The sequence below is a fragment of the Silene latifolia genome, chromosome X (genome assembly GCF_048544455.1).
Source record: "Silene latifolia isolate original U9 population chromosome X, ASM4854445v1, whole genome shotgun sequence".
In the NCBI taxonomy this organism is placed as follows: Eukaryota; Viridiplantae; Streptophyta; class Magnoliopsida; order Caryophyllales; family Caryophyllaceae; genus Silene; species Silene latifolia.
In genome coordinates this window covers 302805923-302878011 of record NC_133537.1, presented here as the reverse complement: position 1 = coordinate 302878011, position 72089 = coordinate 302805923, and positions in this window count along the sequence as shown.

The following is a 72089-nucleotide window of genomic DNA, read 5'->3' as shown; positions in this document are numbered from 1 at the left end:
AACAGGAAGAGTTATGTTATATAGAAAAATAACATAACCTAAACTAAAACCTAATTACAATATGGGCTTCCTCGTATCTTAAATTTGCGTATCAGACTCGTTGTTCAGTCGATAGACCATAAGCATCAGTCGATCGACTAAGTGGCAGCGAACAGTAGCTACTGGAACCCGTGGGGTGGTCGATCGACCACTTGGACCAGTCGATCGACCAAGAGTCTTTGTCTGAGAATAGCATTCTGACGATTCCTGCAGCGCGCACCGATCTTAAAACAGCTGCCATTTCTTCGTTACTTGGTCAAATCAGGCTTTCTACACGGCGTTGGAAAGCTAAGAGGATAAGCTTTCACCTCCACTTGGAATCACTTGATTATCTGCTATAGAACTCGAGATATGGCCATCTGAATGGGGCTGCAATATCGTGAAATGCTTCTTTGCTCGTTAAACTCGTACGCACCCTTTCTTTTGCTATCTTTAGGCCTTGAAACGCGCACCAAGTTCATTCCTCGAGTCAATACTTCATGTCAAATGCAATGTTAATTACTTAGGGACGGGTTTGGCTCGATTTCCGCTCAATTCTTCATATTTCTGCAATAATAGACAAAAACACAAAAGTAGAGGAAAATAGGGAAATAACGGCATATATTGCACATTTGAGCTCTGAAATGCGTGTAGAATAAAGTGTGAAACATCATATTTTAGACACGCATCAAATCTCCCCAAACCAAACCTTGCTTGTCCCCAAGCAAGAACTAGACTCGATCTAAAGGAACGAGTTCAATCTCAGAGCGAATTGACAACTGTAAGCCTAAACCAGTTTAATGCAACAACCAACAATCAATTAGCGTATGAATCATGCAAACGAGTTATGTAGTCGTTAAAAACTGCTGAACCATCAACTGTAGAGACTTATCAAATTGGACTCTCACGGGTCGCTCAAATCACTCAAATAAGCACAGGTGAATATATGTAAAGATAGAAAGGAGTAAACATGTAATGACGCTCACCTAACTACGACCTATAAGAACATGCCTGCAGTCTAATATGAAAGTAATCTCTACAACCGTACATATGCATTCCAACCAAACAGATGACCATGACACATGCCGAGGTAAATATGGATATGTGAGGAAAAGGGTAAGAAGGGGCTAAAATGAATTTGGATATGAGGAGTAATAAGCCAAGCTAGTAACTTCAATCCAAACTATAAGCGAATCCCAACTTCAAACTCAATGTAAATGTTACAAGACGGTGCCAATTCAAGGCACAAAGCTCACAACCTCCATAAAAGTTAACTCCCCAAAGAATATAAATGATAAAATGGGAGTATAAATCACCAAATCATAACAAATGAAGCATGCGATTTTTCGAACTTTCTTTTTCTCGGGATGCAGTCGATCGACCATAAGGAGCAGTCGATCGACCGGATTCTACAGCACTCGTTTCTTCTTCTTTTTTTTCTTTTCTTTCTTTTTCGAATCATTTTTCTCTCTTTTTTTTTTCAATTCTATTTTTTTCCTTTCTTTCCTTTTCATCTTCCCAACATTATCTCAAAATGAGCATATAACCAAATTCGCAATAAAACATTCCCACAAATACAAGTACTAGCTCGGATAAGGTAGGCTAAATAATGGTATGTAGCTTATGGGACAAAAAGGCAAATTTGGCTATGTGAGGCTTATGGGTAAAATGAATAAAGGGAAACCTCTACCACATGTGTCAACAAACCAGAAACCGAATGCATACAGGTATTAAGCAGATTAAGTTCATATTTATGCATAATAATGTAACATGTCTCATAAGGAGTACTACTCACATTCCTAGATAAACTGGTCATGAATGTCACCAGTTATAAGCTCTAAACCTCAGAAATATGATGTAGGTTGCCAATAATCCAAGTCAAGTCTCAAGTTCAGCAAGAATGTAACGAAAACTCGTAGATATGCACTTATGATTCTACTAATAACATGTCAATTAGCAAGGCTTAGGCAAAAACAGATGCAAATGCAATGTCATCCTTGAAATACTACCGTTCCGACTCGACCTATATGCTAAAATAAACGTGCATTTTATGGAATTTTTTGAAATTTTTCAATTTTTTTCAATTTTTTTGGATATATAAAATGAAATAAACAATGCGAAATGAAATAAACAATGCAAAACAAAAATGTAAACGTGAATGCAAGCAAATGAAATGCAACGCAAAACCCTTCCCCAAACCAAATCGCACAATGTCCCCATTGTGCAAAATCATGTAATGAAGAAAAGAGAAATGGGAATTTGCGGAAATTAAAACAAACAAGACATGAAGTGGAAATCGGAACTCACAAGACTTTAAGCGCGACAAAAAGGAAACCTCCCCAAACCAAATAAGTGAGCTAGGAGGTTTCGATGAGCAGCAGATGCTACCAATAGGTGCACGAAAAGACAACAATACCACGCATAAAACCAAGAAAGCAACGTGGAAGCGGTAGTTATGTGCAAAAGATGAAGAAATGGAAGAAAACAGAAAAATGTCGGAAAATAAAAGGGAGGAAAGACTCCCTCAATTCCGCAAAACGACCAAACACAAAGCAGGGAATGATCGACAATAGGTACAAGAAATGAAATGGCGGTGGTCGATCGACCACCTAACCCGATCGATCGACCAGTGAACGAGAACAAGCTCCTGAGATCGCAGCTCGGTCGATCGACCATACTAGCCCGATCGATCGAATAGTTCTTTGTAACTTTCTGATTTCTTCGAATTAGCTCGATAAATTGAGCCAGCAAGGTCTATAAACCTGCAAAAGCACATAATAACGCGCCCAAGATTGCGCAAAACCCAAAGTAACAGTCTAAAGGTTTTTAAATCCTAAGCAAACCAAATTAAAGAGCGAAATTTCGCGCACACAAAAGCAATAAAAAGTCTAAAGCAGGAAAAAGTCTTGAAAAAGTCTAAAAAAAACGCATAGATCAACGGAAATCTGGAAAATCTCCGACCAAGGCTTCGTCTACATGAAGTAGCTTCCGCAGACTCATCTCGGAAAGTGGACTCCACTCTACTCCAACCGGGATGCTCAATGGATCATCTCTAGCATCTTCCCAAGCATGGCCATCATCTCCCGACTCCTCACACTCAAGATCCGACTCTTTGACGGCTCCTTCTTCTTGGGCTCCTCATCCGGCTCCTCGTCGGTTGCATAACTCGGACATCCTAGACCGCCTCTCGAACAATGGGCTCCTTCGCACTGGAGCGCGAGCGGCTCCTCCTTCCCAAACCGGTTCTACGCAACATTCAAAACAAGAGAATTGTCCTCCAATTTGCTCCCAATCGAGGCGGAGGTGTCATAACGGAATAGGAACAGGTAAGGGAAGTGGGAATGTCGAAAAGCACAAAATAAGATTTCTTTTCCGAAATCATATTACAGGTCATGGGCCACATGGGGTCTTTCTTCCTAAGGGACTGGGCAAACATAATAGAGTGCTTCCCTACCTTAAATTTCAAAGTTCTTTCCCCTACATCAATTATTGCACCAAAGAGTGTGCAAGAACGGTCTTCCCAAAATAATTGGGGTGTTGACATCTTCAGGAATATCCAAAACAACAAAGTCAACAGGAAAAAGAACTTTTCAATTTGAACAGGCACATTCTCTAAGACCCTCTTTTTGAATGAATCGAGAACGGTCACCATTTGTACGATCATGTCGGTAATGGAAAATCTAGTTAATCCCAACTTCTTAGCCAGACTCAAAGGCATAACACTGACACTAGCCCCTAAATCACATAATGCCTTCTCGATTGAGAAGGTACCAATATTGCGGGGACAGAGAAACTACAGGTCGGAGACGTTTATGAGTAGCGATGTGAGTTAAGTACGAACTAGACTCTTCAGTTAAATGCACTGACTCCACAACATTCAAAGACCTCTTCTTAGCTAGCAACTGTTTCATGAACTTCGTATATGCAGGTATTTGATTAACTAGCTCTAAGAAAGGAATTTGCACGTTAAGACTACGCACGACATCTTTAAATTTATCGAATGTTACCTCATCTTTGGTCGGCACTAGTCTTTCTGGATAAGGGGCTGTCAGAAGTAGCTTTGCCCTCTCCTCTAGGTCTCTCACACCGGCATCAGTGGACTTAGTCTGAAAATCCACCACTTTCTCCTTGTTATAGCTTGACCCTTCTTCAGACCGTCTCAGATATGAACCATTGACTGACATCGGGTCATATTTCGGAACCGGGACTGACCCATCAGCATTCGGGTCTTGCCTCAATATTGTCGGAGTTGTAGTACCCCGAAACAAGTGGTCCATCAAGTTGTCTGGCATCGGAGGACGAAAAGACTCACCCACAGCAGCGTCGTCAGTCGATCGACCATGAATGTCAGTCGATCGACTGACATCTACAGGAACAGAAGCTGCTGTATGTCGCGGACTGGTCGATCGACCGGGTGAAGTGGTCGATCGACCATGATTACTGCTGGTCGCCTTTTTCTCGCCCTTTTTCTTCTTCCCCTTTTCAGCAGCTATCTCGGGCCCATCGAGAGCAGACCCGCTCCTCAGCGTCATTGCATGTACGGTCTCAATACGCTGATTCAGGGAGTGGAATTGACTCGGTATCTCAGCTGCATTCTTGTCTAATGTGGCAATTTGAGATATCAGCTTCGAGATTAGGGCTTGATTCGCCGCATTGCTTTTCTGTACCTCCACCATAAGCAGCTGCACTAGACTCGTCAACTCTGCAACTTCGTTTTTCAACTCTTGCTGTGACGGAGTGGATGGTGGTGGGGCTTCACAAAGAGGCTCATATGGTTGATGCGGTGAGGTAGAATCGTAATTATACGAATTGTCGAGCTGGAGTTGGTGAAAAGCGAACATCTTCTCCTTAGGGTGCCTGCATGCCCCAGATGTGTGTCCAACGCCGCCGCATCTCTCACAAAACAGCACCTGCTGCTCCTGAGAATGGAACATGGGTGCACCCTTCTGAAGTACTGTAGATAGGACCTGTAGGACCTAACAAAACAACACTAAAGAAGATGGTAAGAACTGCCTCAAGGTACTCAGTCTTCCCTTGAGGCGAAAAACAGACTAAAAAGAAAAACAACTAAAACTAGCGCTGCCTCCCCGGCAACGGCGCCAAAATTTGATACCCGTCGTTGTGAGTACCAAAAATAAAATTTATATTTCCTATTAAAACTAACCTAGGCTAGTGGTAACAGGGTCGAACCACAGAGAGGCGGGGGAGTTTATGTTGTTTAATATTTTAGTCTAAGGGTAGCAAATGTGGGGGTTTTGATATGGAAATAATCTAAGTCTAAATGCGAAAATAAAAGAGCAAATAACAACAATAGATGTAAACTAATGATAAAAAGGAGCTAGGATGATCGGGTCACTACAGCTACGATGGCACACAAGTCTAGGTAAGTCTCGAAATATAGTCGTGGGTGATGGGGAAAACAAGTCCTCTCGGTCCATGTTAATTAGTAACTACCTCTCGGCCTATGCTACTAATCCCTAGGTCTCATTAATACTAACTCTCGTTCTTAACTAATGATTCCTAATGCAAACTAAATTACATTATCTTTCGATCTAGCAATCTAGCCGTCTTAAATCGTTAATTTAAGTCCTTCCCTATCTTTCGATCTACGGGTTGGTCAAAACTAAGCATCTAACAAGTCTCCGCTAGGTCTCATTGATAGATATTGCACTTAACGATTCAAACGAAGCAAATCAAACACGAAGTCAGTCGATCGACCAGCTACTCCAGTCGATCGACCAACCGACTCAGTCGATCGACCAACTACTCCAGTCGATCGACCAAGCCCTAATCCGAGGGTCTCCTATTCGTATGCCATCTTCGCTAAGTTCGCCTACATCCTAGCAAAGGTATTTAGCTAGACATAAAGGAATTAATTACGAAAACTAAATTGATCATAAGCACAGAGAATTGCATAATTGAAATATCGAATGGATAAACTCGCATAAAACTATAACTAAGGCTTTGGGATTCTATCTAGCAAGAATAAATCTAACAGCAAAACGTAAATAAAAGAATGGTAATTACCGAAGCAAAAGGCAAGAATTGAATCCGTAGCCAAGAACTTTATTGAAGAACCAATTTGATAAAGTAAACTAATGTAGCGAATGAATTCCGATCTCAACTAAGCTAATGAATCGATGGGATCCCTAAAGAAACAGGAAGAGTTATGTTATATAGAAAAATAACATAACCTAAACTAAAACCTAATTACAATATGGGCTTCCTCGTATCTTAAATTTGCGTATCAGACTCGTTGTTCAGTCGATAGACCATAAGCATCAGTCGATCGACTAAGTGGCAGCGAACAGTAGCTACTGGAACCCGTGGGGTGGTCGATCGACCACTTGGACCATCGATCGACCAAGAGTCTTTGTCACGAATAGCATTCGACGATTCCTGCAGCGCGCACCGATCTTAAAACAGCTGCCATTTCTTCGTTACTTGGTCAAATCAGGCTTTCTACACGGCGTTGGAAAGCTAAGAGGATAAGCTTTCACCTCCACTTGGAATCACTTGATTATCTGCTATAGAACTCGAGATATGGCCATCTGAATGGGGCTGCAATATCGTGAAATGCTTCTTTGCTCGTTAAACTCGTACGCACCCTTTCTTTTGCTATCTTTAGGCCTTGAAACGCGCACCAAGTTCATTCCTCGAGTCAATACTTCATGTCAAATGCAATGTTAATTACTTAGGGACGGGTTTGGCTCGATTTCCGCTCAATTCTTCATATTTCTGCAATAATAGACAAAAACACAAAAGTAGAGGAAAATAGGGAAATAATGGCATATATTGCACATTTGAGCTCCGAAATGCGTGTAGAATAAAGTGTGAAACATCATATTTTAGACACGCATCAAATCTCCCCAAACCAAACCTTGCTTGTCCCCAAGCAAGAACTAGACTCGATCTAAAGGAACGAGTTCAATCTCAGAGCGAATTGACAACTGTAAGCCTAAACCAGTTTAATGCAACAACCAACAATCAATTAGCGTATGAATCATGCAAACGAGTTATGTAGTCGTTAAAAACATGCTGAACCATCAACTGTAGAGACTTATCAAATTGGACTCTCACGGGTCGCTCAAATCACTCAAATAAGCACAGGTGAATATATGTAAAGATAGAAAGGAGTAAACATGTAATGACGCTCACCTAACTACGACCTATAAGAACATGCCTGCAGTCTAATATGAAAGTAATCTCTACAACCGTACATATGCATTCCAACCAAACAGATGACCATGACACATGCCGAGGTAAATATGGATATGTGAGGAAAAGGGTAAGAAGGGGCTAAAATGAATTTGGATATGAGGAGTAATAAGCCAAGCTAGTAACTTCAATCCAAACTATAAGCGAATCCCAACTTCAAACTCAATGTAAATGTTACAAGACGGTGCCAATTCAAGGCACAAAGCTCACAACCTCCATAAAAGTTAACTCCCCAAAGAATATAAATGATAAAATGGGAGTATAAATCACCAAATCATAACAAATGAAGCATGCGATTTTTCGAACTTTCTTTTTCTCGGGATGCAGTCGATCGACCATAAGGAGCAGTCGATCGACCGGATTCTACAGCACTCGTTTCTTCTTCTTTTTTCTTTTCTTTCTTTTTCGAATCATTTTTCTCTCTTTTTTTTTTCAATTCTATTTTTTTCCTTTCTTTCCTTTTCATCTTCCCAACATTATCTCAAAATGAGCATATAACCAAATTCGCAATAAAACATTCCCACAAATACAAGTACTAGCTCGGATAAGGTAGGCTAAATAATGGTATGTAGCTTATGGGACAAAAAGGCAAATTTGGCTATGTGAGGCTTATGGGTAAAATGAATAAAGGGAAACCTCTACCACATGTGTCAACAAACCAGAAACCGAATGCATACAGGTATTAAGCAGATTAAGTTCATATTTATGCATAATAATGTAACATGTCTCATAAGGAGTACTACTCACATTCCTAGATAAACTGGTCATGAATGTCACCAGTTATAAGCTCTAAACCTCAGAAATATGATGTAGGTTGCCAATAATCCAAGTCAAGTCTCAAGTTCAGCAAGAATGTAACGAAAACTCGTAGATATGCACTTATGATTCTACTAATAACATGTCAATTAGCAAGGCTTAGGCAAAAACAGATGCAAATGCAATGTCATCCTTGAAATACTACCGTTCCGACTCGACCTATATGCTAAAATAAACGTGCATTTTATGGAATTTTTTGAAATTTTTCAATTTTTTTCAATTTTTTTGGATATATAAAATGAAATAAACAATGCGAAATGAAATAAACAATGCAAAACAAAAATGTAAACGTGAATGCAAGCAAATGAAATGCAACGCAAAACCCTTCCCCAAACCAAATCGCACAATGTCCCCATTGTGCAAAATCATGTAATGAAGAAAAGAGAAATGGGAATTTGCGGGAAATTAAAACAAACAAGACATGAAGTGGAAATCGGGAACTCACAAGACTTTAAGCGCAGCAAAAAGGAAACCTCCCCAAACCAGCGTGAGCTAGGAGGTTTCAGTAGCCAGCAGTGCTACCAATAGGTGCCTGAAAAGACAACAATACCACGCATAAAACCAAGAAAGCAACGTGGAAGCGGTAGTTATGTGCAAAAGATGAAGAAATGGAAGAAAACAGAAAAATGTCGGAAAATAAAAGGGAGGAAAGACTCCCTCAATTCCGCAAAACGACCAAACACAGCAGGGGAATGATCGACAATAGGTACAGCAGCGGCAGTGGTCGATCGACCACCTAACCCAGTCGATCGACCAGGTGAACAGGAACAGAAGCTCCTGGAGATCGCAGCTCAGTCGATCGACCATACTAGCCAGTCGATCGACTGGAATAGCTGCTGTAACTTTCTGATTTCTTCGAATTAGCTCGATAAATTGAGCCAGCAAGGTCTATAAACCTGCAAAAGCACATAATAACGCGCCCAAGATTGCGCAAAACCCAAAGTAACAGTCTAAAGGTTTTTAAATCCTAAGCAAACCAAATTAAAGAGCGAAATTTCGCGCACACAAAAGCAATAAAAAGTCTAAAGCAGGAAAAAGTCTTGAAAAAGTCTAAAAAAAACGCATAGATCAACGGAAACTGCGGAAAATCTCCGACCAAGGCTTCTGTCTACATGAAGTAGCTTCCGCAGTACTCATCTCAGAAGCTGGACTCCACTCTACTCCAACTGGGATGCTCAATGGATCATCTCTAGCATCTTCCCAAGCATGGCCATCATCTCCCAGCTCCTCACACTCAAGATCCGACTCTTTGACTGGCTCCTTCTTCTTGGGCTCCTCATCTGGCTCCTCGTCAGTTGCATAACTCAGACATCCTAGACCGCCTCTCTGAACAATGGGCTCCTTCGCAGCTGGAGCAGCGAGCGGCTCCTCCTTCCCCAAACCGGTTCCTGCAACATTCAAAACAAGAGAATTGTCCTCCAATTTGCTCCCAATCTGAGGCGGAGGTGTCATAACAGGAATAGGAACAGGTAAGGAAGTGGGAATGTCAGAAAGCACAAAATAAGATTTCTTTTCAGAAATCATATTACAGGTCATGGGCCACATGGGGTCTTTCTTCCTAGGGGACTGGGCAAACATAATAGAGTGCTTCCCTACCTTAAATTTCAAAGTTCTTTCCCCTACATCAATTATTGCACCAGCAGTGTGCAAGAACGGTCTTCCCAAAATAATTGGGGTGTTGACATCTTCAGGAATATCCAAAACAACAAAGTCAACAGGAAAAAAGAACTTTTCAATTTGAACAGGCACATTCTCTAAGACCCCTACTGGCTGAACTGCAGAACGGTCAGCCATTTGTACAGTCATGTCAGTAATGGAAAATCTAGTTAATCCCAACTTCTTAGCCAGACTCAAAGGCATAACACTGACACTAGCCCCTAAATCACATAATGCCTTCTCGATTGAGAAGGTACCAATATTGCAGGGGACAGAGAAACTACCTGGGTCAGACAGTTTATGAGTAGCAGTGTGAGTTAAGTACGAACTAGACTCTTCAGTTAAATGCACTGACTCCACAACATTCAAAGACCTCTTCTTAGCTAGCAACTGTTTCATGAACTTCGTATATGCAGGTATTTGATTAACTAGCTCTAAGAAAGGAATTTGCACGTTAAGACTACGCACGACATCTTTAAATTTATCGAATGTTACCTCATCTTTGGTCGGCACTAGTCTTTCTGGATAAGGGGCTGTCAGAAGTAGCTTTGCCCTCTCCTCTAGGTCTCTCACACCGGCATCAGTGGACTTAGTCTGAAAATCCACCACTTTCTCCTTGTTATAGCTTGACCCTTCTTCAGACCGTCTCAGATATGAACCATTGACTGACATCGGGTCATATTTCGGAACCGGGACTGACCCATCAGCATTCGGGTCTTGCCTCAATATTGTCGGAGTTGTAGTACCCCGAAACAAGTGGTCCATCAAGTTGTCTGGCATCGGAGGACGAAAAGACTCACCCACAGCAGCGTCGTCAGTCGATCGACCATGAATGTCAGTCGATCGACTGACATCTACAGGAACAGAAGCTGCTGTATGTCGCGGACTGGTCGATCGACCGGGTGAAGTGGTCGATCGACCATGATTACTGCTGGTCGCCTTTTTCTCGCCCTTTTTCTTCTTCCCCTTTTCAGCAGCTATCTCGGGCCCATCGAGAGCAGACCCGCTCCTCGGCGTCATTGCATGTACGGTCTCAATACGATTCGGGGAGTGGAATTGACTCGTATCTCACCGCATTCTTGTCTAATGTGGCAATTTGAGATATCGGCCGAGATTAGGGCTTGATTCGCCGCATTGCTTTTCTGTACCTCCACCATAAGCAGCTGCACTAGACTCGTCAACTCTGCAACTTCGTTTTTCAACTCTTGCTGTGACGGAGTGGATGGTGGTGGGGCTTCACAAAGAGGCTCATATGGTTGATGCGGTGAGGTAGAATCGTAATTATACGAATTGTCGAGCTGGAGTTGGTGAAAAGCGAACATCTTCTCCTTAGGGTGCCTGCATGCCCCAGATGTGTGTCCAACTCCGCCGCATCTCTCACAAAACAGCACCTGCTGCTCCTGAGAATGGAACATGGGTGCACCCTTCTGAAGTACTGTAGATAGGACCTGTAGGACCTAACAAAACAACACTAAAGAAGATGGTAAGAACTGCCTCAAGGTACTCGGTCTTCCCTTGAGGCGAAAAACAGACTAAAAGAAAAACAACTAAAACTAGCGCCTCCCCCCAAGAACGGCGCCAAAATTTGATACCCGTCGTTGTGAGTACCAAAAATAAAATTTATATTTCCTATTAAAACTAACCTAGGCTAGTGGTAACAGGGTCGAACCACAGAGAGGCGGGGGAGTTTATGTTGTTTAATATTTTAGTCTAAGGGTAGCAAATGTGGGGGTTTTGATATGGAAATAATCTAAGTCTAAATGCGAAAATAAAAGAGCAAATAACAACAATAGATGTAAACTAATGATAAAAAGGAGCTAGGATGATCGGGTCACTACAGCTACGATGGCACACAAGTCTAGGTAAGTCTCGAAATATAGTCGTGGGTGATGGGGAAAACAAGTCCTCTCGGTCCATGTTAATTAGTAACTACCTCTCGGCCTATGCTACTAATCCCTAGGTCTCATTAATACTAACTCTCGTTCTTAACTAATGATTCCTAATGCAAACTAAATTACATTATCTTTCGATCTAGCAATCTAGCCGTCTTAAATCGTTAATTTAAGTCCTTCCCTATCTTTCGATCTACGGGTTGGTCAAAACTAAGCATCTAACAAGTCTCCGCTAGGTCTCATTGATAGATATTGCACTTAACGATTCAAACGAAGCAAATCAAACACGAAGTCGATCGATCGACCACTACTCCGATCGATCGACCAACCGACTTTCGATCGATCGACCAGCTACTCCAGTCGATCGACCAAGCCCTAATCCGAGGGTCTCCTATTCGTATGCCATCTTCGCTAAGTTCGCCTACATCCTAGCAAAGGTATTTAGCTAGACATAAAGGAATTAATTACGAAAACTAAATTGATCATAAGCACAGAGAATTGCATAATTGAAATATCGAATGGATAAACTCGCATAAAACTATAACTAAGGCTTTGGGATTCTATCTAGCAAGAATAAATCTAACAGAGCAAAACTGTAAATAAAAGAATGGTAATTCACCAAGCAAAAGGCAAGAATTGAATCCGTAGCCAAGAACTTTATTGAAGAACCAATTTGATAAAGTAAACTAATGTAGCGAATGAATTCCGATCTCAACTAAGCTAATGAATCGATGGGATCCCTAAAGAAACAGGAAGAGTTATGTTATATAGAAAAATAACATAACCTAAACTAAAACCTAATTACAATATGGGCTTCCTCGTATCTTAAATTTGCGTGATCGGACTCGTTGTTCAGATCGATAGACCATAAGCATCGATCGATCGACTAAGTGGCAGCGAACAGTAGCTACGGAACCCGTGGGGTGGTCGATCGACCACTTGGACCATCGATCGACCAAGAGTCTTTGTCTGAAATAGCATTCGACGATTCCTGCGCGCGCACCGATCTTAAAACAGCTGCCATTTCTTCGTTACTTGGTCAAATCAGGCTTTCTACACGGCGTTGGAAAGCTAAGAGGATAAGCTTTCACCTCCACTTGGAATCACTTGATTATCTGCTATAGAACTCGAGATATGGCCATCTGAATGGGGCTGCAATATCGTGAAATGCTTCTTTGCTCGTTAAACTCGTACGCACCCTTTCTTTTGCTATCTTTAGGCCTTGAAACGCGCACCAAGTTCATTCCTCGAGTCAATACTTCATGTCAAATGCAATGTTAATTACTTAGGGACGGGTTTGGCTCGATTTCCGCTCAATTCTTCATATTTCTGCAATAATAGACAAAAACACAAAAGTAGAGGAAAATAGGGAAATAACGGCATATATTGCACATTTGAGCTCTGAAATGCGTGTAGAATAAAGTGTGAAACATCATATTTTAGACACGCATCAACCATGTTGCCAAAAGAGTTTAGCGCTGAAGGTATTTTGACTGTTAGTCCAGTTCTAACCGAGTCAGATATTTCTAATTGTTTAATTGCAACTACTTTTATTCGTAGTAACGTCCTAGATAGAGATTTAACTGACCAAGAGATTAATGTTATTATTAAAGCTTTGTTTGTTAGAAAAGGAGTGAATAATGAACATTGCAAGCCTTTGTATATCAAAGTTAAATTGGAAAATAGAGTAGTTAATCAAGTTTTGATTACGATGCTACTGCTAATATTGTTCCAATTGCCATTTTACAATCAGTGGGAAATACTGAAAAAGGGCATAACGCCTTGTAAGTGTCATTAACAAGTTTTGCTGGGACCATAGAATGTTGTGAAGGTACGATATCACTAGCGGTCAAGCAAGTTTGAGTCATGTACCATGACTATGCCTCTTTTTGGTGGTTAGGAGTATAACTACATATGAGATAATTTATGTTGAGTTTCCAATTATTGAACTGAACATGACTACTTAGGATGATAGATTTAAAGAACAAATCTTGCCACCAAGAGTAGAGGCGCTGGATCAGTTGCACCTAGTAGATTATGAACAACAGAAAGTCTTAAGCAAGAGTAAAGAAATTCGAATAGAAGAATTAGATGACATTCCAGAAGAAAACCCAAAGGCGGAAGGGGCACTCTAGAAATGAGATTGCTTCTTTTTAATTATTAGAATGTAATAATTGTTGCTATGTATTTTCCTTTCTTTAAAAGATATTATAATGACTCATAAGTTTACTGAAAATTATAATTGTAACACCCGCGATTTTAACTTAATGGGTAATTTATTGAAATCGCTAATTTAATAATATTCAATTTTATTTGGCACATTATTTATTTGGTTTTATATTTTCAAAATCGTGCTTTAGTTTCATAAAAATCAATTTGGCTTTATTTTAGCCCGAAAACCCCTTAAAAGTCGTAGTATGAGTCTTTTTAGTGCAAAACCGAGTCACAAACCAAATGTCTTTGTTATTGGGCCAAAATAAACATATGGACCATCTTTAAGACAACAAAACCTCCTTCTTTTAGGGTTTTTCCTTTCATTATTCAGCAACTTCTCTTCATCTTCTTCCTTAGGGAGGATGAGAATTCCACCAATAAAATCTTCAAACTCCAAAACCTTAAGACGGACGTTATTTCTTCGTTTCTCAACGAAATCCTATGATTTTCATACCAATCTTCTCCTCTCCTTTTTCTCCTACTTTCTATGTAAGAAAAACCTTACCTTTTGAATCTTTTTGAAAATCCATCTTTTGTGAGATGAGTTTTCTAACCCCTTTTTGTCTTAAACTTGTCTCTAGGTGGAAGTTTTAGTATTCTGGAGTAGTATTGAGTCAGAATCGTGTCCTTGAAGAGCTAAAAGGTAACGGTGATAGGTTACTCGGTATTATATCATTTATGTGCTTTAATTGTTAGGAACTAACCATTGTTTTCATAAAGTTAGTAACTTTACATATTGATCCATGTTTCTTACTTTGATAATTATTGTTGGATGTTGTCTTAAGCATGTGTGTAGAATATTAAGAGTATTGTTGCAATTGTTATCAATTGGGTAAAGTTGTGATGTTGGATGATTTAATTGATTGAGTTTGGATCAAATCTTGTATTTTAATCCATCTTTTATGCTTTGATTTCACTCTTAGAACTTGCAATGAAGTTAGTTGGATAATATGTGATGGAGTTGGGATTGTAATGATAAGATAAAAGTAATTTAGGGATGAAGGTGAAGCTTTTATGTCGTGGGAAACAGTCTTTTGCACAGGCTACGCAACATGGCGCAGGCTGCGCTATAGCTTGGACTAGTTTTCATAAAATGGCCATAAATTCTTCATTTCTCGTCTATTTTGGTCTTATGACTTATCGTTAGAACCGTAAGAGGATAATCTATTACTTCCAATTGGTTTAACCTCATTCTCATGTCGATAAATCAAGTTACAACCATTTAAAGTTTACCCTTGTTGTATTCGAGTTCTAAACTTATTGTTTTGCATTGGAGTTTAGGTTTCTTGTTGGTTATGCTTATTAATCTTGGTTCTAATGCTTGTGTATGGTGTGTTGACACGTTTTTATCATTAAAACACCTTGCCTATGTCTCATTCATATGTCAAATGTCGGCTTTGGTTGTTAAGCTTAAATATGACTCCGGATTGGTTTGTTTACGTTTTACATTGTATTTCGTATTACTTAATTCATTTGTTATCGATTGTTTATACTATGCTTAAGTAACTTGTATATATGAATTATAATGTTTATTCATGTTATATAAGAATGAATTGACGTTTTATATTTCATATTCGAGTTCTTACTTATTCATTATCGATTCTTTAACCATTGTCAAAGGTGAAATGCTTTTATTGAATGATTACTTATGTTGAGTCGTTTTCTCATGAAATTGTTATTATGACATTCATTTGTAACATGGCTTCTTATGCATTGAACTTCATTCACTCATATGTCAAATGACTACTTCACACTCGAGTTGTTACTTGTTCATTGTCGATTCTTTAGATGTTTTAAGTGTGAAATATCTATCTTGAGTGACTACTTGTGTTGAGTCATTTTCTTATGGAAATGTCATTATGTTATACCTTCTTGCTTGACTAGTTAACGCCGCTCTCGTTGGCCTTTCTGCCGAGAGTTGGTCATCTTACTCTATTGACGCCTCTCTCGTTGGCCATTCTGCCGAGAGTTGGTTGTCCCGTTCTATTTCCGCCGCTTTCGTTGGCCGTTCTGCCGAGAGTTGGTCATCTTACTCTATTGACGCCTCTCTCATTGGCCGTTCTGTCGAGAGTTAGGTACTTGACTTCCGTTCTGTCGATCGAGTCTTGGATGCGAAATGTTTATCGCATATGGAATCGGGAAACGTTCATTCCGAGAGTCTGACCAAGTTTAAACTAGGATCGTACATGTTATCATCATCCTACCGGGAGGAATTGAGTAGGAATTGAGTAGGAATTGAGTAGGAAATAAGTCTAAGAGTAGTAAAAGTCTTGCATAGTTTTGGTTATTTGCATATGTCATTTGCCATTGGAAACGTTTATGCCTTGGATTGTATACTTCATGTCTTTTATTTGGTCCTATCGAACATTAGGGGGTAAGATTCAAGCCACCTAGTATCGATATGATCGGCGGGAATTATGTTACCACTCATACCTATGGTGATATTCAAGCCATAGGTATGAATGTGACATTAGTTGCCACATCTCGTACATTGTTTGTTAAAATGCTTTCAAAAGAAATGGCTACGACATTCACTTACATGTACCATGTTGTTTGTCTCTTGTTTATCCTTGCCATATAAGTTTAGTTATTGTTCATTCTTGCCTTCTCATATCACGCCATTCATGTGGTCATGTGTGTTGATCATTCATCTTTGTTTCCTTATATCAAGCTATTCATGTTGTCATGTATGTTTACCGTTCATTCTTGCTTTCTGAGATCAAGCTACTAATGTTGATATGTATTATTATCGTTCATTATTACCTTACCTATCAAGTTATCCATATTAACATGTATGATCTATGTTTATCCTTGTTTTATCTTGTCATGTTAATTATATCTTGTATTCATTATCCTTGTTTTGACTCTACTAACGCGGTTGGATATGTCTTTGACAATTGGGTGACACGACCTAGGCCAGAAGGTAGGACTAACTTTGGTGGATGCTCGTCGTCATTTAGCCAACTTGACTCGACTCGAGGCTGAATCGGAATGATGGACTGATATGTACGTGTTGCTATTATTTATGAAGGATTTACGAAAATAGAAATTTACAAAAAGGCGAAGTTTGCTTAGGGCTTTCTTTCGAAAAAGGTTGAGTTGATTTTTGGAAGACATGTTTGAAATAATCGGGGGTTGCAACGGCTTAGAAAACAGTACGTGGTTTGCAAAGTCGGGTTTGAAATTCAGAATCACGGATTTGAAAATCGAGAATTAAAGAATTTGGAATCTTCATCACAATGGCCATGAAAAAGGTAAAGTTTGTTTTCAAAGAATTTGAAATTAGGTTGAAATTTTGAAAACGGTTAAATTTGTTTTCAAACGATCTGAAATTGGAGAATTTGAAAACGGTTGAGTTTGTTTTCAAGCGATTTGAAAATGGGTTGAAAATTTGAAAACAGTTAAATTTGTTTTAAAAAAAAAATACGATTTGAAACTTGGAAAATTGCAATGGTTGAAATCGTCATTACGACGGCTTGGAAAACGGTCAAATTCGTCTTCAAAACACGATTTGAAATTTGGAAAATTGCAATGGTTTAAATCGTCATTACGGCGGCTTAGAAAATGGTCAAATTCGTTCTCGAAAGATTTAAAAATTGAGGATTTCAAAAATCGAAATTGCCATTATAACGACGTGGAAAATGGCATTTCGGTTTTGAAACGGATTTTGAATTTCAAAAGTTCATCATTACGACGGTTTTGAAAATGGCGCTTTGGTTTTTGAAATCGGGCTTTGGGATTACGAAAATCGAGTATTAAAAATTTAAAGGGTTTAAATTTTTGAAGCCGAGAAAACATTGTGTTGTTTTGGAGGGCGACTTTGAAAAAGGTACATTGTTTTTGAGGTTTGAAACGGTCTTGGAAATGGTGTTTTGTTTTCGAGGATGGTTTTCGAAATCCAAAAGGTGCGTGTTTTGAAAATCGAGATTTGCAAAGTTTGAAATTGTTGTGGTCCTAAAAACAGTGCGCCGTATCCGAAGACGGTTTTGAAATGGTTCTCGAAAACGGTGCGTCATTCTTGGGTTTTGAAATGGTCTCGAAAATGGCACGTCGTTCTCGGTGTAGATACCCAATATCTGTTGAATCCCCAACACACACCCGATGATTATCGGACTACAATATGCTTAGGAATCGCTACGTTTATTTGTCAGTTTGTATAACTATATGTCGGAAAACTCAAAACGATTTCGAAAACAAAACATTTTCAAAATTACTTGGAGTGTTTTATGCACGAAGACGGGGTCGCAATGACACTAACTAGAGTCGAAACTGACACCGGACCAGAAACTGACTCAAAATTCAAATCCCGACTCCAACAACGAGTCAAACCGAGTAAAACAAGAAAAACAAACATCACAAAGCTTCCATGCTAAGTATACGCGGTATACTTGATGGTCAAGTACAACAATCATGCCATCCAAAACCTAGAGTAGAACAAATCATGATTTCAATTGCGTGATAGTGACAAGACAGCTTGAAGCCCCGCGAAATGGCTCGCGCCTCTTCGAGTAGCCTATACGACCACGTCGCTCAAAACGCACACAACCACACAATCCTCTATAAATACCCCTCAAATTCCACCATTTGAAGGTACGCGAGTGTCCACCCCCTCATTTCTCCCTTAAAATTCTAGACTCGACTTCTCAAGTCACTAACCGACACGTATTTTCGACCTACTGATCGAAAATACGAGCCATACACATTGTTTGGTACCATCATCGTGCATTAAATCACTTGACCGACCATTTCGACCAACTACACAATCACTAAACAAAACAACACTCTTTACATTGCTAAAACGGTTTTCAACCGAGTTTTCCGACCTAACAAGTTTTTACACTTCCATCGATTTCTCGCCAACAACCTAGCATGTAAGTATGAGGGTGTAATTAATCCTCTTCTTTCATGTCCTTTTATCTGTTTTTATGACCTTAACATGCTAAAACATGCATAACATGGTCCAAAATACGGATCGAATAGGCCAAGACCGAGTTTTGACCTGAAACAAGAGCCCCTAGTCACAACTAGGTGGCTCGCGCCTAAACAGGCTATCCAGGTCAGAACTCAAACGTGTTTGAGTTCATTCTTTCCATTTTCATTTTATTTTATAGTCGGTTTTTACCGTTTCAAATTATTTTTATGATAAATCTTTTAACCATAAATTATGTTCACCTTTGGTTTCTTATACCATGACGGTTTAATCCGTGTTTCGGTGATAATATTTGGTTAATTACATTTTAAAGGGTATTTTAAAACCTTTTATTCATTTGTTTACATTTCCAAAACAACATATTAGTCATACATGCACAATCATCCTTGGTTCTATATACCATGCCGGTTTAATCCGAGTACGATGATGAACATTGACTAATTACAAAACAATGAACTTAACACAATTAGTTCATAATAACCATTTTTCAAAACTATTCATGTCAAGCTTGTAAAACCGAACCCGACATCGAATATTGTCAATACAATGATGATTATTCAAGTCCCGTTCTTCATATTAGCACAAAAGCGGTATAAACAACCTTTTCAACAAAGACGGGTTCAAATACCCTTTTACAAGCAACTTCATAAACATTTTCAACAACCATGAGACACCCCTTTGGGCCGTCTGCTGCCTCGCGCCTAAATAGGCCCACTGATTTCCAGTTTTCAAACCTGGACATGCTCCTTTGCATCGCCCTAAGGCTCGCGCCTCAATAGGCTGCCTAATGCAGCTCCTGTTGCCTTTCCAGCACTTGTCTAGGACGATCCCAACTTCGGTTAACCCGAATACAGGACGGATCAGATCGACAAGTCCACATTTTACTTTGTATTTGCAAAACGCCTCTCTAAGACAGATGGATCACGTTATGCACCATAAATCAAACTCGGTAAATGGATGTTTAATTTCCGTCTTGCATGCAAATCAACACTAAATCCAACTTGACATCAATTACTTGATATTTGGATAAACAACCGATATAGTAAACTGTTGGAGTATGTGTCTTCAACAATAATGCGATCACATGTTTAAATCTCATATTAAGAATACTAAAGGGAAAGTAACATTTTATTGTCAACTGATTCACATTAATCGGTAATGATTGGCTGACTAGAGTTTGACATTACTGTCGTATGACGGTGGTGATCAGTTGATCCCTTAAGGTCATACCTCTAGGGAAACATTCTTAATTGACTAATTAATTAATTGTATGGCGATACAAGTTAATTAATTCCTTAAAATTGAACAAATGATTTTGTGAGAAATAATACGTATCTTATTGTAATTCAATTAAATAAGATTCGTACTAAGTATTAAATTGTTTTATTACTTAGGTTAGTTATTGTTTATGAAACAATTATAATAATAATGAATTGTTTATTATAAATACAAGTAGTTGTGATTTATAATTATATGACCCATTTTAATTAATTGTAATTGTGAATTACTAGTTAATTTTTGTGTGTAATTTATTTCATTTATATAATAATTTTTTAATTTGTTAAAAATACATTATTTAAATGACATGTCTAGTAACATGTCCAATTTGTCATACAATACAAATTAACAAATTAACAAAGTTAAAATGAATCCATATTACACTATATGTGCCGTGTAAAATGGGAGAGGAAGGAGGATTTGTGTTTTGTTATTTTAATTAGTGGGTAACATCATGATTACCTACTAATCATATGTATGCATACCTACACTCTTGAGAAGAGAAAAATGCAAAACCATTGGGCACTCTACCCATGCCAAAACCGGTGGCCTCCTCTATACACACTTAAGGAGTGTATTTTCTTGATACACTAATTCATTCTAATTAGTTAACAACTTGTGAAAAACTTATCTCTTTAGTTTTGTTGTTCAACAAAAATAATAAAAACTCACATTATCTCTAATATTATTCTCTCAATACTAGAAGTAGTATACTAATAATATTAGTAATTTTTAAGGACACAAATATTAATTTCTAGTAACCAAATTAATATTTGTATTAAGAAGGATTTCCTTGGTACAATTCTTGAGGAGTAGATCTTGCAATTAGATCTAGGGTTTTTGGGGCATTTGGATTATTCTTAAGAAGACTAACTTGGTAGGAGACCAAACTAGTATAAACCATTTTCGGCCTCCTTGTAAGAATGACTAAATTCTTCTCTTTTATTCTATTTGTTATGCATGCATAAGTTCCTTTAAGTTTTATGACTAAAATTATAAACACTTAGATTTTAGAGAGGTCTAATAAGATATATACGAATCTTTCAAACGGTATCGGAGCAAGAGTTGTTGCATGCATAATCGATTTTGTTTTTCCGAGTTAATATGTTAACATATAAAACTTAAAATTTGTGATTTATAAAGATAAATGCCACGAAAATTTTGCATGTTATACCTTCTAGTCCTAAATTGATTTTAGGTCATTTTGATGATTTATGGTAATTTATTGCTCTTTAAAATTATTATTTGCATTTTTATTACATTTTATTGAGTAAAATGACAATTAAAATGCTAAAAATAGTTAGACTATGATTATGACCTTGAAATTTTTACACGACCTCACATGCATTTTTTACAAATTGTATGTAAAATTTCATATAAAATGGTTTTATATAGCATGATTTATGATTTTACATGTTAAAAGTCGATTAAATAGAGGTATTTATGTTAAAAATGGTTAGACTTTGTTCCTGTCCGTGAAAATTTAGTATGTTATCACATATAATATTTACACATTGTATGTAAATTTTTAGATCAAATTGTTTAATTTTGCATGATTTATGATTTTTAGATGTAAAAATCGAATAAATAGTGACTAATTTTGGCAACAAATAGCTAAAATAAATTTTATGGCATGAATTTTTTTTTTCCAATATTGTATATATGATATGAATATCAGATCTAAAGTTGTATATTAATTTTTGTATGATTTTAATTGTTATTAATTTTTATAGGATATAAATTTATAAATAGCAAATTTAATAGTCAAGAATATAAAATTTTGATTTTGGCTTAAAATTTATATTTCCAGGTTCTAGAAACTTGTTAGTAATATTCAAAATTTTAATTTTGATTTATTGCATAATTTTATGTTTAATTTTGAATTAATGGTTTAAAATTATGTTTTATACGATTTATTTGTGAAATAAATTAAAATAATCTAAGGGCAAATTTTATTAGAATTTTGGTATGTTGGGAATTTTCCAGAATATACAAAATTATGATTTTGATTTTTTCGAATTTTTATGACTTTTTGGGAATTATTTCCTTATTATTATGAATAATAGTGATTAAAGAGCAATTATATAATATCAAGTTGAATTATTGTCAAATGTTTAGTGAAGACAAAATTTTGAGTCCTAAGAGTTTGGGGTAATTAACTTGGACATAGATGTGATTTATGTAATATTTTGTGATTTTAATAGGTTAATTGTCACAATAATCCATAAAACCGGACTATATATACGATATTAGCTTAAATAGGGCGATTTGGCACATAACATGGCATATTTTATACATATATTAATGCTGCATTTTTAGTTTGATTGTCATATTTTATTTTATATAATTTTTGAATTATGTAATTTTTACATAGTATGGCCTTAGTTTTTAATTGGTATTTCCCGAAATGAATGGGGATATCGATTTGGTTGTAATTATTGTGATCTCGTATCACTTTTATTTTATTTTATTTTATTTTATTTTTTTCTTTTATATTGTATAAAGTAGAAAAGCTATGTAATTTATTAAATTCGGAGTTCCTTGAAGACGGTGCAATTCGAGAAGGTGGTCCGACAAAGACGGTGTTACCTTGGAGTGCGTGCCAAATAAAGTTCAAGGGACCAAAGGAGTTGATTTCCGAATTTGTAAATAGTTTATTTGATTTACTATTTTAGGAACGCCATACTAGGATTTTATTGTTTTTGCTTTGCATTTGTTTTATATGTTTGCATGCATAGTCAAATCGCCGTAACTACACATGCATTTTATTTTATCGAGTCATCGACCGTGTCAATTAAAATTATCGTAGTTCATGGCCTTAGTTCACTTAAAACGTGATAGATAATAAATTGACAAGACCTCTCACTAAATAATAATTGAGAATTAGCCTTACCAAATAGTAGAACCATGAATCCCAATTTCATAAGGAAGTAGGCTCGGCTCACCGGTGTTGATACGAATTTCGCAGCGGAATAAAAGTAACAACGATATGTGACTAACGAACTAGACCTATAGCTCGATAATCGTGAGTCAAACCAAGACCTATTGATTTGATACTCGCAGAACTACGCAAGAAAACGCGATCTTACGAAGCCAAATGAATTGCACGCAACAACTCAAGAAAAATTTCACACACGGTGATTTTTGTTTAAACTCTTGATGCATTCCTTATTCCATACGTTTGGCTTAAATAGCCTACAAGAGGCAAGTGAAAGGTCCCATACAATCCTAATAATAACTAACTAATTTAAGGATATTAAACTAGCTACTTTAATTCACTAATTACAATTATTAAGGAAGCATAAATAAAACCAAAGACTAAACTAAGGTATAAGGTATTAATTTCTTACACCCATTCTATTATGCTAAAAGAAATAAAACGTAAAGGAACCAAGCTGTGTCACCACACACCAAACATACGCATCGAGCTATCATCGAACCCGAATGAACAACTCCTCCGACATCCGTGTTAGGCAATGGGCTATGACCATCGATGACCGTATCATCTCCTCCCCCTTTAAAAGGAATTGTCCTCAATTCCAGTTGCTTAAATTCACCGGGATCAAAAATGAGTAAGACGAACAAAAAGGCAAGCAAAATGACGTCTCCAAACAGCAAGCTCGAGCCCTTTTCGTGACTTGTCTGCATTTCATTCCTCTCATTCAATTTCAGAGTGTCCTTGTGCCATCCACCCCACCTCCCTCCGTGCACAACCATAGACACCTTGTCTCTACCCACATTGCCAATTAAACCCAACGAACGACCAAAAATTTGCGTCTTTGCAGCAGGTTTTCGTACCCGAAATTCATTTAGATAACAACATTGTTGTGCCAGAACCTTGTTCGCACTCATTGTATACGGAATTGGTGCAGCGACAATTTCGAACTCTTGGCCAGAATCGTAAGAAGGAAACGGTTCTTTGGCCTTAGCATCACACGCCTCAAAATCCGTATATTTATCAAAGACAGCGCGGCTGATTGAAATCTATTAACAAATTGTTGTTACCCAGCCACGTTTCCTTATCTAACCCAAACTCACGTTTCCCCACCATTGCTAGCATTGAGAGACTTGGACTCCTTTTACGACCAGAGTACATAGCTCGGACGACTTGAGAAGACATAGGCTTCAACACGACCATCTTTCCCCTAGAAAACAGCGTATACTCATTGCTCCGACCCATGTGTGTCACGTCCCGATCATACTGCCAAGGACGTCCTAATAAAATGTGACAGGCGTCCATTAGGATTACGTCGCATAAAACCTCGTCACGATAGGACCCCATAGCCAAGCCAACAAGCACCTGTTTTGACACCTTCAATTTGTTACCGTCATTGAGCTAATGCAATGAATACGGCCTTGGATGAACCGTGGTGGTCAACCCGAGTTTAGCAACCATCTCGCTTGAAGCTACGTTAGTGCAACTACCACCATCGATTATTACACTACACCATTTGTCTCCAATTTGGCATTTGGTATGAAACAATTGGTCCCGCTGTTCTGCATTTTCCGGGACTGATTGAGTTTGTAAAGTGCGAAGAACCAACGCCGTATCATAATTCGGAGCAATGTAATCTTCCACTTCCTCTTCCTCGCTACCTCTGTCATCCAAATTAAATATGTCCCCCAATCTATCCTTCTCTTCCTCATCTAACAACTCGTCTCGGACAGCCACGGCCTCTCTCAACGTCACTACCCGTTTGTTGGGACAAGAACTTTGAAAGTGCCCGAACCCCTGACATTTGAAACATCTTACTTTGGAAAGACTAGTTTCTTTGGGCGTACTGGACGATTTAGAAGCAGGAGTATTCTAATTAGAATTGAAAATTTTGTTTGGATTGACACTGGATACGGGTGTAGTCGATTTTAGGGGTGACTCGGACTTGGGCCAGGTTTTGGGTTTACTAAATTCCGTGTTTGATCCCCCTGTATATTCTGTTTTTCCTTGAGACTCGAGTTTTAAACATAACCCGCAAAGTGTATCAAAGTCCGAATATGGGTACAATTCTACAACTCTAGCAATACTGAAATCCAAGCCCCGTAAAAACCGTGCCATCTTCTGTTTCTCTATCTCCTCTAATTCCCCCATTAAAGTCAGACTCTCGAATTCATCAATATATTCCCCAACACTCAATTTTCCTTGTCTAAATTCGGCAATTTTTCGATAAGTAGAAATTTTGTGAGTCGTGGGTACATACCGTTTTCGTAGTTTACGCTTCAAAGAATCCCAGGAAGAAATATTCTCTTTTCCGGCACGCTCTCGTCTGTTCTTTACCCCTTCGAACCAAAGCGACGCTCCTTTACCCAATCTCAAAATTGCATAACGACATCTCTTTTCGTCACTAAGGCCCTTGAAATCAAACATCCGTTCGATTTTTCGTTCCCATTCCAAATAACTTTCTGGGTCGGAACCCCCTGTAAATTCTGGAAGTTCGGAAATTTTGAACTCGTCCTGCTTTGGTCTTAAACCGGATCGACTTCCCTTGGTCGATTACGAAGCAGTTCTCGAAGATTTTCGAGAAGGGTATCATCATCGTATTCTGCCATATTTCTGTTTTTGTGAGGCTTTTTTTTTCTTTTTTTTTGTTTTTTTTTTAAAACGAAACAATAGGATCGTCTCGATTAATGGAAATCAAGAGCCGAAACTCTGATACCACTTATGATACGAATTTCGCAGCGGAATAAAAGTAACAACGATATGTGACTAACGAACTAGACCTATAGCTCGATAATCGTGAGTCAAACCAAGACCTATTGATTTGATACTCGAAGAACTACGCAAGAAAACGCGATCTTACGAAGCCAAATGAATTGCACGCAACAACTCAAGAAAAATTTCACACACGGTGATTTTTGTTTAAACTCTTGATGCCTTCCTCATTCCATACGTTTGGCTTAAATAGCCTACAAGAGGCAAGTGAAAGGTCCCATACAATCCTAATAATAACTAACTAATTTAAGGATATAAAACTAGCTACTTTAATTCACTAATTACAATTATTAAGGAAGCATAAATAAAACCAAAGACTAAACTAAGGTATAAGGTATTAATTTCTTACACCTATTCTATTATGCTAAAAGAAATAAAACGTAAAGGAACCAAGCTGTGTCACCACACACCAAACATACACATCGAGCTATTATCGAACCCGAATGAACAACTCCTCCAACATCCGTGTTAGGCAATGGGCTATGACCATCGATGACCGCATCAGGTGTGCTAAACTTGTTACGTTGGGTAGTGGGTAGTAAAATGTTATCATCGAAATTTAGATTGAGCTCAACGGAAGTATTCAAGACCGTAGTCGCATGTGTTCCGGGCTAAAGATAAATATTAGAGTAATTTTATCGACCGAGAATTCTAAAAGTAGAATCGATTAAAGAGTTAATCCACCGAGTTATATTGATAAGGGATGAATCGGATCACCGTGCCCGAATTAATATGAATTTGGATCTCGGGATCATTTATAATAGATGGGTAGAGGTCACTATATAAATGTTTAAAACTTGTTTAAAATGTTTACAAGTATTATTAAAACAATAGATGGTTATTAATTCCTTCACTTCTTATTTTGTAGTCGAAATTGTTTTCTCAGTTGCAATGGCAACTCCAATTTCATCCGCAACCACTAGCTCAAACACTCTCACCAATGTTTCATGGCTCCGATCCTTTATGGATCGTTGTAAATTAGAAAATAATGGGTCAAATTTCGCCGATTGGGACGCCCAACTTCGCTTGGCCGCGGAGGGTGATGATAAGATTCGTTACCTTACCTAGGCCTCTCCCGCCGCTCCTACCGCTAGGTCTACCCCTGCCGCTAGGCAAGCTTATGATACTTACCAAAAGGATTCGGTCGCGATCAAAAATATGTTGATCTTCTCAATGGAGGCCGAACTCCAAAGGAGTGCTATAAAGATTAGCACCGCCTATGAGATCTATACGAAGCTTGTGACCATGTTTTCACAAGCTCTGAGGATCATTCAATATGAAGTGGCATCCGCATTCTTCGATCTCAACATAAAGGAGGGCCAAAAAGTTAGCCCTCATGTTCTCAAGTTGATGGAGCATGTTGAGACCTTAAAAATGCAAAAGGTAGAGATTCCCGAGGAACTCATCATTGATCGAATTCTTCATTCCTTGAACAAGGTTAAAGCATATGTCCAATTCAGGGTGAATTTTAATATGCAAAACTTGAAAGTATCCCTCGATGAATTGCACAAAATGCTTGTGCAAGCCGAGAGGGACATGGGGCTAAATGCTAGCACCACCAAGGATGTGCTCAACATTAATCATAAGAGCAAGGGGAATTTCAAGAAAGGTGGTCACAAGGGAAAGAAGCCAACTCCCTACAAGAAAAAAGGAAAAGCTTGTCAAGCTAGCTCCTCTAAGTCCAAGAAGGGTGCCCCATCCGGGGACAAATGCCACTATTGTAATGGTGTTGGGCATTGGAAGAGAAATTGTTCTAAGTACCTTAGCGATATCAAAGCTGGAAAAGTTATTCCAGTAGGTAAATTACTATCCTTATCTTTTATGTTTCAAATCTCAACTTTGGTATTTTGATACAAGTTGTGATATTTACCCTTTTTATTGTAATTAGGGCATCCTAGCAAGGACAAAAGCAAAGAAAAGCAAGCCTAGAAGATCTTGAGAGAAGCTAGATGTAGCCGCCCATGATGCTAGATCAATGGAAGCTTGGCTTTATCTTATTTTGTCTTTATTTTCATATTGAATTTTGAAGATTTTAGAACTATTTTAATTTCCTCGTTCGACTTGGAAATTTGGTTGTTTCCTTAAACAATGGTTGTATTTTGGATATTGGTGACTTGGTTTGCAACCCAAGTCACTTACTTTATCGTATCATTTATTCTAAATTTTGTCATAATACACTACTTGCATAAAGAAACATAAGATAATCAACTTGAATTGATCAAATAGACAATTATAATGATTGCGTCATTATATGTCCATAAGCTATGAATTCGATTCTCCTTATGCCATTGTGACCAAATGTCACAACTTTCATATAAAAGATCAATTATGAAGTTATGATTGAGTTTATGAACTTACACAAGGGAACGTTGCCAACCTTATTTGATACACCTATCAAAATTTAAATCACCTAGTTTATATTATCCTTTTAACATGTCTCGATTAAATCACTATTAAGTTGATATGTGATAAGTTTTCCTCCTTCACCATCATTATTTTTGGCTCATAGCTATCTTTGAAGAAAAAGGGCATTTTTCCTAAAGATAGAGTGGTAGTGAATTTAGCCACAAACTCTTTGCATAGAGGAGACCAAAAGAAGATGTTCTTGAGGAAACTACGTGAGGAGACCAAAAGAAGATGTTCTTGAGGAAACTACGTGAGGAGACCAAAAGAAGATGTTCTTGGATTGTAAGATTTTGATCGATAGAGGGATATAACTAGAGATTTTAAAATTCGACATTTTACTTAAGAGCCTTATGAAACTAAAATGATATCTATGCAAGTAAATGGATTTATTTGGGATTGTTGAGACCAATCCAAGGTAAATAGATATTTATGATTAAAAGTTGCATAGAGTGGCATATAAATGTCTACGAAAGCCAAGTTAAGTGTTAACGCCAAGAATTCAAATAATTGCTATACCTCATTATGAAAATAAGTAAAGTATTAAGACCACTTTCAAAATGGGTATTTTGAAAGGGATATGTGAATGACATATATGGTTCTAACTGATACTTAGAAAAGCAATGAACATTCCAATCATGTAATGTTTCCATGGAGAAACATGTGTATACATGGACTTGAGTGGGAGCAAATGTCTGTCATGTTTAGACATGAAGTTTAGTGGGAGCAATCATCCTTCATAAATTGTATAACTTATTACTCATTGGGAATGACGAGCATATACTGTCTTTTATAAAGAAGTATTTGTTGGGGTTTGTGTCCTTAACAGTTAGTGCAAGGACTTATAAACCTCTAAAAGGATCAAAGGGCATACTTTTGGTATTATTATCAGTTGATCCACGTTTATCAATAACGGTTGGCTTGCTAGATAAGTTTGACGTTATTGTCATACAGATGGCGGTGATCAACTGGTCCCTAAAAGTCACACCTATAGGATACGTTTGAGAGATGTGACAGTATGAAAATACAGTCATGTAGATGCCAAATTTGACTAACCAGTTAGTCCGAGTTACTTGACTAATAATTAGTCAAAATATGATGTTGAGATATTATATTTGATACGGATTAAATATCATGGGCTAAGGCGAATTAACCAGTTAATTCGTAAAATTAAATATAAGCGATTTATATTTAATTAATGTATATTGAATATTAATTATACAATATTGTCTTTGTCGGACATGTATTAATACTTCAACTAATCCGTGTTATTAGTCGATGTATTAATAACCGATAACCGATGACAGTTTATAATACAAACCCGTCATATACATTTTAGCATTTGGCGAACTGGACCTCGAGCTAAAAGTAAGAGGAAGTGGAAGCCCACTTCCCCATGAGGGCTCTCGGTTTTGGCCGAAACACACAAAAGGAGAGCTCCTCTCCTTTTGTGACCTAGACAATTCATTTTACAGAAAACTAGGGTTTTGGAGACATTTTCTCTCTGACACCTAGATCTCACATCTCGAAAACTTCACAACAAGTTCTCCCAATATTGCAAGGCAATCGGAGAACACCATCTAGCACAAGGGCATATCTCGGACAAGTCTTGGGTGCAACAATTAGGAGGGAATCTCGTTTGATTTCTGTTCTTTACGCCGCACTATAAAGGACCCGAGGTTAATTCTTGTTCCTTATCGTTTCTCTATTGTATTTATGTTTTATGACGATAATCGCATGCTAAATTTACGTTATAGTCCTAAATTTAGAGGGTCTTATACGGATATTACCCCACAGTATTTAGGTTTTCAATTCTGGATGATATTGGACATCATGTAAATCTATTAAAACATGGGATGTTGGATTGGCACTTAGATAAGTATCTTATGTTGATAATGATCCTTCATCTTAAAGAAATCAATCAGTTAAGTAGGTTATTCATGTCGATGAATATAGAATTACCATGATAGAGTCATAGTTATTTACTAAACCTAAGAACAGTTGTCTACATGATTCAATCACTAATGTTTCCGCCATTAGTATAATCATGTATACCATAATGCACATGTCCTAGATGAACTAAATGCTTGGAGTATGATAAGTCGACAACAAGTTAATCCATATGAGAGTCATTGGTATGCCTCAAGGAACCATCATGAATTCTCAAGGAGAACTGATGGTCTGTTCTATAGTTTGGAAGGATACTTAGTTGTGCGTTAGGAGGTTACACAAACTCAAGTTTCTAAACTCATTAGGATTTATGAAAATCCTAGGCCGATTTTATTGACCTAAGAAGTAAATGACTGAAAAGAGTGTTTTATTGTCATCTATTGCAAGATTCTACGAAATGAACCTAAGTACGTTGTGATTAAGTGGTGTACGTTAAAGCTATAAGTAGTGTTGTCCACCGAAACCCACATCACAAGTTATGTGATAACAGTAAGAGCTTCTTTTAAGCTTAAGAACCTATGTCTAGTATGAAGTCTAGACATGTACTTAGTAAAATTCATGCTATAAGGGATAACATGAAATTGAAGGAAATCACCATTCACAAAGTTTGAACACTTGGACAAGTTGTATGTTCACAAGCTAAACTTTTATTGCGTTGAGCAAGTGCATTAGTACACTTATGATTATAAGACATTGAGTGGTAATATGGTATTGACTACTCATGTGTGATAATCACATTTATTGTTTGAGTTATCATTTACTCATCTTGTACTTTGTTACATCCAAATGGGTTGTTGAGACAATATTGAACCCTATTAAAGTGAACTGGATTAACATAGTATTCGCCCCTAGTTACTTATATGAGGTGACATCTCGAAGCAACTAGAGTGTGATGCGATTGATGGCAAATTCAAGTGCCATAAATTCATAAGAAATGACTAGTCGATCATATAGGCAGACTGTGAGGGACACTCTGTCGGGCTTATGACCGCTTATAGAGTTCTGGCAATTTTTATAGCCTGGTCGTGGCGAGAGCTACTATGGTATTCTTATGAGTCGATTCTTTGACTAATGACTGTTCGCCTATAATGGCACAGTTTCAGAGTGACTTTGATTTATGACCGGCGACCTTCGTAATTAGGGTCTAATGGGCATGATGAGCTGTGGCTAATCGAAGGGAAGAGTGCAATAGGCATTGTCCATCCCCGTCAGGTTTATCTTATATCTCAAGGCCACTCGAGGAGCAATGAACTGGAAATGCGTGGCCACGCTCAGAAGGTATCTATGGTAGATAATTCCGGTCAGACAGTTATTCTCCAGATCGAGGAAACCACTCAAGATATGATCAAATGCAAGTACGACCTGCAAGACACCTTGCATTGAGTGGGAGATAGTAATAGGATAAGAGAATTGGTGACGCACACTTGTCGCGGACAAGTGGGAGATTGTTGGAGTATGTGTCCTCGACAATAATGCGATCACATGTTTAAATCTCATATTAAGAATATTGAAGGGAAAGTAACATTTTATTGTCAACTGATCCACATTAATCGGTAATGATTGGCTGACTAGAGTTTGACATTACTGTCGTATGACGGTGGTGATCAGTTGATCCCTTAAGGTCATACCTCTAGGGAAACATTCTTAATTGACTAATTAATTAATTGTACAACGATACAATTTAATTAATTCCTTAAAATTGAACAAATGATTTTGTGAGAAATAATACGTATCTTATTGTAATTCGATTAAATAAGATTCGTACTAAGTAATTAAATTGTTTTATTACGTAGGTTAGTTATTGTTTATGAAACCATTATAATAAGAATAAATTGTTTATTATAAATACAAGTAGTTGTAATTTATAATTATATGACCCATTTTAAGTAATTGTAATTATGAATTACTAGTTAATTTTTGTGTGTAATTTATTTCATTTATATAATGATTTTTTAATTTGTTAAAAATGCATTATTTAAATGACATGTCTAGTAACATATCCAATTTGTCACACAATACAAATTAACAAATTGACAAAGTTAAAATAGATCCATATTACACTATATGTGCCGTGTAAAATGGGAGAGGAAGGAGGATTTGTGTTTTGTTATTTTAATTAGTGGGTAACATCATGATTACCTACTAATCATAGGTATGCATACCTACACTCTTGAGAAGAGAAAAATGCAAAACCATTGGGCACTCTACCCATGCCAAAACCGGTGGCCTCCTCTATACACACTTAAGGAGTGTATTTTCTTGATACACTAATTCATTCTAATTAGTTAACAACTTGTGAAAAACTTATCTCTCTAGTTTTGTTGTTGAACAAAAATAATAAAAACTCACATTATCTCTAATATTATTCTCTCAATACTAGAAGTAGTATACTAGTAATATTGTAATTTTTAAGGACACAAATATTAATTTCTAGTAACCAAATTAATATTTGTATTAAGAAGGATTTCCTTGGTACAATCCTTGAGGAGTAGATCTTGCAATTAGATCTAGGGTTTTGGGGCATTTGGATTATTCTTAAGAAGATTAACTTGGTAGGAGACCAAATTAGTATAAACCATTTTCGGCCTCCTTGTAAGAATGACTAAATTCTTCTCTTTTATTCTATTTGTTATGCATGCATAAGTTCCTTTAAGTTTTATGACTAAACTTATAAACACTTAGATTTTAGAGAGGTCTAATAAGAGATATATGAATCTTTCATAAACTTCACATGTTAGGTTTAAACTTGTGGATGCACATTCATGCATTTTCCCGTTTTAGCAACTTTTGCATTTAACCAACCAAGATCGATCAGTAGAGACCGCTACCGCGGGCGGGATTGAGTGTCCAATTAAAGGGCTTCCCAATACGTACCTTCACCTCTTACTCAGAAACATTGGATAGTGGACGACCTTATCCAGGGCGAACGAGAGTCATTCTAGAGATATGATGTTAAAGAGGGACGACTCCTTATCTTTAGTACCTATGTCAAACACCGCTTTTTGCCTTGGTTGACCTAGGTATAAAGTGCATTTGAACGGTTTCCAAGCATCCCACAATTGCTTGGTGGAGACTCCGAACATCTCTAACATCGTTTCGAGACCCTTGTCGAGACGAAATCAACTGATCTAAAGCGATCCGGTCGAAAGCATTTTTTACGCCATCGAGCATGGCTTTCCGACTGCTGCATGTCCACAAATTGGCTTGGCGTGTAGGTGGGCCCATGTCCGCAGATTGGCGACTCTGCTGGGGATAACTAGGGCACTTGTGTCTTTGTGATCCCTAGATGGTGAGACTCGAACGAGGTCTTGGTTCACTACGCCAAATAATAGGAACATCAACGGTTAGATAAGGTGATATACCGTTGTAATACAAAACACGGAACCGTCATTACATCGATCGTTGTTATTTTGTGACCACGGTTGTTAAAAAGGCGGAACTGTTATGAAATGTAAATAAGGGGTTAAATAACCGTAATACAATATTAAGAACGGTTCAAAAACCGTTGTCTATAATATTGAAGCTATAACACTCCACGTTAATTGAAGAGGTCCAGTGATGAGCTTAAATGACTAGTGCTTAAAGGGATTGAAAGTACTACTCATATCAACAAAATGCACTTTTTTATGGTCATCTATATAAAAGAACTCCAGAGTTAAGCGTGCTTGACTGGGAGTAGTCTTAGGATGGGTGACCTCCTGGGAAGGTTCCCGGGATGCGCATGAGTGAGGACAAAATGCGTTATAAAGGACCCGTGTTGATCTGTGGGTTATGTCACAGCCTGGTGAGCTATTATAAGTAACCGCTCCCGACCCGGTTTGGGCCGGGGTGTTACAAGTGGTATCAGAGCAACCCTGCGACCTTGTGGTGATGGGAGGCAGTTGTTATACACTCCCGAAGGCAGTTGTTATACGCTCCATTGTGATCACACACCTAGCGGGGGAGGATTCCGGGTTAGCGGTTATGCTCCCACGTGCAACGAGGACGTTGCGTTCTTCAAGTGGGAGTGATTGTAACACCCCACGTTAATTATTAAGGTCCAGTGATGAGCTTAAATGACTAGTGCTTGAAGGGATTGAAAGTACTACTCATATCAACAAAGTGCACTTTCTTTTATGGTCAACCATGCAAAAGAACTCCAGAGTTAAGCGTGCTTGGTTGGGAGTAGTCTTAGGATGGGTGACCTCCCGAGAAGGTTCCCGGGATGCGCATGAGTGAGGACAAAATGCGTTATAAAGGAGTCGTGTTGATCTGTGGGCTATGTACAAAGCCTGGTGAGCTATCATAAGTAACATTTTAGGACCAGAATATACAACATGCATCAATATTTCGTGAATTTATCTAATAAATCACAAATTTTTAGTTTTAATTAAGTTACTAATAACTCAAAAAAGCTATAAATCGATTATGAATGCAACATCCTATGCTCTGATACCAATTGTTAGGTTCATATACCTATTATTAGACTCTTCTAATAGTGAACTAATTAACAAATTAACTCTAGTTCATTAAGATCTAGTGCATGCATAACTAATTAAGAGATAAATAAGAAAAACAATGTTCCTTACATTGTTCAATGGCTCAAAATAATGGGCACAAATAAGATCACCTTCCTTATTTGTTCTTGAGCTTAAATGTAATGGATGATCCTCCTTAATCCCAAGTATTGAGATTCTCCTCTTGTTGCACCCAAAACAAATCCCTTAAACTAATATATTAACTAACTAGATTAATATACTAGTATCCTTAAAATAATTCTAATAATATTCTTATTACTACACTAGTAATCTTATATTGTGATTAGAATTATTGATGAACAATATTCATGTATTCTAAAATATGTTTTAGAGAGAAGTGAGAGAGAAGATGAGAATGCATGCAAAAATGAATGTATAGAAGTGAAAATGAGAACAAAATTCTCATCATAAAAGGAGGAAGAGGCCGGTTAGAGTAAGGCCAAGATGGCATCTCCTTTTTCCTTTTTTTCTCTTCTCCAAAAATGTAGATGTGTAAGCTAGTCTATAATAAGTATGATTATACTTATTTTATCACATAAAATAAGTCACCCACTAACTCTTTCATCCTCCAATTTTTCGGTCCATATGAAAAATAGACTCCCATTTTATTTTGTCAATTTGTCATATGTTACACAATATGTCACATGTAGTATGTAACATGTTATTAATTAATTTAATGCATATTTATCAAATAAATATCATTATATACATTAATTAAATTAGATGTAACAAATTGTCTAGTGATTCTTGATCACATAAATAAAATGGGTCATATAATTATAATTCACAACATCTTGTAATTATAATTAACCATTCATTCTTATCTCAATTGTTTCACAAACAATAATCAATTTTAGTAATAAAATATTTTAACTACTAAAATAAATCTTATTTATTCAAATTACAATAAGATATAAATATTCTCTCTCACAAATGAATTGTTCAAATTTAAAGAATTGATTAACTTGTATCGACATACAATTAATCAGCTTGTCTATTAAGGGAATTGTCCTATAAGTGTGACCGTAAGGGATCAACTGATCACCACCGTCAAATGACAGTAATGTCAAACTCTAGTTAGCCAATCATTACTGATTAATGTTGATCAGTTGACTATATAAATGAATCATCCCTTACGTATTCTTAACTTGAGATTTAAACATGTGATCGCACTATTGTTGAGGACACATACTCCAATAATTTCCCACTTGTTCGAGACAAGTGTGCATCACCAATTCTCTTGTCCTATTACAATCTCCCACTCAATGCAAGGTGTCTTGCAGGTCGTACTTACATTTGATCATATCTTGAGTGGTTTCCTCGATCTGGAGAGGAACTGTCTGACCGGAATTATATACCATAGATACCTTCCAAGCGTGGCCACGCATTTTCAGTTCACTACTCCTCGAGTGGCCTTGAGATTTCAAACAACCCTGACAAGGGGGTGGACAATTCCTATCGCACTATTCCCTTCGTATAGCCGTAGTTCATCATGACCCAAAATATACTCATGACTTCAGTTACGACAGTCGTAGAGTATAAATCAAAGCCATTCAGAAATTTGTGCCAACTTGGGCAAATAGTCTCTAGTCAAAAGAATCGACTCATAAGAATACTATAGCAGCTCTTGCCACGACCAGGCTTTATGAATTTCCAGAACTCTATAAGCGGTCACTGCCCGACAGAGTGTCTTATACAGCCTGTCTATGTGATCGACTAGTCATCCCATATGACCCTATGGCACTTGAACTTGCCATCAATCGTATCACACTCTAGTCATTTCGATACGTCACCTCTTTTAAGTAACTAGGGGCGAATACTATGTTAATCCAATTCACTTCAATGGGGTTCAATATTGTCTCAACAACCCATTTGGATAGAACAAAGTAATAAATAATGAGTTTTCATAAAGAAACTTAAACGATAAATGCGATTATCTTATATAAACCAAAAACAAAGTTTTTCATTTCATATCTCATAATCTAGTACAAACTTGGCATACGTTTCAGACCCATGAAAATAACATGTTGGTCATGCTTAGCCTGCGATAAAGGCTTGGTTAAAGGATCAGCAATGTTGTCATCCGTCCCAACCTTACAAATCGCTATTTCCTTCCTTTCAATGAAATCTCTAATTACATGAAATTTTCTAAGTACGTGTCTAGACTTATTACTAGATTTGGGATCTTTAGCTTGAAAGATTGCCCCACTATTGCCATAGAAGATCGTGATAGGTTCTTTGGCAGTAGGAGTTATCCTTAGCCCCTCCAAAAATTGCCTAATCCACACGGCTTCCTTGACAGCTTCAGACGCTGCAATGTACTCAGCCTCCGTTGTAGAATCCGCAATGACCGACTCTTTGAAGCTCCTCCAGCTAAACGCCCCACCATTAATTATGAAAACAAAACCAGCCTTGGATTTCAAATCATCCCTATCTATTTGAAAGCTCGAGTCAGTGTAACCCTTCACACTTAGCTCGGAATGTCCTCCAAACACCAAGAATGAATCCTTAGTTCTTCTCATGTACTTAAGGATATTCTTGAGAGTGACTCTCACCTGGTTTGTCTTGATATCTACTTTCCATGCTCAAAGCATATGATACATCAGAACGAGTGCATATCATGGCATACATGATTGATCCCATGGCGGAAGCATAAGGGATCGATTTCATGCGTTCAACATCTTCAGGTTCTGTGGGTGACTGAGACTTGCTCAATGTTACCCCACTACCCATTGGAATAAAACCTCTCTTGGATTGTCCATATTGAAACGTCGAAGAACCTTATCAATATAACACTCTTGACTGAGTGCCAATATCCTCTTGGATCTATCTCTATAGATCCGGATACCCAATATGCGTTGTGCCTCTCCTAAATCCTTCATTTGGAAATGATTCCCTAGCCACCCCTTAACAGAGGTAAGCATTGGTATATCATTGCCAATGAGAAGTATGTCGTCTACATACAAGATTAGAAAGATGACTTTGCTCCCACTAAACTTCATGTATAAACATGGTTCCTCAACACTTCGAGTGAAACCATTCTCTTTTATAACATAATCAAAACGATGATTCCAACTTCTTGATGCTTGCTTAAGACCATGGATGGAACTCTTAAGTTTGCATACCATGTTAGGATTTTTAGGATGTACAAAACCCTCAGGTTGTACCATGTAAACTTCCTCCTCTAAATACCCATTTAGAAAGGCGGTTTTGACATCCATTTGCCATATTTCATAATCATGAAATGCGGCTATCGCTAACATAATCCGAATTAATCTAAGCATGGCTATGGGGGCAAAGGTTTCGTCATAGTGTAAACCATGAACTTGGGTGAAACCTTTTGCAACTAGCCTTGCTTTATAGACATCGTCATGTCCTTCTATACCATTCTTTACCTTAAACATCCATTTGCATTGAAGGGGTCTCACACCTTTAGGCAAATCAACCAAGTCCCATACTTAGTTCTCGTGCATAGATTTTATTTCGGATTGCATGGCTTCTTGCCATAAAGTTGAATTTGGACTAGAAATTGCAGCTTTGTAGGTTGTGGGTTCATCACTTTCCAAAATTAAGACGTCCAATTCGTCATCCAACTCGATGATGTCTATGTATCGATCGGGTTGGTGACTAACCCTGCCTGACCTCCTAGGTTCGGAAAGAAACAATAACTTGATTAGACGATGAAGGAACATCTTATTGCACCTCTTCTCGAGTTTGTGGCTCTTGAACTTTGTCTAGTTCAAATTTTCTCCCACTCTGTCTTCTAGAAAGACAGCCTCATAAGCCACAAACACTTTGTTCATATGATGGTTGTAGAAGTAATACCCACGTGTGTTCTTTGGATATCCTACAAAGTAACACTTGTCAGATTTAGGTGCTAGCTTATCGGAGACTTGTTCTTTACATAAGCTTCACAACCCCAAATTTTCATATATGACAAGTTTGGGACTTTTCCCTTCCATATCTCATATGGAGTTTTATCTACAGTTTTCGTCGGACATTGGTTTAGAGATTTCATGGCCGTTAGAATTGCAAAACCCCAAAACGAATCCGGTAGATCCGTTTAACTTATCATGGATCGAACCATATCTAGTAGGGTTTGATTTTTCCTTTCGGCAACACCATTGAGTTGAGGTGTGCCCGGAGGAGTGTATTGCGATACAATACCACATTCTTTTAAGTGAAAATCGAATTCATTGCTAAGATATTCTCCACCACGATCGGATCGTAGTGCTTTAATCATTTTGTTCAATTGGTTCTCTACTTCCTTTTGAAATTCTTTAAATTTCTAAAAGTTTCACTTTTATATTTGATTAAGTAAACATACCCATAGTTACTTAAATCGTCGGTAAAAGTGACGAAGTAGTCATAATTTCTCCTAGCGGTGATACTCATTGAACCACATACATCGGTGTGTATTAATCTTAACAAATCACTTGCTCGTGTCCCTTTACCACTAAAGGGAGCACGAATCATTTTGCCAAGGAGACAAGATTCGCATATTCCATATGATCGAAAATCAAATGGTCCAATAATTCCAATCGACACTAGCCTTTGGATGTGTTTCTCATTTATGTGACCTAATTGACAATGCCAAATGTATGATTCATTTGGTTCACTTATTTTGAGTCTTTTGGATTGTATGTTACATATGTCTTTGCTTGAGTAAAAAATTCCAAGAACATAAATGCCATTAATTGAAGTGCCTCGGCCTATGGCCAAGTTATTTCTGGAGATTTCACAACAATTATTCTTAATGGCAAAAGAAAATCCATCCATGTCTAACATGGTAACGAAAACGATGTTCTTAGATAAAGAAGCTACAAAATAACAATTATGTAAGTACAACTCAAAGCCATTAGCTAAAACAAGTACATAAGTTCCTTTTGAAGTGGCGGCTACCCTAGCTCCATTTCCAAGTCGGAGATCTACATCACCCTTGTTTAGCTTTTCCACGTTTCTAAGCCTCTGTATGTGATTACAAAGGTGAGAACCACAACCAGTATCCAATACCCACGTTGAGGTGGAAGTATAATTTACATCAATAACAAATATTTCGGAAGAAATATTACCAAGTGGATCGTCAAGTCCATCATTGATATCTCCCAAAAAGATGGGACAATTCCTTACCCAATGGCCCATGCTATGACTATAAAGGCATACATTATTGGTAGTCTCACTAGCCAATAAATCTCTATGGTATGAAGTAGTCCTCTTACTTCTCTTCCTCATCTTGAACTTTTTCTTCTTTACGGCAAGCCTTTTGCGAAAACTCCCACTAGCTTTCTCATTTCTCCTTGCTTCCAAAGACAAGGATCCTATGTTTTTAGTGATGTTGTCTTCACAAGACTTATTCACTAAGTTGCTAGTTGTGATAGGAGGTGAGGAAGTAGTGATGAAGTTAAGAGTACCATCGGAACCGCCAAAATGAATTTCTCTAGTCGTATCAAGATTGTTTAGAGAGCAAATTCCGTCGAACGATTCGTGACATGATTCAATAGTGATCGGTGTTAATGAGTTGGATGAATCCATTATTGCGAAAAAGATAACTACAAAACGGATATGAAGGAAGTTATTTAACATTTATCGTTGCAATACTCGTAAAATTAATACAAGTATTGCATTCATATAGCGACCTCTACCCAACTATCATGAATGATTCCAAGATCCAAAATTCATATTAACTTGGATGTGAGTCAACGGGCCCTCTACATCTTTCACTAATATAACTTGGTGGGTTAACCCTCTTAACCGATTCTACAATTAGAACTCTCGGTCGATGATTTTACATTAAATTCATCTTTAGCCCAAACCTTTTGCGGCTACGGTCGCAAAATACCTTCGTTAAGATCAACCAAACTTTCGAAGTGTAATAACTACTTATTACCCCACTTATCCAACATCAATAGAAGCACCCCGAAAAATCGTATTGTACTCCTCATGAAATTTAGACTCATGGGCTCCTACTATTCGGCAAGGCTAAGTCTCAATCTTTTAAAAGTAAAGGTCTTGTCAATTTATTATCTATCTATTTTAAGTGAAATATAAATCGAATTCTTGATAATTATAATTGACACGGTCGATGACTCGATATGATATGCATGGGTTGTTATGACGATTTAGCAATGCATGCAACATATTAAAGAAATGCAAAACAAATAATAAATTCCTAGTATGACCTTCCTAAAATAGAAAATCAAATAATCTATTACATATTCGGAAACCAACTCCTTTGGTCCCTTTAATCTTCAAGTGACACGCCTCCCAAGAACACCGTCTCCGTCGGAACGCCTTTCCGAATGGCACCGTCTTGAAGAAACTCCGGAGTTACAAATAATAATAAAAATATAAAGATATTCCTATTATACATTTTTAAAATGAAAAACTAATAAAATAAAAGTGATACGAGATCACATTAAATTACAACCGAATCAATATTCCCTTTCATTACGGGTAATATTGATTAAAACTAAGGCCATACTAAGATAAAATTACATAATTCAAAATTATATAAATAAAATATGACATTCAACAATGAAATATGCAGCATTATAATATGTGTCTATTATGCCAAATTATGTGCCAAATTGCCCTATTTAACTTATATCGATTTATATAACCCGGTTTTATGGAAATACGTGATAATAACTTATTAAAATCACAAATCAATACTTAAATCAAATTTAAGTTCAAGTTAATTATCCTAACTTTCTTAGGACTCAAAAATTACTCTTCACTCAATTTTTAACAATAATTCAACTTGATTTAATTTTTATGCTCATTTTTTACCCTAAAATCATACTCCCTCCTATTCACTATATTCTTCCCCTTTCCTTTTTGCACAAGAAATAAGTAAGTGAATTTGGACCACACAAAACACACTACCCCACATGCAATTGAATTTGGACCACACAAATCAACCCAATAAAGAAAATAGAGAAGAAAACCCGAATAATCCGAATAAGGAAATAGGGAAGAATATAGTGAATATGAGGGAGTAACATTTATGAAATAAATCCAAATTAAATTACAATAATTTAAAATTTTGATTTTTAAATTTTTGAACATTCTAGAATATATCCAGGACCCTCATAATATCAAAAATCATGGTTAAATTTTCGAATTTATTTCGAGAAAAATATAGTTGCGATTTATCGGTTTTATCAAATAAAACATCTAAAGTATACAACAATTAATCAAATCAATTTTTAAACTTTAGATCTGATAAGTGGGATATAAATGAAACCTAAAATAATTTTCTCATACCATGTAATTCGTTTTAGCTATTTATGCTAAAATAGTCACTATTTATGCCATTTTTACACTAAAAATTCATAAATCATGCTAAATGAATCAAGTTCATCTCAAATTTTACACAAAGTGAGTAAAATGTGCATGTGACAACATATTAAAATTTCATGGCTATTTCGAAGTTTAATTATATTTAACTATTTTACCTCCATTTAATTCATTTTTATCTCATAAAAATCATAAATCATGAAATAATAATCACATTAATATGAAATTTTACATACAATACATAAAATATTCATGTGAGGTCATATAAAAATTTCAAGGTCAGAAACTTAGTTTAACTATTTTTAGCATTTTAATTTCCATTTTAGTCATAAAAATGTAATAAAATAACTAAAAATCATTAAAATGAGCAATAAAATCCCATAAATCATAAAAATGACCTAAAAGCATTTTAGGACCATAATATACCACATGCATCAATATTTCGTGAATTTATTTAATAAATCACAAATTTTTAGTTTTAACTAAGTTACTAATAACTCAAAAAAACTATAAATCGATTATAAATGCAACATCCTATGCTCTGATACCAATTGTTAGGTTCATATACCTATTATTAGACTCTTCTAATAGTGAACTAATTAACAAATTAACTCTAGTTCATTAAGATCTAGTGCATGCATAACTAATTAAGTGATAAATAAGAAAAACAATGTTCCTTACATTGTTCAATGGCTCGAAATAATGGGAACAAATAAGGTCACCTTTCTTATTTATTCTTGAGCTTAAATGTAATGGATGATCCTCCTTAATCCCAAGTATTGAGATTCTCCTCTTGTTGCACCCAAAACAAATCCCTTAAACTAATATATTAACTAACTAGATTAATATACTAGTATCCTTAAAATAATTCTAATAATATTCTTATTAATACACTAGTAATCTTAAATTGTGATTAGAATTATTGATGAACAATATTCATGTATTCTAAAATAAGTTTTAGAGAGAAGTGGGAGAGAAGATGAGAATGCATGCAAAAATGAATGTAGAGAAGTGAAAATGAGAACAAAATTCTCATCATAAAAGGAGGAAGGGGCCAGGTAGAGTAAGGCCAAAATGGCATCTCCTTTTTTCTTTTTTCTCTTCTCCAAAAATGTAGATGTGTAAGCTAGTCTATAATAGGTATGATTATACTTATTTTATCACATAAAATAAGTCACCCACTAACTCTTTCATCCTCCAATTTTTCGGTCCATATGAAAAATGGACTTCCATTTTATTTTGTCAATTTGTCATATGTTACACAATATGTCACATGTAATATGTAACATGTTATTAATTAATTTAATGCATATTTATCAAATAAATATCATTATATATATTAATTAAATTACATGTAATAAATTGTTTAGTGATTCTTGATCACATAAATTAAATGGGTCATATAATTATAATTCACAACATCTTGTAATTATAATTAACCATTCATTCTTATCTGAATTGTTTCACAAACAATAATCAATTTTAGTAAAAAAATATTTTAAATACTAAAATAAATCTTATTTAATCAAATTACAATAAGATATAAATATTCTCTCTCACAAATGAATTGTTCAAATTTAAGGAATTGATTAACTTGTATCGACATACAATTAATCAACTTGTCTATTAAGGGAATTGTCCTATAGGTGTGACCTTAAGGGATCAACTGATCACCACCGTCAGACGACAGTAATGTCAAACTCTAGTTAGCCAATCATTATTGATTAATGTTGATCAGTTGACTATACAAATGAATAATTCCTTACGTATTCTTAACTTGAGATTTAAACATGTGATCGTACTATTGTTGAGGACACATACTCCAACACTACGGAAACCTCTGATAACGGTGTAGATACCTCATTTCTGCAACTCCCGCCAACCACCTAGTGATGATTGGGCCGCATGTTTGATACGCGGAATGATTTTATGACAGTTTGTAAGTTCATCGACAAGTGATAGCTCAAACACTCGAGTCAACCTCATGGTCGTCATCTACGCACTGATACGTTCGTTTTGACAGTAATTAGAGTTCATTGGGAGTCCGGGTTAAAAACCGCTTCATTTTCTATAAACCGTTTAAAATGTCGAGTTGGAAGATTCCAAAATGTTCTAGAATTCTCTGGATATTTATTCCTAATTTAAATTAATATCCTTAAGGAAATATCTTCCGTATATTGTGTTTCACGGAATAAGGAAGTGTATAACTACCGAAATTCCATAAAAAAAACGCGGAAATCTTTCTTACAGAGGAGGAAACCTCTAGGGAAATGACGCAGCAGGTGCTGCGCCTCTTCCAAGAGTCGCAATGGCTGCTGCGCCTCTTCCACAGCCCTCTTTCCATGCTTTCCAGAATCTTTCCGTGATTTGTTTCTGTATCCGTGCCATACCTCAACTCCTTCGTATGTTTAGTATAAATAGAGACCTTCGGCCTCCATATTTGGTACGCGAGTGTCCGCCCTTCTCTTCTCTATTTGCATTCTAGACCACAATCTTCGCTTGTGACGCCTACGTGCTTGATCAATTGACCACATAAGCTCAGATCATTCTGAGTCCCAGTCACGTTGCATAAACCGACCAATTTGACCAACTCCACTTAATCAATCTAATCAATCTTTTAAATTCTTTAACAAGGGCACTTTCATATTCGCATATTCTAGTCGAGCAATCACTAAGCGACAATTTAGTCAATCTGTAGATACCTCATTTCTACACCTCTCGCCAACCACCCAGTGATGATTGGGCCGCATGTTTGGTACGCGGAACGATTTATGACAATCCGTAAGTTTATCGTCAAGTGATAGCTCAAATATTTGTGTCTACCCCTTGGTCGTCATCTACGCACCTATACGGTCGTTTTAACAGTAATTAGAGTTCATTTGAAGTCCGGGTCAAAAACCGCTTCATTTTCTAAGAAACCGTTTAAAATGCCGAGTCGGAATGAGCTAAAATATTCCGGATATTTGTTCCATAAATTTAAACTTTTATCTTTTGGTAAAATATATATCGTATATCTAATTTTAAAGAATAAGGAAGTATAGATTCACCGCAATTCCATAAAAGAAACACGAAAATCTTTCTTCCGCAGGAGGAAACTTCTGGGGAAATGACGCAGCAGATGCTGCGCCTCTTGGAAGGATCGCAGTAGCTACTGAGCCTCTTCCCCAGCTCGTTTCTGCATGTTTTCAGATTTTTTCCGTGATTTGTTTCCAAAGTTTGAGTCATTCCATAACTCTTCACATTTTTTAGTATAAATAGGGACATTCGTTCTCCATATTTTTCACGCGAGTGTCCGTCTTTCTCTTCTCCCTTTGCATTCTAAGACCGTACTCTAAGCTTTCGATGCCTACGTGCTTGATCAATAGACCACGTAAGCTCAGATCATTCTGAGTTCCAGTCACGTTGCATGACCGACCAATTTGACCACTACACATCAATCAACTTAATCTAAATCCTCTTACGAGGGCACTTTCTTCATACATTCGAGTCGAGCAATCACTAAACATTAACTTAGTTAATCTCGTTTCGTCAAACATGTAAGTCTGAGGGTGTAAATCCCATCTTTTTTTATTGTATTTTATTTTTGTATCAACTAATGTAAGATTCACGTCAAAAATACATTCAAAGCCGACTTCTAAAACCCTTTTATCAAACTGTTTTTACGGATCAGCAGCAACCAGACGTCGAGAAAAACGCACCAGCTGCTGCGCCTCTTCGAAGGGTCGCAGCATCTGCCGCGCCTCTTCCAGAGGCTGCCGCTGCTTCTGCTCTTCTTCTTCATCCTCGGTTTTTCTGTTGTTTCGTTCCTTTTGTTTTATCTTCTTGTTTTCTTTCTTTTCTTTGTACATAAAATAAATTTTAACATATTCCTTTTAATTATCACGTTTTATTTACGACTTACATCCCTTATAATCAATATTTGTGGGTTTTCGTCGCTAAATCGAACCCGGGTTTTAGAAACTCGATTTGTTCATATCAAGTTTCTGGAATTCGTCCTTTGTACATATTTCCATTGTTTGTTTCCAGTTTATCACATCCTTTCAAATTCGTTTTCGTCATTAATCAAACCTAATTCGTCTTAATCCATTTATAATTCGTTCTTAACTCGTTTTGATCCGTTTAAATTCGTGTTTATCGTCTTTATAATGGTTTCATATGTTATTAATATGCTAAATCACTTCCACTCAAGTTAAATATCGATAATCAACCGTAAAATATACCAATGAACATTAACAAACACGCGGTTCTGACTTCACAGCCAGAACTCAACTCAAGAACAGACGCAATAATAGCTGCGCCTTTTCCAAGGGACGCAGCAGTGCTGCGCCTGTTCGGAGCTGAGTTCTGTCCCTGAATTTCCGTGCTCGCTTTGACGTAGACTTTAATTACGTAATTAATTGACTATTAACCTTAATATCACACTTAATCTGTCTTATTTTCTTACTTTAATTTTTAACCCTTTTGTTTTGTTTTCTTTTCTTGAAATTTCCGTCTTGAGCGTATTTTTGACGTAAATCAATTAATTCATTGTAATTTTATTTATTGCTATTTATTATCATTTATTGTATGATTTGTTTGCTTGTATTCATATGTAATTAATTCTAATTCCCAATTCGACATAATTGAGTGCTAATTACTTGTTCACCGACATAGTCTAATTCACATGCTAGGATTAAAACGTTGTTTGTTGCATTGCATGCATATAATCGAAAACATATCAAATACGAACGATTTCTCTAATTATTAGTAGAGGCCGCTATCGAGGCGGGCGAGATTAGGTGTTCATTAAAAGGACTTCCTAATACGTACCCTCACCCCTTACTCCAGATCTCTGTGAACATCCGTGTTTATTGGCATCCACGAGAGTCATTCTAGACATAGAATGCTAAGGGTAACGAGTTCTTAGTGTTCATGTCACTACTTTGTGTCTTGACAAGACACGGGGTATTCGAACGGTTCCAATTTTCCATAAAAATTGGTGGCGACTCCACAAATGCAACGCTTGTCCCAAGCGCCCCGTGGCCCATGTCCACAGTTTGGCGACTCCGCTGGGGATAATACACTTACGTGTTACCCAGGGTGACACTTGAACGAGGTTAGGGAATAGTTTATACGAGACAGTTGTCGGTTTTCATTACTCGGCCTTCTTAGGTCGTTTTATTCGGCCTTCCTAGGCCCAACCCAACCCATTCGACCAATCGTCCCGTCTGGACGGTCCAAATCCTTATCTGGGCCGAAAGATGGATAGCGATTGACGTCAACCATACCATGGTACATACTCTTGTTTGTATCAAGGGCTTTCACTACTCGAGGAAATGGACTAGGAACCGACCTTACTCACGTTTTGCACGGACCTCTCTACAGACCAGGGTTTGATTGCTCGGTATGGCAACCCACCTTTTAAGCCAAAACCTTTTTAAATGCACTCAGCATACCGTTATAATGCCTGTATGAATGCTTGTATCATATGTGATCACCATTTTGTAAACAAAACCATGACGAAATTTCTATAAAATAAAAAAACCCTTTTAAAATGTAAATATTTTCGAAAATAAAAAAACCCTTTTAAAAAACTCTGTCCAAATGTCCAGTTAAAATTCGGGCCTCGAAACCCATTTCAAAAAACTCACCTCGAGTCAGCACTCCTACAACTACACTACAGTTGCCTAGGACAAACATTTCAAAATTTGTCATTCTCAAACCTCACTTAACATAGTGGCACACCCCCACTTCACAAGTTGAGTTTTTTTTTTGAGTAAGTGTGCTAAAATGGTCGATCGTGTTTTGATTCGTCATCCATCTCTTATCCCAAGTTTCCAAGATGCTTGGAACTAGTCACACAAGTGTTAATGGATAACCCCAAAATGGTAATGATCTAATCCTAGATGCATTCGTCCGTCTGCAAACAAGCCAAGACCAAGCTTATGCTCGCCTCAACGCTATTGAAGGCCGAATTATTGCTGTAGAAACTAGGCTTCCTCCTGCAGAGAATGATGTTCCTGAAATGAGCGTGCATGATAATCTTCCACCCTTTGTTGGACAACCAGAAGTTAACCCCCTACTAGGTCCTACTGAAGCTGAAAAGTGACTTCAATACTTGGAGGAGCAACTAATGTACCTTAAGGGAGATGACATCTACAGGGAGAACAATCGCAAGTACGAGGCGGTAAATGCTCAACTGCCTACCAACTTTAACATGACTGACATCCCAAAGTTCCAGGGGCATGAAAACCCTTTCAACCACATCTGTGCCTTCAAAGATTATATGTCTATCAAAGGCATCAAACCCGAGATGTTCCTAAGGATCTTTCCTTCATCTCTCGACACCATTCCTAAGCAATGGTTTTACTCTTTGGAGCACAAGAAAATTGCCACTTAGGACGATGCCACAATTGAGTTCACTAAACAATACGCGGATAATGCTGAGATCCAAGTCAACATGCGCACTCTAGAGGTTCTTACCCAAAACGAGAAAGAAGGCTTCACCAACTTCCTAAGTAGGTGGAGGAAGACTAGCACACAACTTGTTGAACGTCCAGACGAAGCCACTCTTGTGGAAAAGTTCGTGGATAATTTGAGACCTATTTATGAAAACCATTTGAGGTACCAAAACATAAAGTCTTTCAAAGACCTAACTATGCTAGGGACGAGAATTGAAGATGACATCCATAAAGGACTCTTGTCCAAAACGGTAGGTCGTGGATATCAAGGCTAACGAGTCATTCTTATGGCTCTACTAGCAAGACTGATGAGGTTAACCTCGCCGAATCATAAAAAAGAATAGCCCGCAAAGGAAGTTCACAAACATTGGCGATTCATACTCCAATGCTCTGAAAAGATTGATGAAACAAGGTAAGCTCCAACCCATAGGACCTACGCCTCACCCAGAAAAGAAGTCTAGGTTTTGGGATGAGAATGCATATTGCAAGTATCATAGAGGCAAGGGACATGATACAGAGAAATGTTTTAAACTGAAACATGCCCTTCAAGATATGATCGAAGATGGCCGTTTACCCATACCTCCCGGAGGTAAACCTAATAATACTCAGAATCCTCTTGGAGTTCTGATGATCACAGATGAAGAATCCACCTTGGATTGTTCACACCTAATTTCTCCAGTCGAGGATGAGATTCATGCACTAGACGATGAGGGGAGTTATTCCACCATTTCTCCTACCATTGCCGATTTTATCGCATGGGCAAAGAGTGTGAGTAGGCAAGTTTCAGAGCTGGAAGATGTAGTGGCATCCCTACACAATTCAAGCACCACACCCAGGGAAAACGTGCCACTATGTCTATCTCAAGAGTCTACGATGCAAGAGGTAATCGCAGTAGTTGACAGTCTAGTCGAACAAATAATCAGTCTAGAAGCCGAGATCATCAGGGTGAGAGAACTCAGTATCGTCAATGGAATATGGGCCGATCACGGTGAAGATGAATACCTCACAGAACACTATCTAGTCAAGGTTAGTGAGGATATAGTCAAAGCTAGCAAAGATCAAGTTATAGACCACCTTACTCGTTCAGGGCGTCCATATCAAAATGTTTCTCAGAACGGTCCCACGGCTAATGGTCCAGTTACTAAAACCAATGTCCTCACCCCAAATGATGGTGAAGATACATCTACTGACCACTTGCTAAAACAACTGCAGAAGACGAAGGCTGATCTTTCAATCTGGTAACTAGTTGCCAGTTCATTTCCTCATCGCCAGGCTTTGCTGCAAGCAGTGGCTAAATTAAACGTGGCACACTACTCTACGCCTGACGGCGTAGTCAACTTGGTCTTCCAAGATTCAGTTAAACTAAGTAACCCAGTTACTTTTTCAGATGAAGATTTGCCTCCCTTTGGTGCCAGTCATAACCTTGCTCTATACATTACAGTCACATGCCTAAAGAAAAACGTACCAATGACTTTGGTGGATGATGGCTCCGTAGTCAATGTCATACCCGCTACAAGAAAAACAGTCAATAGCGACGGAAATCTTGCGACAGATACAAATTCCGTCGCAAATAAGACCTTGCGACGAAACATTTTAATTTGCGACGGAAATTTGATTTTTTGCGAAGGAATTTTTTTTTGCTATGGAAATACCGTTGTAAGATTTTGCTACGGAAATTCCGTTGCAAATTCGTTGTAAGTTTTTTTTGGGATTTCGCGGGTTTTTTTCACATGCGCGGGAAAAATGTTATGACGGAAAAATTGAATTTGCTACGGAAATTCCGTCGCAAACTAAAAAATTTTTGTCCCACATCGACGAAGAAACACAAATTTCTTGTGTTTATTAAGGTTCTTTCACTTGTTTGTTTGATTGAATTTTTTACTTGAAAATTGACTCGAGAATAGATAAGCGGGTTTGAAAAACGCGGGAAATGACGAAGTTTAAGAAAAAGACAAAAAAAAAATCGTCAAAATTTTTTGCGACGGAAATTCCATTGCAAATTCCGTAGCACGTTTTTTGCGACGGATTATCCGTCACAAGATCGCCTTTTGCGACAAAAATTTGCGACAGACCCTTTATGACGGAATATCCATCGCAAATCCCTTTTAGCGACGGATAAGGCATGTTTTGCGACACATCCATCCGTCGCTATTGACCTTTTTTTTGTAGTGACCATTAAAGACAACATACAAGTTGGGCATGAAAGAATCGGATTGGACTCCTACCAACCAAAGTATTCGAGCATATGATGGGATACCACGTAAAGTGGTAGGGCTAGTCAATCTCACTATAGCCACAAGGCGAATCGAGCCAAAGGTTAATTTTCAAATAGTGGATATCAAAGCATCATTCAATATACTTCTGGGAAGGCCTTGGATTCACGCTTCCAAAGCGGTAACATCCACCTTACACCAGAATATTAAGATTCCTCTAAATGGCGAAGTGATGACGATCACTTCGTCACCTATCAAGGATGTGATAGAGAAAATGTCAAGCAACTAAGTAGTCACAGATCCAGTATATGAGCTTGGGGGCTTTCAGAGCATAAACCTTGTAGAGAGCGAACTGGCGCCTCTATACTTCAACCCATCCTCCAATTTAGTGGTCAACCACATACTCAAGTCCCAGGGATACTTCCCAGGAATGCCATTAAACCCTGCCAAGAAAAATACCTTCGCACCATATAAGGAAGGAAATTCTCAAAGGATACAATTAGGATTGGGGTACAAGCCCACGAAAGCAGAAGCCTTAGAAATGCTCACCCAATTCCAAAAACGTAAGAATAGAAGAATCCAGATGCGACCCTATCTCCCCACCCTAAATGGATACTTCGTTAGAGAAGGGAGTCAGGTGTACTTTCACAGGTTTCCCGAACCTTGTCACTATAAAGGAATGTAATTAGCTGGAATCGAGGTCTTCCACGATTGCTATTTCATTCCTCCAGAAACGGTTCCTACCGCCAAAACTCGTCAAACACCTTGTTTAGAGGAACATACTGTTAGCCTTCTGTTTGGAGAAGACCGATTTTTCAGAGCAGCACAAGATGAGATCATTACCATGATACTTCAAGATGACCATTTCAACCCCGCAGCATTGATCACTTACACCAGTTCAAACCAGCAGAAAGGATGGAGAAAATCGATCAAATGGACTAATAACCAAGGAAAGCTCTTCAAAGTCACCACTAGAGAAGGAGAGATGTTCAAAGGAGAACCCGAAGACAGCGAGTTTGAGTCAGAGTCGGAGTCGGAGCCGGAATCAGAGTCTGAGTCTAGAGAAGTCGCTAGAGAGTCTTCTTCTGTTGTCACTCCCCATCCCCTTGTTTCTCCTAGCATAGAGTCAAATAGTAACATTAGCTTGGGAAATGTCCCGGCAGCTGTCCCTTTACCGTCACTGACTACTGAACAGATGACTTCTTTGTTTCAGCTATTTTCAAAGTTTAATATGAATAAATCAGATTCTCCTTACTCTTTGTGTTATTCTGAATGCAATTCTATTTACGATGATAATGATAATGAGGATGATCCTGACCCAGACTCAGTCGAATTACCTCCCTACATAGTTAAAGAGATACTATAAGAGGGGGAAGGGGCACCAGTTATAGAAAACACCGAACCCATCAATGTAGGAACCGAACTAGAACCCCAAGAACTTAGGATAAGGACGACCTTAAACCCAACCGAAAGGGCCAATTTCATCGACCTCCTACACGAGTTCAAGGACGTTTTTGCTTGGTCTTACACAGACATGCCAGGAATCGACAGGGATATTGCAGAACATCGAATTCCAATCAAACCAGGTTTCAAACCTGTAAAACAGAAGCTTCGTCGGATGAGGACCGAGTGGGCTCTTAAGATCAAAGAAAAAGTCGATAAACAATTCAAAGTCGGGTTCATCAAATTTTTCGAGTATTCAGACTGGGTGCTAACATAGTCCCCGTACCCAAAAAGGATGGGCGAATCCGGGTTTGTGTTGATTTCAGAGACTTGAACAAAGCAAGTCCCAAGGACGACTTCCCTCTACCACACACGATATATTGGTAGATAATACAGCAGATCACGCGTTGTTATCCTTCATGGACGGGTATGCAGGGTATAATCAGATCAAAATGGCCATAGAAGACATGCATAAAGCCTTCGTTACTCAATGGGGCACATATTGTTATACTGTTATGCCATTCGGGCTAATCAATGCTGGAGCTACATATCAACGTACCGTGACCACTTTGCTACACGACATGATGTATAAAGAAGTAGAAGTATACGTCGATGACATGATTGTCAAATACAAGGATAGGAAGGGGCATATTTATAACCTTCGCAAATTCTTCCTAAGACTGCAAAAGTAAAACATGAGGCTCAATCCTCACAAATGTGCGTTCGGAGTAACGTCAGACAAGCTTCTTGGATATGTCGTCAGCCAGAGGGGAATAGAAATTGATCCATCCAATATCAAAGCTCTAATCGAAATGCCGCAACGCCAAACAGAGAAGGAGGTTAGAGGATTTCTAGGCAAAGTACAGTATATAAGCCGATTCATATCGAAGCTTACTATGATCTGCGAACCTATTTTCAAAAAGCCAAGAAAACAGATCATACCATATGGACGACGACTGTAAAGAAGCGTTTGACAGGATTAAAGAGATACGGGCTAAACCACCAGTGCTAATGCCTCCTCAACGTGATCAACCTCTTGGTTTATATCTCACAGTAACCGAAACAGCCATGGAGGCTATGCTTGCACAAACTGTTGGAAAAGAAGAAAGGGCCATCTACTACCTTAGTAAGAAGTTCTTAGAATATGAGTGTAAATACACACACCTCGAAAAGACATGCCTCGCTCTTGTGTTGGCAACGAAGAAGCTACGCCACTACATGCTTAGCTACTCTGTCAAGGTGTATTCTAAAATGGATCCCGTCAAACACCTCTTCGAGAAACCCGTTCTCAACGGACGTTTGGCAAGGTGGACCTTAATGCTCTCAGAGTTCGATGTCAAATACGTACCTATGAAGGTCATAAAGGGACGCGCCGTTGCCGAATTTTTAGCAGATAATCCTATCAACGACGCCCAAACGATAGACATGTGGTCGTTTCCAGACGAGGACATACTACAAACCAGTGTAGACTCTTGGGATCTTTATTTTGATGGGGCATCAAATTTAAGAGGATTTGGAATAAGAGTGTAGCTCATTTCTCCTGAAGGCGAGCATACACCACTTTCGGTCAAACTCGACTTCGAGGTGACGAATAACGCAGCAGAGTATGAAGCTTGTCTCATTGGTCTACAAGCAGCGGTAAGTTTAGGCATCAAGAATCTTCGAGTTCATGGAGACTCATCCTTGATCATTAACAAAATTACGGGATCTTGGAAAATTCAAAGTGAAAGTCTAGCACCCTATCAGGCTAGGATAGATCAAGTTGCCCAATTCTTCGATCAGGTCACTTATCTACACCTGCCTCGTGAAGAGAATTGTAGATACCCATATCCGTCGATATTGGAATTTACAGAAATCCCGCCAAACACCCGATGATGATAGGACGACATGTACTCTTAGTTGGCATTTGTCATTATTTGGGCTCATTTTACGATGTAGAATGGGCGTTGTCGATGAAGTATTTTATTAATTTAAATGATATTTAAATTAATGTTTTTTAAAATGAATTCACTTTATTTGTTTTAATTTGAATTTATTTTATTAAGTTTATTTTATTGAAAATAGAATAGATATTTGATTTGAAAAATCATTCTTAAGTTACTTGATTTGAAAAATCAATTTAAATTGTTTTATTAATCGTATTTGAAAAAATCGATTTTTACGACGATTTTATACATGATTTTAAGCTTGATTTTAACTCGGTTTGGGGCATGATTTTCGATGAAAATTCGACCAAAACTTTTAGCCATATACCTTTACCAAGACCCAAGTTCAAGCCCCACACTCACCAATTCACGTCCAAAACAGCCCAACTCCTTCCTAACCCGTGTTCAACATAGTCCGTTTGTTTTGCTCCAAACTTGGTCCAAACCCGCAACCCATCACCACCAACCCATACTCCACACTATCAACCATGCCCAGGTCCAAATCCACCACGACACCCCTCCACAAAACCCGTGTCTAACCCATCCAAAACAGGCCCCAAACAACACGACACAAACAACCCCTGTTTTCGTTCAGCTCAAACCCGAGTCTAAAACCCGCTCCAAAAACTTACTAAACTCGTGCCCATTAACCATAAATCATACTCTATTATCCTACCTATATTAACCTAGCTTAACCACCAAGAAAACCCCTCATACAAACCCTAAAACCCCAGGAAAAGCTGCTGGAAAGCAGCTATGCAAACCGAGACCCGTCTGCCTCTCCTCTCTTAAACCCTAGTTTAACTCCCTATAAATACCTCCCCTCTAACATACATCCATTCCTCTAAGCTCTCCACATATCTTACTGCCTCAACCTCCATAAACGAACCCTAGTTGCCTCTCAAAACCCTCGACAAAACCGAAATACAAAACTGAGAATCAGTTTGTGTGTCCTCTTTTGAACCCTTCGTTCAACAATCAAACCTCCATTAGAACTTGAGTTTCTCGATCCTAATTAACCATATAACATCAATCTACACCTTAGACAAAGATTCACGAGCCAAATTGATCTTGAAAGCACACGAATCCCCTCGAAAAACAGAGTGTCATACACTCTGTTTTCGCGGCTTTTCCTTTCTGTCCAGTTCTGTTTGTGCTCGTTTTTCGTGCCCAATACCTTAGAACGAGCGTGGTTTATTTTAAGATCTATGTTCTACTCTCTTCTTCATTTTCAAAACATCTTTCAAATCTAATTTTCATCGAGAAACGAGTGAGAAATTGCAGTTTGAAAGTTGCTGTCCAGGTTTACCAAAAAACGTGTTGTTGCTTCGTCGACGACGGCCCCTCGAGATAAAATCTACGATCAATTACAACCCAAGACGGTGTCAACGATACATGTAGGTTGAGATTGCATAAAAAATCTCTCCTTTCTCCCTTTTAATTCCGTTTTTTAATTATGTTTATTACATCGTATTATTATCGTATAAATTGTTAATTATGAAATAATTAGTATAGATACGACTATGATTTCAAGTGCTAATTTGAATACCCGTGTTGACTTGAGTTGGGGAAAGAAAGCCGCTAGATTGGTCGGTCGTTTCCTCTTCTCGTTTACGTATCCTCGTATTGAGATTCGGACAGAACTAAACCAACTAATTTGTTTTAATAAACGATGTTTATTGCATCTTGTTGTTGTTGAATGAAGGAGAACGGGATTAGTAGTATGGATGTGCTGATGGATGGCCTTTGTATGTTGGATTTGTCTTCTGTTAGGATAAGATTTATTCTATGTTTATCGCATGACGAATTTAACATGTTTGATTGATTTAATTGATTTAATCTTGTTTAAATTAGTTTGATTTGAGCATGATGATTGAATTTATGAACTACACTTGTCTTAATTTTTTAAAGTTTGTGTCTTTGATTATTAAAGCATGTTAATTTGATTATCTTGTCATGTTTTATTTAATTAATTCACATGTTTGTTAATCTATCTTATGCTAAAGAGTAAGAATATCTCTTTCCTTCCTCTCTTTGTTTGTTTCTTGCTAGAATAGCTAAATGAACTTCATATGCTAAAATAACTTGACGAGTTAAATGCATTAAATCGACATAGAATGAAATTCACATGTTAGGGTTTAAAACAATGATTGCATACTCGCATGAGATACGTATCCAAAATAGCCTCGTTTTATTTAGTAGAGACCGTTATATTTACGGGCGGGGTTGGGTGTTAATTAATGAAATTAAAATAAACTTCCCAACACGCAATCTCACAAGAACTAAAAATCTCTATAATTTGGTTTCTAAATTCTATTTAAAAATTTAGTGGCGACTTTTTCAAAATCAAAAGTGTTTAATATGAAATAATAAACATTAAAGTGGATGTAAATTCCCTTGTCCACAAGAATCAATTTGCAGACGCCCTTGCAAAACTTGCATCTTTGATTAATATGTCAGACAACATGGTAGAAATGCCTTTATGCATTGAACAGCGGTTAGAACCAGCCTATGTAAACCTCCTCACAAATGAAGAAGAAAGTCCAGGGGAACCTTGGTTTCAAGCCATTCTAAATTTCAAACTCAATGGTACATACCCACCAGATATGGATAAGAGGGGACAATGCGCCATACGCCTACTAGCCTCTCAATACCTCCTCATGCAAGGAGAATTGTACAAAAGAACACCTCTTGGTGTCGTCTTGCGTTGATCAATCACATGCACAAAAAGTGATGGAAGAAGTTCACGATGGAGAATGTGGTCCTCATATGAGTGGACCCATGATGGCAAAGAAAATCACGCGTCTAGGATACTACTGGACCACAATGGAGTCAGATTGTATTAAATACGTCAGACATTGCCATAATTGCCAAATCTTTGGGAATGTGCAACATGTCCCTCCCTCAATGCTTTACACCATGACATCTCCTTGGCCGTTTTATGCTTGGGGAATCAACATCATTGGGAATATCACTCCACCCGGAACAGGAGGTCACTGTTTTATTTTGGTAGCTATCGACTATTTTACCAAATGGGTCGAAGCAGCATCCTACACTGCTCTTACAACTAAACATGTGGCAAAGTTCATACAAACCAATATCATCTGTCGACATGGTTGCCCACATGAGATCATTAGTGACAATGGGTCACATTTCCAAGCCAAAGCTTTACAATTGCTATCCAAATACAAAATTAAGCACCACCATTCCTCGCCTTATAGACCTCAAACTAATGGCGTGGTGGAGGTAGCAAACAAAAATGTCGTCATGATCCTCAAGAAAATGATCGACAATTATCGAGATTGGCCTAGTAAAATACCTTTTGCGTTATGGGGTTATCGCACGTCAGTTAGGATGCCCACTGGGGCCACTTCTTTCTTTCTAACTTATGGCATGGAAGTTGTACAACCAGTTGAACTAGAGATTCCATCCCTACGCATTTTACTCGAAAGTCAAATCCCAGAAGCTGAATGGAATAGAGACAGATATGAGGAACTCATCCTCTTGGATGAACGAAGATTGCGAGCATTACATAATATGCAGACATGTCAGGCACGTATCAAACGAGCCTTTCATAAACGGGTTAAGCCCAGGAACATCAAAGAAGGAGACTTGGTGCTCAAATCAGTCAGAGCTCTCTTACTTTTCGATCCACGCGGAAAGTTTAAGCCTAATTGGGCCAGACCTTTCTTAGTCAAGTCCATACTCTCGGGGGTGCGGTTAAGATTACAGACCTATATGGGAATGAATTCGCTAACACAACCAACCTCGACCAACTGAAACGATATTACCCTTAGTATAGGATAGAAAACGCGCCACGTGTAACACCCACGTGCCGCTCGTGCGACACCAAATAAAAATGGCCCTTGGCCCGATAAAAGAAAGCTTATGTCACTATGCTCTTGCATTTTGACACTACGACATCCTCATATCATCAAATAAATTGAATTGTATTTTAGGAGTAAGTAAAGCTTGTGCTTATTTTCTAAGTTCGAACAATTATTCTTTTACATTTTTTCGAACTACGCACAGGGTTTGATTTCATTTTTAATGAATACGTAGGCAATCCTTCATACGATACAACCCATTATTTTACAATGTAAATAGAAGGACAATTGCATTTGCATTTGAAATTCAACAAGAATAATAAAAGGAAATCATAATAGTTTCTTAACTAATTAATTTTTTATTCATTTGTTCCATAAATAATAATATTACTCCAAATACATATAAAAGTGAAAATGCTGAAATAAATGCTAGGCTAGGATTCTAAAAACCCCGCCGTTTATTACAACTTAAATAATAATAAATAATACTACGACTAAGGCTATTCTTCCATCTTCCCTTTGCCTTTGTCACCCTTGTCATACTTCTTGTCTCGACCACGAGCCGGGCGCTCTTGTGCTATCTCCGACCTAATCACCAAAGGTCTCTCTCGCGGTCTAGTCTTGCCATTTCGATACATCACCATCTCTACGGTAGAAGCGGTCTTCGGTTTCTTCGACGGATGAACGACTCGGAATCCGACCTCTTCTTCCTCCTCAGTCAAGTACTTCTGGTTCTCCTTTGCTACTTCGCGGATTTTGTAATCTACAGGCTCGTGTTTCCTCAATTTCTCACGCTCTTCAGGAGTACCAGCCTTTCTCCATTGCAAGTATGAGTCAGATACCCATAAGGAGCCAATAGGAACTAGTATGAACCACATGTTCTTCTGAGCCCACTTAATTTCCCATTCTCGACGAGACTCCGTAGTGTGTGCCAATGCAGTTTGAGGAACGGTGTCAAGCTTTGGGATCTTCTGCCTAAGGCCTACTTGCCTCATCAATCTCTCCGGAAAAATGAAAATCGTGAATTCAAGGCCAGTGATGCGAACTGACCGCGTCGGGTCCAAAGATGAAACTCCAGTGACTGACCTGTGATGCCACCATGTCATAATCCACCGGATCAGGGGACCTCCTTCACTCTTCAGCTTATTCTCCCAATAGTTGTAAACCCGAGTGAAGTCAACCATATAGAGTCTAGTTCTCATTGCAATTCATCGAGCATGGTATCCTGACACATTAACTGGGGGCTCAATCAATCGCAGACGCTCCATCAACCAAATCTACAAAAGAAGACGGGGGTTAATGCCCATATTTCAACCGAAAAAAAAAATTGTTGAAATGTAAGAAAGTGGGTTCTTACCTGTAGAATGATGGGACTTCCCAAATAAGGAAGCTTGCGGTTGGCCTTTCTGTTATCCAAACAAAGAATGGTCTCCCCTAAGCAAAGGCATGCTGGGCTCTTGCGCAGCTCCATTTGTTCCACTAGGATCAGAAAACGAGGATCCCCCCTCATCTCCTTGTCAACATGCCCTTGAAGGACATAGCAATGAAGTAAACAAAACCCGAAGGCTGTGCGCCTCGCAACATAAGAAATAGTAGGGTCCTCCCTATTTATAAATCGGTCAATAAAGTCAAACATACGGACTCCTTTCGAGGTCACAAGACGGTCCACCTTAGCCTTGGTCAATCCAAGCAAGTCTCTAAATTTACTTTTATATCCTTGAGAGCTAAGAGGTATAGCGGGTGCATTTTCTGGGTCCCATCCTCCAATAGCAGCTATTTCTTCAGGGAAAGGACAAATATCGCCTCCGGGAAAGGCGAATACATGAAAATTTGGGTCCCAATACTCAAGACAAGCATCCAATAAGGGCTTCACTATTTTCACTAATTTGAGACTCAAGATCGATCCCAAATTAAAAGCACCCATGTCATGTTTCTCAACATTTGTGAACTCATTCGTCCACTCCTTGAGACGGTTTACAAAAGCATCCATAATTTTGAATTTTTTTAGAAGATATGAGAGCTTTTATGTGATAGACAGAATAAGATGGAGGAATTGTGTGAATAAAAGCTTCCCCGAAGTCTCTATTTATACTAATCGTTATTTCCTAATTTCTGTCGAAGCCTGATTACTTGGGGAAATGACGCAGCATCTGCTGCGCCTCTTCCCCAGGCCTTTTTCCGTGACTTTCAGATTTGGATCTTCCTAATTTCCTTTTTGCTATAATTTCCTATTCCTATAGGGTATTATTTTGGTAATTCCGTCAAATTGCCAAGTTTCATGTTTCCTAATTATTTTCGGGTTCGCCTTTCGAGACAAAGTCGACATTTTCGCCAAACGAGCACACTTACCCATTTTATTTTATTTTCTTTTTTTAGGGGAATCATTTCACTCCTCGTTTTCAATACATCTCACACTTATACATTTCGTTTTAAGTTTTTTTTAGGGGGTAGCCCTCCCTACTGTCCGGTCATTTTTGCTCATTTTTGGGCATTTTTGCGCATTTTTCTATACATTCTTGGACATTTTGTCATTTTTGCTCATTTTCGAGCAGTTTTTCTCACTTTTTTTCATTTTGCGCCAACTTAAGCCACTCATTTTTTTATGTGTTTTACGTGTAAATTCTATGTAAATTTCGACAGCATGACGGCCCAAACCGTCACCTACCAAACTTGTTTTTAAGCTAACCTGCAGGAACAACAAACACCCAGCAGCAAAGGCACTCAGACCATCATATATCCAACCAAAATGCGATATATACATCAAACTGGGGGCTCTCGCCCAAAACAGGTCCGAAAAATCCAAAATAAAGTGCAAAATGTACATAATGTATACAAGACACCAACAAAAAATGGAAAAGCAGCTAGTCCTTGTGGCCCCTCGACTCAGCTACGGTCGCCTCGAGAGTAGCAATATCAGCGTCCTTGACCTCCAACTCCCTCAACAGACGAGTTGTCTCCTCTCGGGACTGTGCCAGCTCGCGCTCCAGGTCACGCTCTCTCTGCAAATGATCAAGAAATGCCTCATTTCAATCATTTCACTAAATTGCAAGAAGTTCAAAAATGAAATAAGTAAGGGGATGAGAAGTTCATACCTGTCGTCCCCGGGCACCCACGAGTGCCTCGATGGCCGTGGCTCGCAGCCGGTTGGCCATCCTCCAAAGCGCCATGTACTGAGACGGTGCCACCTGCATTCAAATACAAAGAAGGTTCAAAAGGAACAAACACATTCTTATGCAATAAAAAACAATAAAGACAGTCAAAACTGGGCGCTTACCCTCCTCACTAAGTGCTGCCACTCCTCCAACCCAGCGTTCGTCACCTCCTCTCTGAAGTCGCGGATCTCCGAGATCGTTGTCATCCCCGCTGCGTCGGTGTACTCGAGTGTCTCTAGGTAAGCTGGGGGCTCGACGCCTGCCACCTCGATCTCCTACGAGGTTCAAATAAGCCCTTCATTTGACGATCATTTATCATTTATCAACACGATTCAAAAAACGGGAGAAAGTAGGATACATACCATGATCGGCCAGAACGCCAACCTCCGACGAACGAACTCGGAGTACTCCTCGCCAGGAAGGAGAAGGGCATCACCGCTCGCGTCCGCCAAGTCAGCCTCTCACTCGGCATCAGAAGGCTCCCTAAACATCGTCCGTGGAGGACCAATGGGAACCGTGAAGGTGTCACGAGAGCACTGTCGAGTCAAACGCTCGCTCAGGTACCACACAGGTCTAATGGGCGTCCTCAGAAACAATCGGCTCGAGCTCCTAGGACGAAGGACCTCAGCCACGAAAGTGGGAGCGTCAGGGCAGTCCTGCCAAGGTCTAGGCACCCACTAAAACAAACAAATGAGGGGTCATTCCTATGATCGGCTCTAAACGGGAAGAGGGGGTCATTCCTATGATCGCTTCTAAATAAAATACATAAATAAAAGAAAGGTAATCAAATAAGGATCAAGGGCACTTACGTCCTCTAACTTTAGGGCATTCACGCCCGTCCGACAGACATCGTAAGAAGAGTGCTGGGTCTTCCTACGACACACCACCCAGTCTCTGACGACGGGGTACGCCCTCGGCTCAGGCTCCGTCCTCTTGGGCGCGAAGGTGGGAAAGTAGGAGTACACCCACGCCTGTAAGAAAAATAATCATTCGTGATGATCTTTCATAAATCAATAGAAACAAAGAAAGAAAGAAATAATGATCTTTCATAAATGCAAAAGAAAAGTTCATACCTCCGACAAGAGTCCAGGACCGACAGTAGCAGGAGAAGTCCCCTTCTCCATCAGCTCAGGACGTACCCTGGCCCTCATGTAGCGAGTGAGGACCGCAAAGCCAGGAGTAACCCAGTCCCACCGACCTAGGCTACTCAAGTCAGAAAAAAAAGAAAGAAGCTTCGTCGATAGCCTCCCCCCTTGTCTCCGGGGTAAATCGAAGACAAGAACCGCCACAGCCACAAGCGAGCCCACTGCTCCGCAGCACAAGCAGGAGGAGCCACCTTCCTCCCATCCATCATCACCGTCGATGGGGTCCTACCCGCAAAGTAGTCCCTGGCGTAAGAACTCGGCACTAACCTGGGAACGCTGACAGCACCCTCCGCTAGGTTCCAGCCGATCAGCCTCCTCGCCTCGGCCGAGTCCACTTTCATGGCCGTCGACGGCCATACAGAAGCCTCCTCTCCACACGGCAGACCCGAGATCATACCGTAGTCATCCAAAGTGACCCCGGCCTCTCCAAAAGGTGTAGATACCCAGTATCTGCTGAGACTCCAACAAACACCCGATGATTATCGGACTACAACATGTTTTGGAATCGCGGCGTTTGATCGACATTTTGTGTACAACTTTACGTCGGAAAACTTAAAACGATTTCGAAAATAAAACATTTCAAAACATTTCAAAAATACTTGGAGTGTTTAATGCACGACGACAGGGTCGCAATGACACTAACTAGAGTTAAAACCGACACCGGACCAAAAACCGACTCAAAAATTCAAATCCCGACTCCAACAACGAGTCAAACCGAGTCAAACACAAAAAACCAAACATTTCAAACCTTCTACCTTAAGTTTTCCTGGATTCATGTTGGTCAAGTACCAAACATGTGACTACAAAACCTAGGATAGAACAAATCATGATTGCGTTTGTTGTGAAAGTGACAACACAACTCGAAGACCCGCGACGTGGCTCGCGCCTCTTTGAGCAGCCCAAGTGGCCACGTCGCTCAAAACTCACACAACCACTCATTCTCCTATAAATACCCCTCAAATGCCACCCATTTGAGACTTACGCGAGTGTCCGCCCCCTCTTTTCTCCCTTAAAATTCTCGACTCGACTTCTTAAGTCACAACCCGACGCGTATTTACGACCTACCGATCATAAATACAAGCCTTACACATTGTTTGGTACCTTCATCGTGCATTAAATCACTTGACTGACCACTTCGACCACTACACCATCACCAAACTTTTAAAACACTCTTTTACTTACCAAAACGGTTTTAAACCGAGTTTTTTCCTATCAAACGAGTTATTACACTTACGTCGGTCACTCGCCATATCCAAACATGTAAGTATGAGGGAGTAAAAATCCTCTTTTTTTTTTTTTTATGTTTTCATTCGTTTCATGACTATAATATGCTAAAACATGTATAACATGAACCAAAACATGGATTAAACGAGCCAAAACTGATTTTTGGTCTGAGGCAGAAGCCCCTTAGGTCGCGAACTAGCCCGCGCCTAAATGGGGTATTCAGACCAGAGATCAACCGTGTTTGTTCTCGTTATTTCCCTTAATCCATTTTTCATATTTGTAATCGGTTTTCACCGTTTCAAGTATTTTCGAACCATTGTTATTTTATTTCACATATTTTAACCATAAAGCATTTTTCACCCTTGGTTCCTCATACCATGACGGTTAAATCCGTGTTTCGGTGATAATATTTGGTTAATGACATTTAAAAGGTATTTTAAAGCCTTTTATTCCATTTCTTTATATTTTCAAACAAACATATTAGTCACCAACACAAAGTCATCCTTGGTTCTATATACCATGCCAGATTTTAACCCGGGTACGATGACGAGTATCGACTAATAACATTCAAATGGACTTAAAACAATTAGTCCATAATAATTTTCAAAACTATTCATGTCATGTTTGTCAAATCGAACCCGACACCGAATATTATCAAAATAATGATGATTATTCGAGTCTAGTTCTTCAAATCAACAAATGCGGTCTAAACGACCCCTTCAAATCAAACCGGGTTCAAATACCCATTTTCAACACGTTTTATAACGTTTTCTAAAAGGTCAGAACACGGCACATAAACCGTAGGCTAACCCGCGCCTAAACAGGCTCTCCATTTCTCATTTTCAAAACCAGAGGGAGGCCCCTTACACCGCCGGCTGGCTCGCGCCTCATATAGCCATCTGATACAGGGCCTGTTCCCTTCCAGCATTAGTCTAGGACGATCCCGACTACGGTTAACCCGGATATAGGACGGATCAAATGACTATTTGATTATCCAAAACCATATTTACAAAATGCCTTACTAAGACAAATGGATCATGTTATGCACCCTAAACCTAATACGGTAAATGGATGTTTAATTTCCGTCTTGCATTCTAATCAACCATTAATCCAACTCGACATCTTATACTTGATACTTGGATTAAATCAACCGACTTAGAAAGCTCTCACATGTTAGGTTTAAATTATTGGATGCGCATTCATGCATTTAAACCGTTTTATCAACTTTTGCATTCAACCAACCAAGATCGATCAGTAGAGGCCGCTAAACGCGGGCGGGATTGGGTGTCTGATTAAAGGGCTTCCCAATACGTACCTTCACCTCTTACTCAGAAACTTTGGATAGTGGACGACCTTATCCAGGGCATACGAGAGTCATTCTAGAGATAGGATGATAAAGAGGGACGATTTCCTTATCTTTAGTACCTATGTCAAACACTGCTTTGTGCTTCAATTTGACCGAGGTATAAAGTGGAATTCGAACGGGTTCCAGGCATCCCACAAATTCTTGGTGGCGACTCCGAACATCTCTAATCGTTTCGAGACCCTTACCGAGACGAAACCGACCGATCTAAAACGATCCGGTCGAAAGCACCTTTACGCCGCCGAGCGTGGCTTTCAAAAGACCGCTGCATGTCCACAGATTGGCTTGGCGTGCAGGTGGCCCGTGACTACGGACCGGTAGGTGGTCCAAATCCACAGACCGAGACGTGTCCCATGCCCACAGATTGGCGACTTCGCTGGGGAAAACTAGGACACTTACGTCTTTGTGATCCCCCGATGGTGAGACTCGAACGAGGTCTTGGATGGAATGCATTAATTGATATTACGGTCACGGTCGGGTTCCTTGTCCGGGCCCATAACCTAACCCTTTTCGACCAATTGGCTCGTTCCGTCGACGTGAGTTTTCTCATCCCCGCGTTTCGAATCCCGATTGAGTCAAGCATACCATTGACGTTACACATTTATGTTTCGTCAAAGAGCTTTCATCACTTTAGAGCACGAGGCTAGGGCACCCTTCTTACACATTTTGTTTGGATTGGTATCCCTCTCGCAAATCGGGGTTTGATTGCTTGGTGTGTAACCCACCCTTTTAAGCCAAAACCCGTGTCAACATAATGCATAATATAATGAACTGCGAATGCTTATGTGCTATTTGATCATAAGTCCTTCCGTGTCATTTTAAAACTTTCAAAAACACCTTTTTACGCCGTTATAATGGCCATTTCAAACCTCGGTCTTTCGCCGACCGTTACACGCCTTTCTAGGCCGTCGTAATGACGATTTTCAAACTCGGTTTTGTATAACCATTTCAACACGCCTTTCTAGGCCGTCGTCTCAACACGCCTTTCTAGGCCGTCGCAATGACGATTTTCAAACCCGGTTTTGTATAACCATTTCAAATCACCTTTTTACGTCGTTATAATCGCCGCGTTTAGACACGGATTTTAACCCGTTTCGCCCCGACAATGGCTCTTTCAAAACCCGAGAAAAGCACACACCCTTTTCTCGAGACACTTTCGGGATCCCGAGGACCATGCACTATCCCCGAGACCACTTCAAACATTTCAAACTCGATTTTCAAAACATATAATTTTGAATTTCAAAACCGTCTTGGGAAACAATGCACTGTTTTCCGAGCCGACTCAAACTCAAACCATCTTTTGCAAATAAACTTAAGACAACCCTTTCAACTGATCGACTTGCGGAGATCCCTATTCTTCGGAAGCCGCCCATTAAAGCGAGAAATGAATATTTTTGAAAATTCCTATTTTCGAAAACTTCAGTCCACCATTCCAATTCCGCCTCGTGTCTATCGAGTCAAAGCAAACGTACTTATGGGTCTTTACTTATGAGTCGTCTTACCACGAGACCCGTCCAATGGCGTCACGCCGTCATTTTGGACTCGTGTCAAAGGTTCGATCAAACACCGTCACGTCATATATCGAGTCAGCATCGAGGGACCACACACGGTCGCCCCGGGTCTGATCTCCGTCTCGTCCTTTGTGTTGTCTGCGTTCAGTCTTAGAACCGTGTCGGATTGAGTTTTAATGTGAGCCGTTTTTCTGCCTCAAGAGCCATGGCCCCGTCTTCAGCTTCGTCCAACAACAACAATGATAACAACAGAGATATCACAACTGATCAGCTAGCCAGCCTGCTTACCGCTCTTAAGGTCACCTTGGATCGCGTTGAGACACGTATCGACGCCCTGGAGAACAAGGAAACTGGGGAACATAATACCCCACCTCTGACTGAAACTGAGAAGAGGCTGAAACTCTTGGAAGAACACCTCCTAGCCCGGGGTAACAATATCCATCTTGAAAAACAACCGAAGGTTCGAGCTCATTGGGGACCGGTTACGACAACTTCACCCCGACGATGTGCCTAAGTTCAAGGGAGTGGAGGACCCACTCAACCATATCCGTGCTTTCAAAGACTACATGGCCATTAAGGGGGTCAAACAGGAGCTTTTTACCCGGATCTTCCCATCCTCTTTGGAGCCGATTCCTCGCCAATGGTACTACTCCTTGGATCCGAAAAACCTTACTACTTGGGATGAGATCGCAGTTGAGTTTGCCAAACAGTATGCCGACAATGTCGAGATCCAGGCCAATACCCGTACTCTCGAAGTATTAACCCAAAATGGCAAGGAAGGGTTCACTAAGTTCCTAACCCGTTGGAGGAGGGTGAGTACTCAATTGGTCAGTAAGCCGAGTGAATCAACTTTGGTGGAAAAGTTTGTCAACAATCTCCGCCCAGTTTATGCCAACCTACTGAGGTATCAGAATATCAAGACTTTTCAAGATCTGCAGATTCTGGGGACGCGTATTGAGGACGACCTCCGAAAGGGTGTCTTAGCAAAGACCACTGGCAGGGGCTACCAGGGATCTACCTCAACCGGGTCTCGCCCTTACGGTCAGACAAACAAGATTGATGAGGTTAACCTCGTCGAACCATACGCCACGAAAACTGAGCGATCCCAGAGAGTGTTCACCAATATAGGGTCAACTTATGCAAGTGCCTTGAAAAGGCTCATGGACCAAGGGAAGTTACAACCGATCGGACCCACCCCGGATCCGACCGACACCAAGAAGTCCCGATTCTGGAACCCCAATGGCTACTGCCAGTATCACCGAGGGAAAGGGCATGATACCGAAAATTGCTTCAAACTCAAGCACCTCATTCAAGACATGATTGAGAAGGGAGATTTGCCTTTACCCCCACCAACTAAGCCGAACAACAAGACGAATCCTTTGGGAATTTACGCCATCTCTGACGATGAGCCGACCCTAGACCCCTCTCACCTCATCTTGCCAATTAACGACGAGGTGAATGTTTTGGAAAAGGATCCTTCAGACGGAGTGTTTGTGTTTAGTGCTGCCACTATGCTTACTATGTTTCAACAAGTTGAAGAGGCCATAGCCAGCCTCTCTGAAAGAATCACCCGACTCGACGACGCCTACCGTCGACTCATCTTCAATCCCCCAACACCGCGCCTGAGGGAGAATTCCCCAAACATTCAAAATTACCCACCCTAGGATGGATTTCTCCCGCGACCATTCTGGCATAGACCTCACGAAAATCACCTTCAAAATAATCACCCTCAAAATAACTACCCTCAAAATAACTGCCCTCAAAATAACTACCTTCAAAATAACTACCCCCATAAAAATCGCCCTCACAAAAATATTCCCCACAAGAACTACCCACCGAGGAATACCCCTCCAAGGTATCCTCGAGACTCTGAAATTAACGGCATATGGAGGGATGATGTTGAGGATGTCTATGTCCTCCCAGGGAAGGAGAAGCGGGCGAAAGAAATCGGACATCTCACCCGGTCCGGACGTCCCTATCAAAATCCGAACAACCCAACGGTCGTTCCAACAACGAATGACAAAATCGTCCCAGAGGTGGACACTCAACCAAGGGCCCCCGAAAACTCAATCCTGAAACAGCTCCAAAAAGCAAAAGCCGAAATCTCAATTTGGCAACTGATCGCAACGTCTTTTGAGCATCGACAGGCCTTGCTGCAGGCCTTGGGAAAATTAACCGTGCCCTCCACCTCTTCCCCAGAAGAAATAGTGGCGCACATGACGAGAGACGCCCCTGATCTGAATAACCCGGTCGTCTTCTCCGACGAGGACATCCCTCCATTCGGAGCCAATCATAAACTGGCCCTGTACATCACCGTACAATGCCCCCAGAAAAATATACCCATGGTCCTCGTGGATGACGGTTCCGTTGTGAATGTCATTCCTCTCAAAACTGCCCACAGGCTGGGTATCAAGGAATCTGATTTGATCCCAACGAATCAAGGAGTGCGCGCCTACGACGGTACTCGTCGCAAGGTCTCTGGGCTAGTCACTTTGACCGTCGCAACTGGAGCACTAGAAAGACAAACTAGTTTTCAAGTGGTCGACATCGACGCATCCTTCAACATGCTCCTGGGAAGTCCCTGGATTCACGCCTTCAAGGCGGTCGCATCAACTCTCCACCAGAAGATCAGGGTCCCCTTCAACGGGAAAACGATCACGATTCCCGCTTCCCCAATCAAAGCAGTTATGAGAAGGGGGATAGCCTCCCAAGCCATTGAGGAGGACGACAATAAAATGTGGGGTTTCCAAGCCGTAAACGCCATAACTGATGAATTGACGACCTCTGATTGTGACCCGTTCACCAACCTCACGGTCAACCATATCATGATGCGTCAGGGTTACTTCTCGGGTTTGCCGCTCAATCCGCTAAAGGACCCGTTGCCTCCCTTGAAACAGGCTAAGGTCCCCAACATTCCCTTTGGGCTGGGATACGAACCTACTGACGAAGATATCCGGGAGATGAACCTCCTAGTCCGAAAACGCAAGAAGCACGGGGTTATCCTCCATCCCTACCACCTGACTCTCAAGGGATACTTTATCCCCGAGGGAGAGTCCTAGCTCTACACAGCTTTCCGGAACCAATCTATGACTCAGTGGCGAAGGCTAGGTACCCAGGAGTGGAAGTCTTCCAGGACTGCTACTTTATCCCCGACAACATCGAAGCCGCATCAACTGAATCCAAGCCGTCACCATGCCTTGACGGACAAGCTGTCACACTCCTCTTTGGGGAAGATAACATCAAACACCTCGACTATGAGGACATCATCAACATTGCCCTAAAAGACAATCAATTTGATCCAATCGCCTTGATCTCCGATACTGACCCGGAGAAAGCCACCCAGGGCTGGAGGAAAACCATCAAGTGGACCGATCGCCAATGCCGCATTCTCGAGATAACAACTGGAGAAGGCCCTATGTTCAAGGAGGGAAGTGAAGGAGGATCCGAGTCTGAGTCTGAGTCGGAGTCAGAGTCTGTCATAACTCCTAGCACTCCTGATGTCCCAGTCAAGGTCCCCTTCCCACTATTTTATCACAAAGTCGTGGCTGATTCAGAGGCTGAGTCTACTAGGGTCACCCCCACTCCCATGAAAGGTGACAACCTGGAGCCTGTTCCAGGGGCCACTTCCTCTGTTGTGTCGCCTCTGACTGACCACGAGACGTCTGTCCTTTCCGAGCTTTTCGCTCGTGTCAACTTAATGAACGCTAAGTTTTCTTATGACTCGTCTCAATTTAACTGCAATGCAATTCTGAATGACTATGAGGAATTTGACTTGAGTGACTACCCACCTCACTTAGCCAAAGAACTTGACAAATGGGAAACCAGAACCCCCATCATTGAGGAAACCGAGCCTATTAACGTAGGAACCGACAATACACCTCAAGAACTTAGGATAGGGACAACCCTGGACCCCTCGGAAAGACAACAGTTCATTGACCTCCTCCACGAATACAAGGACGTGTTCGCCTGGTCTTACAGAGATATGCCTGGGATTGACAGAGAAATTTCAGAACATCGGATACCCATTAATCCCGGAGCTAAACCTGTGAAGCAGAAGCTACGCCGGATGCGTCCTGAATGGGCACTAAAAATCAACGAAGAAGTGGACAAACAGTTTAAGGCCGGGTTCATCAAGGTGTCTGAATACTCGGATTGGGTGGCCAACATTGTGCCGGTACCAAAGAAAGACGGAAGAATTCGGGTTTGCGTCGACTTTAGGGATCTGAACAAGGCTAGTCCAAAAGACGACTTCCCTTTGCCACATGTTGACATTCTGATGGACAACACTGCCGAACATGCTCTCCTATCATTCATGGACGGGTATGCTGGGTACAACCAGATTAAAATGGCTGAGGAAGACATGCACAAAAATGCGTTCACTACACAGTGGGGTACATATTGCTACACGGTCATGCCTTTCGGCCTCATCAACGCCGGAGCAACCTATCAGAGAACCGCTACCACTCTCCTACATGATATGATGCACAAGGAGGTAGAGGTATATGTCGATGACATGATCGTTAAATCAAAAGAACGGGACGGCCACATCAGCGCCCTCCGAAAATTCTTCGCTCGTCTGCGGAAATATAACATGAGACTAAATCCTCAGAAGTGTGCATTCGGGGTCACCTCCGGAAAACTCTTGGGACATGTCGTCAGCAAGAGAGGCATTGAGATTGATCCAACCAAAATCAAAGCCCTTCAACAAATGCCTCGACCTAGGAACGATAAGGAGATTCGGGGATTTCTCGGTCAGGTCCAATACATCAGCCGGTTCATTGCCAAGCTCACTATGACTTGTGAACCAATATTCAAAAAGCTTCGTGCCTCCGATCACATCGATTGGGACGACGACTGTCAGAAAGCCTTCGACAGGATAAAGGAAATCCTATCCAAACCTCCTGTACTCATGCCACCTCAACCGGGGATTCCTCTATCCCTATACCTGACTGTTACCAACATAGCCATGGGAGCAATGCTAGCACAAACAGTTGGTAGCGAGGAGCGAGCCATCTATTACATCAGCAAAACGTTCATCGAGTACGAGACGAGGTATACCCAACTAGAAAAGACATGTCTTGCCCTAGTATGGTCAACAAAGAAGCTGCGGCATTACATGCTCAGCTACATGGTCCACATCTACTCTAAGTTGGACCCGGTTAAATACATCTTCGAGAAACCCGTACTAAACGGAAGGCTGTCTAGATGGACACTCATGCTGTCCGAGTTTGATCTCAAGTTCGTACCCCTCAAGGTTATCAAGGGAAGAGCAGTCGCTGATTTCCTAGCAGAGAATCCCGTCAGTGAGGACCCAACGACCGACACATGGTCACTTCCTGACGAAGACATCCTTTGTGCCGACTCCGACGCATGGGACCTATACTTTGATGGTGCATCTAATCTGAGAGGCTTCAGGGTAGGAATCCTTCTAATATCACCAGAGGGAGAACATGTTCCGATCTCGGTCAAGCTAGACTTCGCCGTCACCAACAATGCCGCTGAATATGAGGCATGTCTCATCGGCCTACAAGCAGCCATCACACTTGGCATCAAGAGATTGAGGGTCCACGGCGATTCCTCGCTCATCATCAATCAGGTGTCCGGATCACGGAAAATCCGATCTGACAGCTTAGCTCCGTACCGAGCAAAGAACAATCAAGAGGCCGAGTTTTTCGACCAAGTCGACTAATTCCACTTGCCACGAGAGGAAAATCAATTTGCTGATGTCCATGCAAAACTCGCCGCGCTCGTCAACATACCTGATGACATGACGTCAATGCTCCTATGTGTCGAAAGACGGAGTGAGCCAGCTCACATTTGTGCCATTATCGACGACGAGGAGAGCCATGATGAACCTTGGTACCAAGCCATCCTCAATTACAAAACCAAAAATGAATTTCCTCCCAACTCTGATCAAAGAGGACAAAGAGCCATCTGTTTATTTGTAT